General features: G+C 38.3%; 1 protein-coding gene and 1 non-coding gene across 3 annotated transcripts; one reads left to right on the top strand and one right to left on the bottom strand.

Annotated features, from left to right (window-relative positions):
- Positions 1 to 3,166: 3,166 nt before the first annotated feature.
- SACM1L (SAC1 like phosphatidylinositide phosphatase) lies at positions 3,167 to 60,332 on the top strand. 2 transcript variants are annotated; one of them, XM_063661973.1, is made up of 21 exons: positions 5,382 to 5,463; positions 6,315 to 6,354; positions 19,215 to 19,312; positions 20,910 to 20,984; positions 22,540 to 22,667; positions 25,247 to 25,396; positions 28,891 to 28,950; positions 29,800 to 29,833; positions 34,845 to 34,946; positions 37,347 to 37,432; positions 38,216 to 38,302; positions 38,820 to 38,888; positions 46,230 to 46,309; positions 46,980 to 47,078; positions 50,148 to 50,286; positions 52,503 to 52,572; positions 52,692 to 52,764; positions 53,493 to 53,586; positions 53,696 to 53,788; positions 54,504 to 54,561; positions 58,456 to 60,332. In XM_063661973.1, exons 5-21 carry the CDS (start codon positions 22,644 to 22,646, stop codon positions 58,590 to 58,592), a joined length of 1,455 nt encoding a protein of 484 aa, XP_063518043.1. In that variant the 5' UTR covers positions 5,382 to 5,463; positions 6,315 to 6,354; positions 19,215 to 19,312; positions 20,910 to 20,984; positions 22,540 to 22,643; the 3' UTR covers positions 58,593 to 60,332. The 2 variants fall into 2 exon arrangements, with proteins under 2 accessions (XP_054337505.1, XP_063518043.1); XM_054481530.2 differs by lacking the exon at positions 6,315 to 6,354 and having other exon boundaries at positions 3,167 to 5,463.
- On the bottom strand, positions 4,949 to 5,021 carry TRNAR-ACG (transfer RNA arginine (anticodon ACG)). The gene has a single exon. It is a non-coding gene; the product is annotated as a tRNA-Arg (tRNA).
- Positions 60,333 to 60,948: the final 616 nt, after the last annotated feature.

Genomic DNA, 60,948 nt, shown 5'->3' with positions numbered 1-60,948 from the left:
CACAAACATGATTGAGACCTTGTACTCTAGGTGTAAAAAAACAGAGTAGGTCATACCCTGTGGGTTATGGTCAGAGAGATCTGGTTAGAAGTTCCCAGGTAGGCAACAGCCCTAGATGTGTGACACTTCTAGGAGAATCCCTGGCTATGTGGATACGTCCAGGTGTGTAAGGCAGCCTCAGGGACTGCCACCACTTGGTCACATACATGTCCCTCCAACTAATCCTAGCTCTCAAGGACAGGCGGTTCTGGGCCCTGTGTTGTCCATGAGACTTGGTCCACAGCAAGCCTGTGACGGAGTGAAAGTGAGGGGACACCCAATTTGAAAACTCGGCAGGAAGCCAGACTCCATGACATACAAAATGGATCAAAGTGAATCGGCTCCGTTGTTTGGGGAAATACCTGAGGTTTGTTGTTTCATGCCAAGAAGATTAACGACACGGACACACGTGGGTGGGTTAAGGAGCGGAAAGTTTAACAGGCAGAAAAAAGAGAACAGCTCCCCCATGCAGAGGGAGGAGGACTCCGAATGGATCTCCCCATTCCTGGCGGGAAGCAGTCTGATATACAGAGGAGAGGTTTGAAGAGGTGGTATTTGATTTACATAGAGCCCAAGGGATTGATTTGACCAGGTGTGCCATTTACATAGCCCTCCAAGAAAGTGGCCATTCCACCTTGATCTTTTATTATGCAGATAGGGTTTTTTACTTGGCCAGAGCCTTGACACCTGCACACATGGCAACAAACAGAAGGGAGGAGAAATCTTCCATATTGGATGCACCTGGCTTCCAGGTGCAGCTGCCGGCATTTATCTGTGCAAGCTTCTAGCTTGCTTATTTATGCTTGCAGCTTGACTTTTCAGGCTGCTTTCTGTTGGGAAAAAAAAAAATGGTTTTGGAGGCTGCTTTTTATTAAAAGAAAAGCCTTACCAAGGACTCCTGTACCCTCACTATCTGCCTAAATTTTTTTAACTACTATATTAAAAGGTCTATAAGTGGGAGCTGGCCCTAAAAGTAGGTTGTAGAGATTATTTGGATGTGCCAACAAGCTTCATCTGCAGCTTGGACTGTCTCCATTGGAAGGCCTCTGGCAGATTTTGTAAAAAGTTATATTTATATAACAATTTTACTATAGGAAAAACTTGGCTAAAGATATGAATTTATATTACCCATCATTGGCTGGTTCCTCATCCTGAACATTGGTTTCCTTGGAATCTGATTTTGGCTTGTTTGGCCTTTAAAAACCCCGGAAGAATGGGTGTTTCTGCCAGATTATTTTCTGGTTTTCAGTCTCACTGAATATCACAAAGGCCTTGGTTTATGGTTCCCAACTGCTGAAGAAACGTCAAACTTTGCCTCTCTTAGTTCCTTCTAAATGACAATGGGTGGCGGCTGCTCATATGGAAGCATTTCTTTTCCCCCTAAAGCCTATGAGACAGGCTGCAACTTAAACCCCTATTTTATTAAAGGAGAGGAAATGTCCAAGAGCCCAGAGATAGTGGGTAAAAGCATCATCTGGACTAGAAATGGGGTCTTCTTGTTGCTAATTAGTAGGGGTGAGGGGTAAGTGGCAGATGTGACTGCCATCCATGCCCAGACAGGGAATTGTCCTTGAACCTACTCATGCGGTGTCTGCTGGGGTACAGTGAGTCCACAGGGCAGGATGGCCTTGGGGTCAAGAGCCCAGACTCACGTTCTATCTGAGGCTTCATAACTCAATTGCTCAATGATCTTAAGCCAATTTAGTTCCCTCATCTGTAAAAATGGGGATTACAACTGAATTTACCTCATGGGATTGTGTAATGCCCAACATTGTTTTTACTAACCCTGTTTTTAGAATCTCCCTTTTCCTTTAATCACCTAGCCTTGTTTCCACCTGAATTGACTCTCCCTTAGCTAAGAGAGCCAGACAGACTCCATCTTGGCTCTTTCACTGGCAGCCCCTTCCTCAAGGACTTAACTTGTGCAAGCTGACTCCCAGCACATCCAAGAATGCAATTAACTGATAAGATACTGTGGCAAGCTATATCCGCAATTCCCAGGAATTCGTCTCATTGATAATGCCCAAAGCCCCGGGTCTATCACCTTGTAATAGTCTTAAAGCCCCTGCACCTGGAACTGTTTACTTTCCTGTAACCATTTATCCTTTTAACTTTTTGCCTACTTTATTTCTGTAAAATTGTTTTAACTAGACCCTCCCCTCCCCTTTCTAAACCAAAGTATAAAAGAAAATCTAGCCCCTTCTTCGAGGCCAAGAAAATTTTGAGCGTTAGCTGTCTCTCGGTGGCCAGCTAATAAAGGACTCTTAATTCGTCTCAAAGTGTGGCGTTTTTCTAACTCGCTCGGGTACAACAATTGTTGTAAGGAATGATTGAATTCATCCAAGTAAGGGAATTAGAGCAGTTCCTGGCATGAAGTAATTGCTCAATAAAGTGTGTCAGGTTTTAAGATTAATTGATCTTTACATCGTGATAAATGGCAACAAAATAAATGACAAATGGATTAAAGTAAATGGTAAAAACAACAAGAACAAAACATTAAAAAATCATATAATAGAAGAAACCAAATATTAGTAAGTTTGAATATATAAAAGTGAAAATTACTACAAGTTCAAATATATATATCTTTTTTTTGAGACAGAGTCTCACTCTGTCACCCAGGCTGGAGTGCAGTGACGTGATCTCAGCCAACTGCAGCCTCCACCTCCCAGGTTCAAGCAATTCTCCTGCCTCAGCCTCCTGAGTGGCTGGGACTACAGGCACGCACCACCATGCCTGGCTAATTTTTGTATTTTTAAGTAGAAAGAGGGTTTTACCATGTTGGCCAGGCAGGTCTCGAACTCCTGACCTCAAGGGATCCACCTGCCTTGGCCTCCCAAAGCACTGGGATTACAGGCATGAGCCACCGTGCCCAGCCGTTAAAAAAATTTTGAAAAGGTAAATCATAAGCTGGAAAAAAGATTGCAATGTATTTAAGAGTTAATACCCTTAATATATTAAAAAATCCAATTTGTAAGAAAAAATTCAATACATCAAGAGAAAATATATAAAGAAGTACATGTAAAAGGAAGTTCCATATTCCAATTATGAAAATTGCAAATCACGATTAAATTTATAATATCCAGTGTTGGTTAGCATGCATGAAAACAGAGAAACAGGTGCTGTTGATGGAAGTGTGTTTTGGTTTAATTTTTTGGAGGGCAGTTAGAAAGTAACAAAAGTCTTAAAAATGTCCATAAAATGGACCTTACAGATGTCCACCTGGTCGTTCCACCTCTAGAAATTTGTAAGACAATTCGGCCGGGCACGGTGGCTCACGTCTAACCCCAGAATTTTGGGAGGCCGAGGTGGGCAGATCACGAGATCAGGAGATCAAGACCATCCTTGCTAACACGATGAAACCCTGTCTCTACTAAAAAATACAAAAAATTAGTTGGGCGTGGTGGCACACGCCTGTAGTCCCAGCTACTTGGGAGGCTGAGGCAGGAGAATTGCTTGAACCCAGGAGGCAGAGATTGCAGTAAGCCGAGACCATGCCCCTGCACTTCAGCCTGGGTGACAGAGCGAGACTCCGTCTCGAAATAATAATAATAATAATTCAACACAGGGTCTCATTCTGTTGCTCAGGCTGGAGTGCAGTGGCATGGTAACAGCTCACTGCAGCCTCAACCTCCTGGGCTGAGGTGATCCTCCCACCTCAGCCTCCTGAGTAGCTAGGACTATAGGTGCACGACGCCACACCTGGCTAATTAAAATTTATTTATTTATTTAGTAAATAGAGACGAGGTCTTGCTATGTTGCCCAGGCTGGTCTCAAACTCCTAAGCAGCATCATTTTTTCTAGGTGTTAAACTGGCAACAACCCAAATTCCCAGCATAAGGATTATGCTTAAAATATCTAGCTCTCTGATGAAATATCTTCAAAGAATATTTAATGACCTTAAATCTCAGACAAAAAGGTAAGGAGACAAAATGAGGAACCCATTTCCGTACAACCCCAATTTGGAAAAACACATGTGCAAGTGTACCCATTTTAAAAAATATAGAAGAAAAAAAGGCTTTAAGGAAAAAAAAGTAATAGTAATGATTTAGGGTGGGAATCGCGTTAATATTCCCAATAATTTTATATATTTTAAAAATCTATAATTTTATCAGGGGAAAGCGTTATGTTGCGGAAATTAATTGATCGATTGAGTGATTGGTTAATGGACAGTGTCCGATGACTCATATAATCCCCCGGTTCGAGTCCCCTTTAGGCCGCAGACGTTTCGCGCCTTCTCGGATGTTCAAGTCGCACATCCGTACAATGAGGGGTAATATACTAGATTACCTGAGGTCTTCTTACTGTAAAAACACCGGTGTCTTAAGGTTTCCCAGTGGAATTTGGGGGCCGGTTTGACTTCGGAGCTGGAGCTCGCAAAGGCCGGGGCTGCTGCAGATTCTGACGCTTTGTGGACCCCCACTACCGCGCGCAGCCGCACTGCAGGTTTTCTTCGCTGCTGGTTAGATCCAAAGCCCACCCCATCCTAGTAAACTGGGACAGCGCCGCTTCTCACATCACTATGAGGGCTTCTGCTCCATGGCGGGGAAAGTCCAGAACTGCTGCCTTAAATGAGCTTTTGCGTCATCCGGTTGCTAACCTCCGGCCCCAGCATTCCCCACTCCAAACTGCCACTTTTCCAGGTGTGTTTGTCTAAATTTACCCCATTTACAGACTTCTCAGGTGCATCATTAGGAACAAGGCGCTTTGCAGTTTGCAAACCACCTCAGACAACTCCAGGTTTAAGGATAAAGGATGACATTGTGAGCAAAGTAGCATCAAAATTTTAGATATTTCACTTTCACATTCTAACCATACACCTTTCTAAGGTCTTGCAATACTTTCACATTGTAACTATACACCTTTCCAAGATCTTGTAGTACATAGGTCAAGTGTGGCAAAACAGACATCGCGAGCCAGCCAGGAGTCGAACCTAGAATCTTCTGATCCGTAGTCAGACGCGTTATCCATTGCGCCACTGGCCCCGAGTTAGGAAACTTTTCTCCGCGATAGCTGATCACCCTTAACACAGTTTGAACGTGCTTCCGGGTACCAACGATCCATTTTGCCCTTGCTCCGCGCTGCCGCTGCTCTGCCTTTCCCTAAAACGCGCTCCACCAATCCGCAGCGGCTTCGTCACGGCGCTCTTTGTCGCACTCCAACCCGTCGCGTCGGCGGCATCTCTCGCGTGCTCTTGCTCGCGCACTAATTTGTCCTCCAACGCCTCCCGTTCAGGCCGGCTCGCCTGCGGGGCGGGGAAAGGGGTGGGACGAGGCTGGGCGCTGCGACAGCTGTGCCAGGGTGACCGGTAGAGCTGTAGCCGAGGTGGCGGCGCGGCGCGGCGCGGGGCGGGGCGGGGCGGGCGGAGAGAGAAGGAAGGAGGTGGTTGTGCAGGATGGCGACGGCGGCCTACGAGCAGCTGAAGCTGTGAGTCCCAGGGGCCGGAGGCCTGAGGCGCGGCGGGCGGGGCGGCAGGTGCGGGCCTTGGCCTCGGGGAGGGCTTCTGAGTCCCGGACTGCAGATAGGGTGTGGGAGCTCCTCGCATTTACCGGTCTTCTTCCTCCGGCGCGGCCTCCCCTAGGCCTCGCCCGAGTAGCCATAGGCCGGGAACCAGCGGCTCGCCGGCCTTTCTCCACCGTGCTCGGCCCCAGCGCCCACGGCTGAAGAGAGAAGCTGCAGACTGGCCTCCACCAAGCCGGGGTCGGCGTTATGATGCGGCCCTTCAGGGCACGCTTGTCCCCACTTTCTATGCAGAGCTAGCGACTAAATTTATCTGTATGACTTAACAGAGAAAAAGAGTTTTCTCTTACTTAACGGACCTACAGCAGCAATTTAGAGTCTACACACAAATCAACAAACCTTTGTTTTGGTTACAGCCTATCTGGGTACCGAAGCCTGCCTGACCACTCTTAAGTGTGCAGAAAAAATTTAAAGTACAGTCAGTAGTCTTAAGGTCCTGAAGGAGTTTACTTTGGTTTAAAATATCAAACAGCTCCAGCCTAAAGCAGGTTCTTAAGTCTATGTCGACAGCCAGAGGCTAATCTCGGTAATTTTGGTACTGCAAATTGACTTTTCGGTAAATCCAAGTTCTTGAGTCTTTGATAGAGAGGCTCTGGTTGTTAAGAGTTATAAAATAGGTGTTTTTAAGGGCTTTGGTTTGTCTTGGATTAAAAACAACGTGTGTTTATTTCCCTTAGTGTTACCCATTAGCATCCGCACTTTTCTTGTCTGTGAATAATTTTGTTGTACTCACTTCGTGTTTAATGCTTTACCCCTAGGCTGTTTGAGAATCTGGTGGCCACAGCCTGGGAATATCTGGTAGGAGAAACAAATGTAATTTTTTAGAAGCTTATCTATCCCTATATATAAGCTAAAATACCTTGGCAGTTAGGCATAGATACCACATTTCCTTTGCAGGGAAATGACACCAAAATGTGGTTTGGGCACTTAAGCTCCTCAGACCTCAGCCTCACTAGTAACTTTCTGAAAGGTTCAGTGGAAAGTTAGAGGTGCAAAATTCAGAGAGGTCATCTATTCCACATTGTATGTGTTGCAGAAAAGATGATTGCTTTTTCTACGGTGCACCCCCTGTGCCATTTCTGTTTACTGTAATGTTCTTTGAAAACCCTAGCTGCACACTTCCCTCCACATTTTCCTCTCCGTCTTTCCCTATCTTCTCCCAGTTCCCCTTTGCAAAGTGCTCACCTTGTCTTTGGTGAAAGAGTTGAAGGAAGTGTCTTCCACTGCGTTTCTGGCCAGGCCACTGTCACATGTGCTCTGCTAGCTAATTAGGTTATTGTCTATCTGATAGGCGCTGAAGGGTTTAATGTGATCCTACACCAGGTCTCAAATGTGTTTAAGCCATATGGAGCCATGGCTTGATGCAGCTTAGCGTGGCAAAGATTGAATAGGATGGAGAACTTGAGAATTATGATGATTGTTTTTCAGCTGCCAAACACTAAATATAACCAGTTCAGACCTTAAAACAAACCAAAATCCTCGTATGCATAAAAGAGAAAGGAAATTTGTCTCTTCAGTAGTAAGAGTGATGTTTTTGTATTGATTTTTGTGAGAAGTGGAAACTCTTAAATTATTTGGGTGATGAAGTCAAACTGGGGTTATGTGAAAGTCATTCTCTCATTTGTCAGTCCTAGCTTTTCTTCCCCCTGAAAAAAAAGTTTAGAGTGTTTCTGTAAATGTGAAGGTAGAACTTTTTTGCACCTTTTTCTTTACCAAGGGGTTTATGAGTTAGAATTTCCATTTTTATTCCTTCCTTTTGGCCCTTCCTGCTCTGAGGCTGCTGTTGAAGGTTTTCAAATGTGGCTCCTGCCCTAAGGAGTATTCTTTTTTGGATGCATTTAGAAGTGAAATTGGTTTCTGAATAGGAATTGGTAGGAGATAGTAGCCATTTTTTAAAATGTGTCTAGAGATGTGTTTTAAGAAATATCCATGCAAAAGAGATAGTTCGATTATTTTATTACAAAAGGATTGCTAAAAGGATTTATTTAAATGTTGAAATGCTAAGTGTTTCGTTTTGTCTTTAAAGAGATGAGGTCTCATTCTGTTGCCCAGGCTGAAGTATAGTGGTTTGATCATAGCTCACTGCAGCCTCTAACTCCTAGTCTCAAGCGAGCCTCCCACCTCAGCCTCTCAAGGAGCTAGGACTACAGATGCACACCACCACACCTGTCCTACTTGGGATTTTAAATAATAATTCTGTCTGCATTATGCCATGCTTTTTCTCCAGCCCATCTCTGCCCTGTTGAATTTCACCTTTCTAATGCTCTGGTTTTATCCTCTACTTTCCTGCTTACAATTTCCAGTTCTGTCTTACTGACCTACAGGATCAAGCTTGCATTTCTTAGCCGTCTGTATATTCTAGCCTCTTTATAATCTGTCGCCTAATTTATTTCCCGTAACTGCCCAGAGCCTTTTCCCCACTTCTGCAAAACTTGGCTCATCCCCTTCTAGCTTCCAACTTGGGTGTTATTTTGATCCTTCTACCCAGAATGCCTTCTTCCTCTCTGTTCCCTTTACATACTGGTCACATCCATGGTAGAGCCAAGAGATCTCAGGTTTTGTTAGTCAGAATGGATATGGATTCATATCTTAACTTGACTACTTGTTTTGTGTCCTGGGCATAGTACTCAATCCTTCTGAATTGGTGTTTCAGTCTGTAAAATGGGAATGTTGATACTTCACAGGATTATTGTAAGGTTTGAAAGAGAGTTTTTTATTTTTATTTTTTTTGTGAGATAGGGTCTCACTTGTGACCCAGGCTGGAGTGCAGTGGTGTGAGCTCAGCTCACTGCAGCCTCAGCCTCCCAGGCTCAAGTGATCCTCTCACCTCAGCCCCTCAAGCATCTGGGACTACAGGTGCACGTCACCACGCCTGGCTGATTTTTTCTGTTTTTCAGTTTCGCCATGTTGCCGAAACTTGAACTCCTGGTCTTAAGTGATCCATGCAACCTGGCCTCCCAAAGTGCTGGAATTACTGGCATGAGCCACCATGCCTGGCCCAAAGAGAGTTTAGATGAAGTACTTAGTGTACCTCATAGGTACCTTCTTTGAGAAATGTTTTCCTTCCATGTCTTTTTCCTTCACTGAGTTCTGGTAACAGTTTTTAAAGCCAAAAATGAAAAATTATTGTAACAGGGGTTAGACACCAAATGTTTATGTGATTTATATATTCTGTCTCTTAGGATCAGTTTACAGTGCATTTACTTTCTCATGGACAAGAGGATGGAAAGCTAGAATGATCAATCCATAGTACTGTTTGAACCACTCATTTTGTTACTTAGAAATGAAATCATTATGTACACAGTTATGTGACGCTTACTGACAGAGATACATTCTGAGAAATATGTTAGAGATATGTTAGGCAACTTCTTTGTACAAACATCAGAATATAATTACACAAACCTAGATGGTACAGCCTACTACACACCTAGGCTGTATGGAATAGCCAGTTGTTCCTAGGCTACAAACCTGTACAGCAGGTTACTGTACTGAATACTGTAGGCAGTTGCAACACAATGGTAAAGATTTGTGTATGTATACATACATAAACAAGAAAAGGTACAGTAAATATACAGTATTATAAGCTTATAGGACCACCATCATATATGTAGTCTGTCGTTGACCAAAGCATTGTTACATGGCACATGGCTGTACTTTGTTTCTCCAACCAGTTTACACCTTAACATTTTCTTCTCTAGTCCTCCTCAGTACCTAACATAGAGCCTTGTGCAGAGCAGCTCCTCAGTGAATCAACTGAGTAAATGAAAGGAACTTTCCAGTAGAGACCACGTACTACCACTGCAAAAAGAACACAGTCTAGGGTAATTTGGAATGTATCCTTTTGAAGAAACACAACTTAAAAGTCATTTCATGTATATTGTCTTCCCAATATACATGGGAAGCAAAAGTCATTTCATGTATATTGTGTCTCTGTGAGGTCATAGGTTGATATGTATCCTGTCATTGTTGAAAACAGTCTAATAATTGCCGTTGGCCACAATGTCAGATCATACAGCCAAGCCATGGTAGAGCTAGCCTTGGAATATGGCTGGTCCAGAGTCCAGTGATCTTTCCATTCCATTCCATTATCCATATTACCTTTTTTTCTCATCAGATTGCTCTTGCCTTAGTCCTCAGACATGCCAGGTATTGAAATGAGTCACTTACAACCAAATATAGTTGACATGTCCATATGAATTTCCATATGTTTAATGTGGAAAACAGAATATTGATTTGCTCAGAATTTAAAATTCATACTTTTTAAACTTCCAGGCAGTTCTAAATATCCTGTTAGGCTCCATTTTTCTTTTTAAGCCATTTGTATAGGCATGGATAATGTCAGACAGTGATAAATTTGAAATTGCAAAATAATTAGACTGGAAATGTAATTTTTAAGAAGCTTATCTATCCCTATATATAAGCTAAAATACCTTGGCAGTTCGGCATAGGTGTCACATTTCCTTTGCCAGGGAAATGACGTCAAATGTGGTTTGGGCACTTCTTATGCTCCTCAGACCTCAAGCTCATAATAACTTTCTAAAAGGTTCGGTGGCAAGTTAGAGGTGCAAAATTACTGGATACATTTAAAGCGTTTTTTCTTCTTTTTTTTTCTTTTTCTTTTAAAAGGTCAGTTGAAACTAGGTGTAAGGCAGGGAATCCTTTAGATACTGCATCAGTCTGCGGCATGCCTCTGAAGAATACTGTTTCCTCAGGAAATTGCCATTTTTAAAAGGGTCTCATAACTGTGAGGTCATCAGTAGGGCAGATATGATCCAACCTTGAAAACAGATGTAACCTAAGCTACTTTGTGATACAGACACATGTAATCTGTTCAATATAATGAACATTCATATTATTCACAGAAGTCTTCCGGTGGAGGGAAGGGTGTAGGGCAGCTCAGATTATTCTCATGAGTTTTAGCACAGACAATATGGGGTTTGTATCCAAAGCATTAGTTGGCTGGGAGTTCAGGCTAGTTCAGGCTTACCTAGGCTCACCTGGCTAGCCTAGGTTAGTGCTAGGCTACATCAGATGACTCGGTATGCTTGTTTTAAGTGCATATTCCAGGGCCCCACATTAGGCCTACTGAGTGAAAATCCCTGGGGATGAGCAGTGGAAATCTGCAAGTTTAACTAGCTATCCTGGTAGTTTTTATGCACTCTGAAATATTTTAGGGCTGGGCATACATAGCTGAGTTAGGACCAGAACATGCTGGTAGGAGAGAATTCTTTGGAAGATGTGGGGCTCTGGTAGATTGTGCTGTGGATTAGAACTTCAGATTAGGTGAAATTTGGACCTAGTCCTGTGAAGGAGTCTGGTTGAGAGAATGGGTTTTAGGGCATTCAGGGAATAGGACGTAGGTGGGAACACAGAGTTTTGAGAAAGAGGATAGCATTAGAATGAGTCTTTCTAGAAACACCAACTGGTTTGGAATTGGGTTGTTCCCTTGGGGAGTCTGTGATGAACTTGAGCTATAGGAGAGGCAACCAGGGAGGGCTCAGTGAGGAGGTACCCAAAGGGAGGATGAATGGGGGAGGTAGGAGCACCTTCTGCCTATGAGTGTAGTATGTGCAGGGGATCCTTCTTTACTAAGTTCTTTTCTTTTTGCTCACCAAACCTAGTAAAATGTTGTGCCTCTGTCTTTTCAACCAGAGATGTATTAAATTTGATCATTAAGATCTTGATTTAATTCTTTTTTTTTTTTTTTTTTTTTTTTGAGATGGGGTCTCACTCTGTTGCCCAGGCTGGAGTACAGTGGTGCAATCTCGGCTCACCACAACCACCACCTCCCAGGTTCAAGTGATTCTCGTGCCTCAGCCTCCCGTGTAGCTGGGAATACAGGCATGTACCACCAGGCCCGGCTAATTTTTGTATTGTTAGTAGAGACAGAGTTTCACCATGTTGGCCAGGCTGGTCTTGATCTCCTGACCTCAAGTGATCCACCCGCCTCGGCCTCCCAAAGTGTTGGGATTACAGGCGTGAGCCACTGCACCCAGCCAAATTCTTTACGTAAGATTTTTGAGGGAATATGTTCTTGCTACAGTTTTATGACATATCACCGTGGCTCCTATGCAAAATAGTGGTTTCATTATTTTTAAAAATTGTGGTAAAATAAAACATTAAATTTACCATCTTAACCATTTTTAAGTATACAGTTCAGGGGCAATAAGCACATTCATGTTGTACAACCATTATCACCATCCATCACCAGAACCCTTTTCATCTTGCAAAAATAAACTCTGTACCCATTAAACAACTCCCCATTTCTGTATCCTCCCAGCCCCTGGCAACCACCATTCTACTTTTTGTCTCTATAAATTTGACTTCTCTAGATGCCTCATGAAGTGGCAGTATTTGTCCTTTTATGACTGGTTTATTTCACTTAGCATAATGTCCTTAAGGTTCATCCATTTTGTAGCGTGTGTCAGAATTTCCTTTTTTTTTTTTTTTTTTTGAGATGGAGTCTCGCTCTGTCGCCCAGGCTGGAGTACAGTGGTGCGATCTTGGCTTACTGCAACCTCTGCCTCCTGGGTTCAAGCAATTCTCCTGCCTCAGCCTCCCACGTAGCGGGATTTCAGGTGCCCGCCACCACGCCCAGCTACTGTTTTTTATTTTTAGTAGAGATAAGGTTTCACCGCATTAGCCAGGATGGTCTCCATCTCCTGACCTCGTGATCCACCTGCCTCGGCCTCCCAGAGTGTTGGGATTCCAGGCCTGAGCCACTGTGCCCGGCCCAGAATTTCCTTTTTTAAGGCTGAATAATATTCCATTATATGTATGTACCACATTTCGTTTGTTCATTTGTTGATAGATTCATAGGTGGCTTCCACCTTTTTGGCTATTGTGAGTAATGCCAGTATGAATGTGAGTATACAAATACCTTTTTGAAACCCTACTTTCAGTTATTTTGAGTATATACCCAGAAGTGGAATTGTTGGGTCATATGGGAATTCTATTTTTAATTTTTAGTGGGCCACCGTACTGTTTTCCCATAGTGGCTGCACCGTTTTACATTCCCACCCACAAAGCACCAGGATTCCAATGTCTCCACATCCTAGGCAACACTTGTTATTTTCTATCCTGGGTTTTTTGTTTTTTGTTTTTTCCTTCTAGATAACAGCCATTTTAATGGGTATGAGGTTGGTAAGTAGTAATGTTTTTGTAGTGGGCCAGTTTTACTCATTGATTTGACAGGATTTTAAAGAGGTCAGTTGTCTGAAATAAGACGTGAATGTTACATGGGAGATAAATGTTTTCAGACACTAGAAAATCACAATGCCAACACTGAAAGAAAATAAAAATATTTGATGTTAATATTATAATTAAAGATATTGCTTTTCTTAAAATTTAACAAGACTAATTTTTTAAAAAACACTCTTAAGAGCTATTGAATCCCAGGTGACTATAAGATTAAATGCATTTGTATTAAGTGTAATACCAGAACTGCCTTTGTTGCATTTAGCTTTTAGTCCCAGTTCCACTTCTGGGATACTCAAAATAATTAAAAGTAAGGTCTCAAAGAGAGATTTGTATACCCCTGTTCATAGCAGCGTTATTCACAACAGTCAAAAAGGAGGAAGCAACCTAAGTGTTGATTCTTTCTTTTTTTTTTTTTTTTTTTTTATTTCAACATTTTTTGTAGAGATGAGATCTCACTGTGTTGACCAGGCTGGTCTCAAACTCCTGGCCTCAAGATCCTCCTGCTTTGTTTTTCTTTTCTTTTTTAAGACAGGGTCTTGCTCTGTTGCCCAGGTTGGAGTGCAGTGATGCGATCTTGGCTCACAGCAGCCTCTGCCTCCCAGGTTCAGGTGATCCTCTGACCTCAGCCTCCTGAATAGCTGAGGCCACAGGTGCATACCACCACACCCGGCGAATTTTTGCATTTTTTGTAGAAACGGGGTTTTGCCATGTTGCCCAGGCTGGTCTGAAACTCCTGGGCTCAAGCAGTCCTCCTGCCTCAGCCTCCCAAAGTGCTGGGATTACAGGCATGAGCACTGTATCCAACCACTTTTTCTTTTTTATCTGATGCTTGGACAGTAATCCTTAAAAGCAAAATAACGAACTGAATGAAGGTAGTCAAAATAGAAGCAATTATTATACAAGTATTATGCTGTTTTGATATATCTTCCATAGTATGTGTCTTATTAATGGGAACCAGAACACTGGGTAGATATCGGATCCCCTTGTCTTGACAGATACTTGGTAGGATTCTTGTTCAGTTAGAGTTAATAGTGAATTGGAGGCTAATTACCTCACCAGATAGTTTATATAGGACCAGAACCCTTTTTAGTATACAGTATTACTTTGAACCTTAGAGATCTGTTATCAACAGTATAGATAATGACCAAATAATCTTCTTGGATCGAATCTTGTCTTCTGAAATCTATTTCATAAAATAAGTAATATGACAGCCTGTTTGGTGAAGATTTAAACACAAAAATAGCAATAAAGCAATACACACCAGCAAAAATTACACCACTGAATGTTTACTTAATTGCTTTTGACTGTTTAAGTGCTAGAGAGTTAAAGTTAATTTCACTGGCTTTTGAAATGAAGCCTAGGAAGCATAAAACGTAGAATAAAATTTATTACATAAAACAATTATGCTTCAGATCAGTATTAAGACCAATACAAAAGTGGTGGGAAATTAAAGGAGAGGAAGAGAACAGTAAGGGCATATATATAGGTGCCTTGAGTTAGGATGATACCTGCTGTTACGGTTAACAGAATTGTGAGTCATTACTTATAATTACCATCCCTAGAAATGTTGATTCCCTGGCAGTCACTGTTCACATTTTCATTGCTCCAATTCTTAAGCCTAGAGATACCACTTTCAGTGACATTATCAGAATAGCCTGATGGCAGCATCAGCAACTTAGATTCCAACAGCATCTCTCAGAGAGAGAAGATCAAACAAAGGCCTCAGGACTTTTGAGCGAGACATCTCTACTTTGATCCATAATTACTCTTATTTGTATACTTTGTTATAATGCTTTTTTTTTTTTTTTTTGAGACGAAGTCTCGCTCTTGTGCCCCAGGCTGGAGTGCGATGGCACGATCTCTGCTCACTGCAACCTCCGCCTCCCGGGTTCAAGCGATTCTCCTGCCTCAGCCTCCTGAGTAGCTGGGATTACAGGCGCCTGCCACCATGCCTGGCTAATTTTTGTATTTTTATTAGAGATGGGGTTTCACCATGTTGGCCAGGCTGGTCTTGAACTCCTAACCTCACGGAGTCTTTCTCTGTCGCCAGCCTAGAGTGCAGTGGCGTGATCTCAGCTCACTGCAACCTCCACCTCCTGGGTTCAAGCAAGCGATTCCCCTGCCTCAGCCTCCCGAGTAGCTGGGACTACAGGCACGCACCACCACACCCAGCTAATTTTTTTGTTTGTATTTTAGTAGAGACGGGTTTCACCGTGTTGGCCAGGATGGTCTCGATCTCCTGACCTTGCGATCCACCCGCCTCGGCCTCCCAAAGTGCTGGGATTACAGGCGTGAGCCTCTGTGCCTGGCCTATAATATAGTTTTTAAATCTTATTTTTATTTCAATCTTATGTATATGGTTTAAAAGTAAGTAGTATACAAAGCTTATAATAACAGAGGCATCTACTTTTTTAAGCAACTTCTGGTATTTTACTCCATATCTATAAAAATGCTCATATTAGGCTGGGCTGTGGTTTATGTAGCTGTGGTTCAAATGAAGCCTCATGGTGTATCATAATTACATTTCTTTATAAAAATGTTTTGTTTTTCCTAGAATTAAAAAGTGCCTTGGTTCTTGTTATTTGCTTGACGTTCTTTTAAGACGGAGTCTCACTCTGTCGCCCAGGCCGGAATGCAATGGCGTGATCTTGGCTCACTGCCGCCTCCATCTCCTGGGTTCAGGCAATTCTCCTGCCTTAGCCTTAGCGGGGATTACAGGCATGTGCCACCATGCCTGGCTAATTTTTGTATTTTTAGTAGAGACAGGGTTTCACCGTGTTGGCCAGGCTGGTCTCAAACTTCTCACCTCAAATGATCTGCCTGCTTCCGCCTCCTAAAGTGCTGGGATTGCAGGTGTGAGCCACCGCGCCTGGCTGCGAAAAACTTTTAATTGCTTATAATGGAGATAGTTGTTTTTCTGTGTGTACGTATGACTTTTGTGCTCTTATAAACAGCTGATTTTATAATAAATACTTTATTGCTGACTGAAATGTACCTGTTAAGTTATACCTCCAAAGTTGTGTGTGGAAACAAGTGTGACTTTTCAGTTCATTGATTTTTGTCCAAATAATTTTCATTTTAAAGGTCTTACAGGTGAGGAGAGTTTAAATGCATTTATGTAAATACAGGTGGTCAGAGTGTAGGAAGGGTGAGCTGTCGAGGGCAAGCAATGTGCATTTCTCTGTTGGCTGTTTATTTAGATGCAAGCTTTGTGTTTTTGTGCCTAATATAAAAAAGTGGAGGAATTTGATTTCTGAGCTTGGCGAATAATCTTTTTATATTAAAAATAGCATTAGTTATTGAAGAGGTAACACCCCCTTTGTCTGGAGAAATAAATTATGGCAACTCTGTCCCTCAAAATACAGCTATGAACTTAAAAGATGTAGAACTCTGAGTATTATGAAGAAAATGGATGTAATAAAGCCTGTGGACTTTACTCTGTGGTCAAAACTGTGTCACCTTCCTGAAACCTTTCTGAAACCTGTAACTTTGTCCTGGATGTAAAAGTAAAGCAGCCAAATAGGAGCAGTGGTGATGGCTTTGTCAAGACACTAAAGATGGTGGAAGTATAAAAAAAAAATATTAAAACCCAGTGTTCTGAAACCATTTAGTAAAATTTTAATAATGCCTGGAGTCCCCTCTTAGTGCTGAGCATATCATGTGTATTCTGTTATCCACCCTTACCTATCAGTTCTATCTCTTTTTATTTTATTTTACTTTAATTATTTTTTTGAGACAGAGTATCACTCTGTTGCCCAGGCTGGAGTGCAGTGGTGTGATCTCAACTCACTGCAACCTCTGCCTCCTGGGCTTAAGCGATTCTCATGCCTCAGCCTCCCAAGTAGCTGGGACTACAGGCATGCACCACCGTGGCCAGCTAATATTTGTATTTTTAGTAGAGATGAGGTTTCACCATGTTGGCCAGGCTGGTCTCGAACACCTGACCTTAAATGATCCACCTGCCTGAGCCTCCCAAAGTGGTGGGATTACAGGCGTGAGCCACCACGCCCAGCCTCTGTCTCTTTTTAATGGAGAGAAGGCTGAGAATGGCAGCAAGGAATGAAATCCTTTCCTCAAATGAATTTTTAGATGCCTTAGTGTTTGGGTCTCGAGGTGGCAAAACTTTTAAAAAATTATTTTAAATGGAAAGACTTTAAATTTTATTAAACCTGGGTTTTAAAAACATTTCTTTAAGTTTTTTTTTTTTTACTAACCAGGGTCAGTTTTGAACACAACAGTGTATCTGTGCCAGCCTACCAAAGGATGATGTCTTCAAATTCTAGTAATACAGTATGGTGAAAAAAATATATAGCCTTTAGACTTTCACAAAACTGGTTTGAATCCCAATTCCGTGCCTACCATCAGTGAGTCCCCAAAACAAAGCACTGAAATATCTGGCTCAGCTTTCCCTGGAATGTATTCATCACCTGCCGCATAGCCCCTAGTGCTTGCATAATGCTGAGTATGCGGTAGCCTTTTGGTAAATGTTAATGGCTTACACTTGGAATGCAACTTGTGCTTCCATAAAACATCTTCTGTAGATACGGACTGAAATAGTGGATTTAAAAAAAAAGGCTTAAGACTAGATGTCTGGAAGTTCTTTATATTTCTTTGGTTTTAGGACCTTTCACTTTGTTTTCTTTTTATAGCTTTATTGAAGTTTAGTTGACATACAATAAACTACACACATGGAAAAGGGAAGTGTACAGTTTGATAAATTTTGACATTTTTACACCCATGAAACCATTGCCAGTATTACAATAGTGAACGTATCCGTCACCCTGAAACATTTCCTCGTGCCTGTAATCCCTCCTTTTTCTCCCTTCCTGCACAAGTTAAACATATATGTGCCATATGATCCAGCTGTTCCACTTCTAGGGAGTTAACCAAGAGAAGTGAACATCTGTCTTAAGACTTTTATACAAGAATGTTCCTAGAACCTTTCCTTTATTCGTAGTAACCCAAAACCAAAGTTACCAAATAGCCATCATGATATATCTGTACAATGGAATGCTATTCAGTAATAAAAAGGAATGAACTGTTGTGTTCAGGTTAAATTGAAGATTGCTGTATTTGAAGCAGATTTGCTTTCTTTGTTGTATTGATTTTCCTTTACTTAGCATATCCCCCCAAGTGAAGGAAACTAGCCTAATATTTAGTTAGTTACAGATGAACCATAGAAGGTTGTAAGTTATATTTGGGTAATTAAGGATTGATTATTCCTCAGACAACTTACAGTAAAAAAGAGACAGAAGAGTTTATTTTGCTGCAGGACATTTTTCTATAATGCCAAATAGCTTATACACAGTTGGTAAATAGAAGATGATGTCCATGATGGTTGTGTGGGTTTGAATGAGATTTTTCATAGGCAAGTAGGAGTAGAATTAAAAAGGAAAGGAAAAAGCCCTCAGATTGGCTGCTGCACAGATAGAACAGATAGAAATTCTTTTAAGTCTGGTTTGTGAACAATAAAGATTAGTTTCTGGAAAAAGAAATAGTTCTTGGACTCAGCCTCCCTCCCCAGCCTTGCTCAGCTTCTGAAAGGTTGTATCTTCTCCTGTGCCTACCTTAAAACAGCAGTCTCCATCAGTGGCTTGGAGTTCTACTTCAGTCTGCATCGTTTTAGTGCCTGCAAAGGAAAACGCAGTTTTACTTTATTCTGTTAATATTTTGTATATCCTGAGTCAGTCCCTCACCATGCTGAGTTGCTTGCCTGAACTATTTAAGTTGTTTCTTGAGAAACAAACTGTTATTTTCGTTAGACGCTAATTACAAAGTTGCATAAATTTTAAGTGGTCTCTCTCAACCGTGTTTCTACCTCCTTTATTTTTTATTTTCCAGAATGAGAAGTTTTTTTCAGGAACATATATATGGGTTTCTAAAAAAACACCCCACCTGAATGTTAAAGTAATTTATTTTTAAAAATTTCCTGGAAATATTTTATTTAAAATGCATTTCTTACTATTTTTAGCTAGTACCTGTTGCTTACTATGCGTCAAATGTTCAAAGTACTTACCAAAGATTAGCTCATTTAATTCACATGATGCTGCCTGATGAATCTGGTATTATTGTTATTTTACAGAAAGGGAATAAGAGGATCAGAGAGAATGAGTAACTTGCCTAAGGTCACACTACTGGTAGTCTGGTTCTGTAGGCTTTGTTCCTACTACGCTACATTGCCTTCTCTACCCTGTTGAATATAATAAACTAGATTTGATTATGGCATTTTTTGTATATGTTAAATTGATGGTTTCATAGCAAATCAAAACCTTGTCAGCATCAAATATACATGGGAAAAGAGTTGCAGTGAACTCATAAGGACAGCAAACTTAACAGATTCATCGTTTTAGAAGCTGGGAAAATGATGTCAAATTTATACTCTGTAATTGTCGAAAGTAGTTTTTTAGAAGTCTTCATTTCATTTGGTTTAGTTATGTATGTTTTACATTTCTTCTTAGGCATATCACACCTGAAAAATTTTATGTGGAAGCTTGTGATGATGGAGCAGATGATGTACTTACCATTGACCGTGTGTCCACAGAGGTTACCCTTGCAGGTATTTTACAGCCAGATTTAGAAGTTTAGGGAGAAAGATTTTATACATAAATTACAATAATTAAAAAACATCACTCAGAGGTGTGTCAGTGTGTGGATCTCTGAGTGCATTCTTATTAAAATTTTTATTCTTGCTACCTCATTCATAGGTTGGTGCATCAATTTTATGCTGTCTCTTTTTTTGTGAAAAGGAGAAATGATCTTGAAAATTTTAGGTAGCATTTTACTGTCTGTAAGGATTTAAAAACATAATATTTATTATTTTTTCCCCTTAGCTGTATTTTAACAGGATTGGTTTAGATAGCTAAGCTTCTTTCTAGCTGTAAGATTTAAGATATTTGAGAGTGAAAAAGTTGTTTCAGCTTTAAGAGTATGGAATTTTAACAGCTGCTTTTGTTTTGAAAGCTTTCATGACTATGAGGAAATTTAATAAATGAAAAATAAAATATATATCACTGACTAAAACTTGTTAGGTGTTCTTAGGCAAATGATGTTTCTAAGTTTTATCTGCCTATCCAAGTTATACTTTGGTTTTGCTTTTCTGGGATGTGAAAAACAAACTTGTTTTTCACTTGTGTGGAACACCCTGACTTCCAAATAGATAAATACGAAATAATTTTGATGGCAAATTAATATACCATGTGATAACGTATTTAGAATTTCATATTTCATTTGTTTAAAGATTCTAATTCACCCCCAGAGTTCTACATTTATTTTTTTCTTAAAGTACAATATTTGAATAACCATAGAGTAGGCATTCAGTAAATAGCCTTTGAGTGGGTGAAGTGAAATACGAAAATATATTCCATGAGATAATGGGGTGTAAGACAAGTATGGCTATAAAATTTCTGTTTTTTTGATTATGTGGTAATTCTGGTAGGTACTATATATAGTTTGTCTTTGATCAAATGGAATTGGAGCTCTGTTTTAGTTTGATAATTTGACATTTCCTATTTGTTGCTTGGTGGCTGCTCTCTCAAGATAGCTGATTGGTTTTAACTAGTGTTAGTACACTTCTCCTAAAGTTTAAATTATACTACTCTTTATACCATGTTGATACAACCTAGTGTCTTACAAGAGCTTTAATGTGGGTGTATTTTCAGTTATTCTTGATCTTTCAGTAACGTTTTATTTGTAGGTAGAGATTGCAGACCCATTTGAATAGACTGAAAAGCTGAAGGTCATGAATAGTTTGAATGTAAAGCTGATGATGCCAAACAGTCATCAGTAAGACACGTGATACAATACTTCCACGCAAAGTCAGTACTGATGAGGGACTGACTTGCTGACAGTTTCTTAGCCAGTTTCTGTTCACCATTGGGAATGCAGACTATGGCATTCCTAATGGGATTATTTTTTCTTCCATGAAAAAACGTAACATACATTCTAGGAGTTATCACAGTTTTATTGCTGTTACACTCCGGTTTACATAACTTACAGCTCTATCAATAGTGCACTTAAGTTAAGGAATATTGCTTTTCTTAGAACAAATCATGCAAATTGATGTAGTCAAAGTAACTATTGAAATCAAACTAAATTTCTGTTTCTGTTGGTGAGCTTTTTGTATGTGATTTTTCTTTCTTTCCTTTCTTTTAAAGTCAAGAAAGATGTTCCTCCTTCAGCTGTCACAAGACCAATATTTGGTATACTGGGCACAATCCATCTGGTGGCAGGTAAGAGAAAATAAGCTAAGATGGGCAAAGAAGGTAATTAACAAGGTAGTTAAATTGATAATATTAGAGTGAGTATACGATGAAGTAGTACTTTGTATCATGCTTTAAGCAGTAAATCTCTTGGTTAAGTATTTGTCATTAATTTTTGAAAGAAATACTCCCCAAATGGTAAAATTTATCAGCGTGAGGTTCTATTATTTAAAAAAAAGTTTTGTATTTTGTTGTGTTTCAGTTAGAGTTGAAATCCTTAAGCTAGATAATTTTCACAAATGGAGTATGTAAATAAAATTTTTTTTTTTTTGAGTTGGAGTTTTATTCTTGTTGCCCAGGCTGGAGTGCAATGGCATGATCTCAGCTCACTGCACCCTCCGCCTCCCGGGTTCAAGTGATTCTCCTGCCTCAGCTTCCCGAGTAGCTGGGATTACAGGTGCCTGCCACCACGCCCGGCTAATTTTTTGTATTTTTAGTAGAGACGGGGTTTCACCATGTTGGTCAGGCTGGCCTTGAACTCCTGACCTCAGGTGATCCACCCGCCCCAGCCTCCCAAAGTGCTGGGATTACAGGCGTGAGCCACCACGCCCAGCCTGTAAATAAAATTCTTAATGCATCAGTGGACCAGGATATTCTACACCTTCAGCCCTGTACTGTTAGGACATAGTGCATATTAGCAAATGTTATTTGGTTCTGAGTTGTTAAGAAGGTGATTTTTGTTTAGATTTAATTTGATTGAGCTTGTTTGAAGTTCCTGTTGTTTCAGGCATCATGCTAGATGCTGAGTTATAAAGGATGAAAGTCCATTTTGCCCTGCAGTTCACAGTCTAGTGAGAGAGGCGTGTAAGTAGTAAATTACTGCAATACAGTGTGACAAGTTCCAGGAGAGACATGTATATGGCAAAACTTTCAGAGAGGGCACTTGTGGGTAGAGTGTTGAACAGACCTGAAGAATTAATTGAGTAGGAAAGGGTTACTCTTTTATATATTTCTGGGGTGAGGAGGTGGCAAGGTCAGGATTGGTGTATTGTGCATGATGTTGTGATGACTCCTTGATTCCTGACCACTCATCTTTGTAATATTGCAGCAGTCAGTTAGGTATACTGCCCCAGCGCATTTCTCTACCGTTTAGAGAGACATGAAGGACATAGGAGTGGTGTGGAAGGGACATTGCCCTGTAGTGTCAGATCTCACATCCTGATGCTTTAAGCTGCCTGCTGGGAAATGATTAGCAGAGGTCTGTATCCCTTGGGGGTGATGAAAGAGAAAGAGAAGTATTTTCTGTCTCTACTTTCCATTTACTAAGACAAATCCTTTGGTTATGAAAAGCTTTTGCTTTTATCTTTTTTGAGAAAAACATGACCTTTCAGTAAGAATTTTTCTAAATAATATGCTGGCCTTTCTATTCATAAATTGTAAGGTTGCTTTAAAAATGGGCCTTTTATCTGAGTGGCACAATATAGTCTCGTTCTACTAGCCTTTAAAGTTAAACAATAAGGACTCCTATTTCTACCTGTAGAGTTACTATTTTTATAATTATGTGTGTTTGGCTTGCTTTTTGCAGGTAATTATCTTATAGTCATTACCAAAAAGATAAAAGTAGGTGAATTTTTCAGTCATGTAATCTGGAAAGCAACAGATTTTGATGTCCTTTCTTATAAGAAGACAATGTTACACTTAACTGATATTCAGGTAAGAACTGGAAATTGTTACTAATTGCAAAGCCCAAAGAAGTAGCATGGGCTGGGGAGAGAAGGGTGAGGGCGTTGTGGAATACAAAGAATGCTGTAATTATTTTAACAACCTATAGAGTAAGGTCACTCTGCCTACTTTTCTACCTAGGCATAAAAAATATTTTTTAAATCATTTGTTGCTCTTGTTTTTTTTTTCTTAAAAAAGATTCAATTCTTAAATTATGAAATTTCATATGGAGAGAAGGGAAAACAAATGCACATGTACTCAACACCAGATTTAACTTCATATCCTCTTTGTAAAGAAATAAAATATAAATACCTTTGAAGTTCTACTTCTCTTAACTCATTCCCTTCTTTCCCAGAGAGGTTTTCTCTATTTTTACCACATGTGAATGTAAGTGTGTATGTGTGTTTATGAAATGTGTATATGTTCTTTCAGGCAGTTTTCCTTTTGCACTATTCCTGTATGCACAGATTTCAGTAACCATAGTTTAGTTAACACCAATCCCCAAACAACATGGCTTAAATTTCAGTTACTCTGGTTTATTAACTGAAGAATTAACCCACCAAAGATGAAGGTGCAAAAAACAAAAAGCAACAACTCTGGAAGAGAAATTGAAATTGAACATAAATGGAGCATAGAAGAAGTAGCTGACCATGGGAAGTCACCGTTCAAGGGACTGTAGGTATGCAGCCAGAGGTCCTAGTGCAGGCGAACTGACTGACATTAATGATGGAGTGGCTGTGATGAAAAGGATGACAGTATCCCAGAGAAAGTGATGCCTGCGACAGACTTCCCATTAAAGGAAACCTTGGAGATATTTCCCAACGTTGAAAGTGCAAAGGATAAAATGTCAGAAGTTGATTTAGACTTAGGAAGGTGTATGACAGTTCACCAGGGATAGAAGAGATATTCTGTATCTGAATCTATATGACAAGAAGAAGGCAAGCACTGTTCAAGTCTCTTGATAAATTTTTTTACAAAGAAATAAATTATTTTTTATTCTCGGTGTTTCTAATGTTTTAAATTACAGTGTGCTAAATATTAGTTTTATAATTTATGCTTATAATAATTTACTATATATAACTTACAAGTTAATATCTACAACTTATAACTAAGTTAATATCTATAACTTATCTGTAACTTACAGTAGAGTTTTTAATGTTTTGACAAAATTTTTAAAGGTCATGAAACAATCATAGTTTTTACAATTGACGGTTAAGATAGCTTAAGATTATTAAGATGAAAATAACATGGTAATTTTTACGTTCCCACTTTACAAAGTAAAGACTGCCTGTATTCATATTTAAACAGGATCTGTTTTTGCTCGGAGTGTGTATGAAACTTACATGAATGGCATTGCCCTGTTCTGATTCTTTGAAACTTACTTTTTAAAGTCAACATTGTTTAGAGATATATACCTATTGAGAGTGATTGTTTTCTTAATGTAATTTTAGTTACATGTTTGCTGTTTAAAAATTTTAAGTTGTATTTTTACACCCAATTTATAAGAATGTTTGTTTCTAGAAGAAAATATATTATTCTAAAACATATAACTTAGGATAAACATTTTAAAAAATAAAATTATAGCACTGCCTCCCTAAGTAAAACTACAAGATATGCTTTTTATACTGTAGAATTTCTTTTTTATTATATATATTGAGAAATATATATCAATATATTCATTCTCTACTAGGCATATTTTACAGAAATAAAAATGGCTGTATTTATTTAATAGACCAGTCATATTTACTTAGACAATTTCTTCTTGATTGTTATTCTTTGTTGTCAAGCTGTGTAGCTAATTTTAAAAACATGTCTGAGCACAAATAAAAAATTTTGTATATGTAGATTTGTAACGTAGATTAACAAGTTAATCATTTAGTAATGATTAAACGTTACTAAACATTAACAGTTATTTTTTAAAACAAGGATGAAAACAAATGTCAATCTTGGTATTCATTGGGAAAGCTAGTTAAAATGGTTTCCCAAAAATAAAGATAAATATTGCTTTTACTGGACTTTTTAATCTTTGTTTTAAAGAAAAAGAATTCCGTTTTACTTCTCATCCATCCCAAACCAGGAAACGTTTCTTGAGAATGTGGATGATGTTAGTATCTTGTTATTTGCTGTCTGCATTATTGGGCCCCTCATAAATTTATGTGTTTTATTTGTCAAATGAAGATAGCTATGCTAACTTAGCAGGGCTGTTGTGAAGATTAAAGGGAATCTTTGGAAAATACCTGGCACACAGTAGGTCATAACCTTAGGTGATGTTTTGTTAAAACCACTCTGCTGCCCTTGAGAATAAAATTTGTAAAGGATACAAAGGGGAGGAGTCCTACCTAATCAAGTTACCTAATAGAACCCTACGGTGTTTATTGAGTATCTTCTGTGTGTCAGGAACTGTCCTACGTCCCAGGGAAATGGCGAGCATCCCCCTCACTGGCTCAGTCCTTGTGCCAGTTACTAGTCTTTAATGAGACTGGACTTAACAGGATTTAATTTGTATTCTTTTCTTATACTGACAGATTCCTTTTCAATTATGAGCTATGCTGATTTTTCTTTGTTTATAGTTACAAGATAATAAAACCTTCCTAGCGATGCTAAACCATGTCTTGAATGTGGATGGATTTTACTTTTCAACAACATATGATTTGACCCATACTTTGCAGCGGCTATCCAACACTAGTCCAGAATTCCAAGAAATGAGTCTCTTGGAAAGGGTAAGCTTGATCTTCAATTATTTTTATTTTTAGGTTTTTAAGAGGGACATGTCTCTGTTTCGTGCATAAAAATTTATATTGATTTTTCTCAGTCCTGGCTATCTTAGAATCATGTATAAGGCTTTGAAAATATACCCTGTTTTAAGTATACATCACAATCCCAGTGTGTGAGTCCTTGAATCTGTGTATGTATACAGCCAGAATTGAGAACCACTGGTGTAGATATTCAGAAATCTTTGTATAAACACATTTGTAAGTTATTAGAGGAAAATCTTTCAGAATTTGTATTTCTGGATAAATACTACCAGGCTACCAAATGCTGACTCTCAGATGTCAAATCTTCAAACTAGCATTGTATTCATTTTTAATTTCTTAACTCTCAGTGTTCGGTAGTGTAGCAGTTACATTAGCAGTGTAATTAGGCTTATAAAATTCATATTCTAACAGTTGATATTTCTTCTGTAGTGATGGTTATTTATAATTTTTATAACTAAAAATGTAACAAAAGTCACTAAGAACTTGGAAAATATCCTTTTAAGGTTTTTTTCTTTTGCTTTTTTTTTTTTCTTTGAGACAGAGTCTCACTCTGTCACCTAGGCTGTATGTAGTGCGGTGGTGCGATCTCAGCTCACTGCAACCTCTGCCTCCTGGGTTCAAGCAATTCTCGTGTCTCAGCCTTGTAAGTGGCTGCAATTACAGGCGTGTGCTAACACACTTGGCTAGTTTTTAGTAGAGACGGGATTTCGCCATGTTGCCCAGGCTGGTCTTGAACTCCTGGCCTCAGGTAATCCACCCACCTCATCCTCCCAAAGTGCTGGGATTACAGGCGTGAGCCACCATGTCTACCTAGTCTGCCTTTTTTTTTTTTTTTTTAAATATACAGTGAATATATCTTTAAAATTAGGTTTCAGATGATCTCAACTTAAAGTTTCTTTTGTTCAGGAACCTGGATGATTGCTACCTTAATTTTTTTTGACACACCTTAGAAGTGTTTAATGAGAAGACAGAATTTAAAAGGTCACTCCATCTTATTAGGTTGGACAATGTGAAGTTGCCAGTAATTGACCATTTTTGACCAATAAAAATGGTTATTTCATATGGTTCAACCTAAATTAATATTTTAGTTGACTGGCTTTTTTGGGTGAGATTTTACCCTCTAATTTAGTAAAATTGTACGTAGGCTCAGATGGAAGTTTAGGTGCAGGCTAAGCATTCAAGAAACTTGGCTTTTAACTAAAAAGAGACTTGCTTTTAAAAGCAATTGCTACATTCTCCGTTTGTTTATGAAACATCTCTACAACGTCAGCCACATACCAGGCACTATACTAGCCCCTGGGGACCCAGAATGAAGCTGTGGACCCTGTCTTGTGGGAGCCTACAGTCTGCTGGGGAAGTGGTAGTCAAAGAATGGTTGCTATAATGGAGATATGTACCAAAGTGAGGTGGGATCCTGAAGGAATGAGGGTCTTTGCCTGAGGTTGTCAGGGACAACTTTATAAAGAAAGGTATCTACAGAGGACAGTAACTTAACACAGAAAGGTAACTTTTGAGCTGAGACTTGATGAAGATTTGTTGGTCAGGTGACAGTGGGCTGGGGAGGTTCCAGGCAGAGGTGGTGGCAGAGGCTAAGCTGAAGAAAAAGCCATCTTATCTGTTGGGATGAGATGGGAATGTTTTGTCAGCTAAACAGAAAGTTAGCCAAGTGCAGTGGTTCATGCCTGTAATCCCAACACTTTAGGTGGCCGAGGCAGAAGGATTGCTTGAGTCCAGGAGTTCAAGACCAGCCTGGGCAACATAGGGAGACCACAGCTCTACAAAAAAATTAAAAGGTTAATCAGGTGTGGCGGCACGCACCTGTAATCCCAGCTACTCGGGAGGCTGAGGTGGTAGGATCACTTGAGATAGAAGCTGCAGTGTGCTGTCATCACGCCACTGCACTCCAGCCAAGGCAACAGCGAGACTGTCTAAAAAAAAAAAAGTTAATGTTAACATAGGGAATCATAAAAGTGATAAATGGAACATATGTACCCTAAATATTTTAACTTAAAACATAAAAGTTTTACATTGGTTAATGTTTTTATGCACGGCCATAGGATTTTGTTTGTTTTTGGTTCCTTGATTCTGAATTGTCTTCCCTATATAAATTACATCCATAAGACTTTCCCATTTGGGCCACTTTAAAGACTTTGACACTTACAGATAAATCTGTGTGCAGAATCCTGTACATTTTTACTGTGTTCTTTTATATTTTTTTAGTTGCCACTCCCACTCCAAATTCAACAGCAGTTTTGTTTTAGCAACTTGCCTCTTATCAAGTTTACATTCCAAATCATTTAACTTTATAGAAACAGCAGTCTGTTTTTCATCTTATTTCATTGGTTTATAAAATATTTAAACTATATAATGATGAAATAATAACAAGTGTGACTGGCACAAACTCGGGAACACACACTTGAATCTTAGGAAGTGCAATTCAGCCGGTTGTGGTCAAGTGCAAAAGCCATTCCCTGTGACTTTTAGAGTTGGGGGTGCCCGTGGTTCAGTTGGTATGCTTCATAAATAGAATTGATTAATCTACTGAGTAGAGTCAGTTATTTTGTTTGTTTTTTCTTTTTTGAGACAGAGTCTTGCTCTGTCACCTATCCTGGAGTGCAGTGGCACGATCTTGGCTCATTGCAGCCTCCACTTCCCAGGTTCAAGCGATTCTTGTGCCTTAGCCTCCCCAAGTAACTGGGACTACAGACGTGTGCTACCACGTCCGACTAATTTTTGCATTTTTAGTAGAGACATGTCGGCCAGGCTGGTCTCGAACTCCTAAGTCTCAAGTGATCCGCCTGCCTTGGCCTCTCAAAGTGCTGGGATTACAGGCATGAGCCACCACGTCTGGCCTTAAGTAGAGTTGATTAAATATAGATTATTGAGGGAGCCTCTTCTGTATTTATGAAAGTCAGAGCGGCCAGAGATGAGATCAGAGAGTTAATTAGGGGCTGCCAGATCCTAGGACTGATTAGGCCATGCAGAGATTTGGTTCTTTAGATGACAGAGTCATTGAAGAATTTTGAGCAGATAGGAGACAGGACATGTTAGAGAACTCCTGCTGGTAGCATTGTGGAAAAATGAGTGGCGAGGGCTAATGCCTGAACTGGAGGCAAGGGAAGCTGTGTTAGTAGTTAGGCTGGAGTCAGATGTTGGTAAAGATAGTGGGAGTAGAAATGTAAAAAAGATGGATTTTGAAGGAGATTTATTACTTGGCAATTAAATGTAAGGGAAAGAAATACCGTAAGACTCCTCCCAGGTTTCTGTCTGGCCTGAGATAATGAGATAGAAATGCCCACAGGAGGTACAGATTTGAGGGGGAGATGTATTTTGTTTGAGGCCTGTCGAAGAAACCGGCTTCTAGCCATCAGAAAGAGACAATTGATTGGTGTAGTTTTCTTTCTGTAGAAAGTAAGCTTGGCAGGAGATATTTTATTAAATTTTAAAACTTCTCTCAGGCAGATCAGCGGTTTGTATGGAATGGTCATCTTCTAAGAGAACTTTCTGCACAGCCAGAGGTAATGTACACTAAGTAAAATCTGCTTAATTGTTACAGTCCAAGCTTTAATTCAATGCATGTTATAAAGTGACTTCCTAATCACCAAGAATTTCGAGAAACAATTCTAATTTAACTGTTTGTAACTTACAAACTTGGATCAGGTCTACCCTGTCACATCATTCTAGGTTGAAGAAGCCTAATTATTTTACTCTGATCTTCTATAGAAGCCTTAAGTAAAAATACATTGCTTTTTCTAGCTAAGAGAGATACAGGGGATCTTGGTACATGGATAATGGAGAAATGAGGGGCCAGGGCCAAGTTTCCTGGCCAAGGGGAGAGCTCTTTTTTGTCTTCCTTTGGGGATGAGACTCCCTTCAGTCACCCAGGAGAGACATGCACAGGCACCACCTTCTTCTGTCCTTTGTCTACACATATGAGGTATAAACAGGGAGGCCCAGCTAGGGAAACATGATATATTATTGAATCTAGGTAAATAGATGTGTCTAATTGCTTTATTTCTTGTCATTTGCTATGCTTTTTTTGGAAAAGTAGTTTGAGCTGCAAACAATTAGCATGGGATATCTTTTCCCTGGAGGAGTGAAGTTGTTGTAGGCAAAGACTGAAAAGGAGGTAAACATTCTGTAACTTCATGTAGCTTTATTAGTGTTCCAAAATCTGTGAATATTCAAGCTCAAATAATTGTAATGCATACTTAATGTTACATTAGAGAAATTTTTTAAAAATTATATTACCCATAAGTTTACTACCTTGTTATGTTTGTATATTACCTCCCTATGTGTAAATATTTTTATATAATGCTTATTTATTTTTAAAGTATATTTATTCTAAATATATATCTTCATTTCAGGTTCATCGATTTGCCCTTCCAGTGTTACATGGCTGTATCCTTACATGATATTACTCTTTAGTTTCTAGATGCCTTTATTTAAATTTTATTATAAGGCAGATTTAGAGATAGTCTCAAATACTCCATAAGGAGAGTATTTCAGAATTAATATAAATTGCTGTTGATAAGAAAATCAAACTCATTGCTATTTTGGTTTTTTTTTTTAGAATGAACTTTTCAGACTATACGATTCTCTCTGTGTTCAAGAGTTCCGGGGCTGGTTGTTTAAAGAAAAGGAATATGTGTACTGTATTTTGCCTTTATTTGATGTTATCTTTTATCAGTAAATTACACATAAGTAGTTTGGACCTGGCTGTTGAAAACTTTCCTTAGTACATAATTTAAAAAGTTAGACTTAGGCCGGGCATGGTGGCTTGCACCTCTAGTCCCAGTTACTCAGGAGGCTGAGGTGGGAGGATGACTTGAGCCCAGGAGTTTGAGGCTGCAGTGAGCTGTGATGGCACCACTGCACTCCAGCCTGGGTGACAGGGTCAAAAAAAGTGAGACTCAGACACTAGTGTGGGTAACAAGCTGGAGAGGAGAATTACCATTAAAAATTTTATTTGTCATTTGAAATAGTGACAGATAAATGAAAACAGGTAGAGTACAAAGAATATTGCCTAGGGGAGAAATCAGAGTACAGATACAAAATGAGTAATGATTATCTAATTGTAGGTTCATTTTAAAAACAAATCTATGTCATAGACATCATAATAAAAATAAAGCAGCCAAGTGAGCTGGCTCTTAAAGGATAGATAAGCACAATATGCTGATGAGTGCCTATCTAGTTATGTGCCACCTACTGACATTTCAGTCAGTGACAGACCACATATGTGATGGTGGTCCTATAAGATTATGATACCATATTTTTACTGTATCTTTTCTATGTTTAGATACGTTGAGATACACAAATACCATTGTGTTACAGTTGTCTACAGTATTTAGTACAGTAACATGCTATACAGGTTTGTAGCTAAGGAGCGATGGGCTATACCATGTAGCCTAGGTGTGTAGTAGGCTGTGCCATCTAGGTTTGTGTAAGTACACTCTATAATATATAGAATTGCCTAACGATGCATTTCTCAGAATATACCCCTATTAAGTGATGCATGACTGTAATCAGGATTGTGCCCTGAAGAAAATGGTGATGACATCTTTCTATCAAGCACATGTAAGAAGCTTATCAATACAAGTCTATTATTTATTTATTCAGTATGTTAATATAATTTCACTAAACTTAATGCTTGTTATACTTAAAGAAAACCCAAAAAGTAATGGAGGAAACATGTTCCACAGTTATGGGGAAATAAAAATTAGAAAATTTCATTATAAAAGCTCATTTATTTTTGTTTCCCCACCCCGAGCTTTCCAAGTTCTCCTAAGGATAAAATAAGAATAAATGTGTTTATTCGGCCGGGTGCACTGGCTCACGCCTGTAATCCCAGCACTTTGGGAGGCCAAGGCGGGCAAATCACGAGGTCAGGAGTTCGAGACCAGCCTGGACAACATGGTGAAACCCTGTCTCTACTAAAAAATACAAAAATTAGCTGGGCGTGGTGGCTCACACCTGTAATGCCAGCTACTCAGGAGACTGAGGAAGGAGTCGCCTGAACTCAGGAGACAGAGGTTGCAGTGAGCCGAGATTGTGCCACTGCACTCCAGCCTGGGTGACAGAGCAAGACTCCATCTCAAAAAAAAAAAAAAGTGTTTATTCTTATTTAGTGCCTTACATGATTTGGGCCAACTGTGGTGTTTTTTTGTTGTTGTTGTTTTTCAAAATGAGATTGTGAATGGACAAACAATATTAAGTGAGATTATAGAACCTTTTTTTCTAGGCAATTTTAGAAACAGCTTACTCATTTACCTTTAAATTGAAAGCTTTAAATGAGCTTTTCTTTAGTTTGTTGACTAGAAGTAAAATCATATGTTTCACACACATACAGAGACATTAATAAGTAAAATGACCCCAAGACAGGAACATGACTGGAATAGAGAGTGGACAGAGAGGCGGGAGCTGTGTTCAGAGAATTAGCTCAGCCCAGATGACTCAGCGCACAGGTAGAGGGCCTGGTGTGGACTGCTCACCTACAACTGTAGAAGGGAAGCAGATAGATGGATGTGGTTGCTGATGGGTGTGTAAATGTGATCGGGGCCTGTGGAGGGCTTTTATTTTTACAGCACCATATAAAGTGACGTAATGGGCTGTGAGTGGGAGGAGGGAGAAATGTTGCATTTTGAGGGGAGTATGTGAAATGCCATCCTGGAGAGAAGGCATGGATGGCCCTGGGAGTAACTCATTGATGAAAGACTAGAAGTAAATACACTCACATTTTAAAAGTTATGCTGATGGGATTCAGTTTTTATTTTACTCTTGTTCCTTCCATGCGTTCTGGATTCTCTAAAGTGTGTATATGTTTTTGTCTTGTAATCAGAGGAACATGATTCATAAAGCAGTCAGTCATATTCTCTGCTAGATTTAGCTCTCTAAGAGCAGGCTCATCTGCCCTGCTCATCTTTGTGCCCTGGCTTAAAATAGATAATTTGGGTAAGGGAGCAAATATTACATTGGAGTCTTCTCTAGTGCTATGGGCTTCAAAGGAAAGTGAATTGGGAGCTCAAGAGGAGCCCTTATCAAGTCTGATGATACGAGGTAATAGAGATGAGTCATTAGCAGCTCAACTCATTGCTGATGTCATTAGGTACCATTTTGAAAAGCATTTGGTGTTCTCTTGTGAATTTGCCAGCACTTCTCCAATGCATACCCAATACATTCATACCAGGAGGTCTTTCCAGAATGTTCACAGTACCACGTTAGAGCAATACCATGAACATCACAAGGTCTCAAAGTTTATAAATAGTGTAGTTTCATTTTTACAAAAAAGCAAGCTGTGTGTTTCTAAGTATGGTTGCATGTGATGAAACTAAAAAGATAGGAGAATGGTCTCCATAAACCTGAGAATAGTTACTTCTAGGTGAGAACACAGTTGGATAAAATAGGGAAGGAGCAGATAAATAGATTCAGGGTTTTGGTACTGTTTTGAAGTTGGATGGTAGGTTCATAAATACTTATTTTATTATGCTGTTATACTTTATAATGGATGCATCAAATTAAGAAAAAGTGTTACATATAGAAAGTAACCATAACCAAACCTAAACAAATGTGGAAGGAGAAAAATTAAGGCCATTGAAACAATAAAACCTTTCTATCATACCTGCCTGCTCCCCAACCACAGTGTGGCAAACATTAAAAAGCAGACAATAAATTAGCCAGACATGGTGGCATGTGCCTGTAGTCCCAGCTACCTGGGAGGCCAAGGCGAGAGGATGGCTTGGGCCCAGGAGTTTGAGGCTGCGGTGAGCCATGGTGGTGCCACTTCACTCCAGCCTGGGTAGCACAGCAAGAGCCTCTCTCTCAAATAAATACACAAATAATTTTTTTTTAAAAAAAGCAGACAATATCAAATTTTGGTAAAGGTGAGAAGCCAAAGTAATTCTTGAAGCAATATGGAATTTCCTAATAAGATCAGATGAGGAATATACTCTGTAACCCAACAGTACTGCTCCTTAGAGCCATTTCTGCTTGTTTGTACAGAGATGTTTATTGCAACACTGTTTATAAATAGTAAAACTGCAAACAGCTGGCATGTCCCTGGACAGTAGAATGGGTAAGTAACTGTAATCTAGTCGTATAGTGAAATATTATACAGCCATAGCAGCAGCAAATGAACCTCATGACTATAATGAGCAAATAAAGAAAACTGAAAGAATACATACAGGTTAATTCCTGTTATGTAAAAAAAAAAAAAAAAAAAAAAAGTCAAAAGCTGTTCAGACTAAACAAGAGTTTGTTTAGTGGCAAAACTAGAAAGACAAGGGAATGATGAACTGAGTGGATAGTAGTTACTTCTTAGAGGGCAGTAAGGGAGCCACATGGAAAGGTGCTTCAAAGATGCTAGTGGGTACAAAGGGGTGTATGTATGTGTAATTTTTAAAATTATGATCAAATATACTTAATAAACAATTTGGCTTTTTGGTCATTTTTAGATGTATAATTCAGTGAGTGGCATTCATTTCATTCACAGTGTTGTGCAACCAGGATCCTGTTTCCATCACTCCAGTAAGAAATTCTTACCCATTTAATATCAACTCCCCATACTAAATGGGTATTTAACTATTGTAAATAGTTACACACATTATACTTTACTGTTTGTTATATTTCATAATAAAAACATTTAATGTAAGAGGTATGCCAATTCCAAAGGCTTTTGCAACCCTTTACTCTGGGAATGAAGTGGAGAGATCAGCCTTTAGAATTTCTAGGTGTATGACTGTTTGTATTACTGAATGGTGTAGGAAGTGTCCTATACCATATACTGTTATCAGTAGTAAGGGAAATAACTTTATATAAAGAAAAGCTTTTAGGGAGATACAGTCTTTCATACTGAGGTTCACCTTTTCTATTTCAAGGATAAGGTTAGAGTCAAAATTTCCATTTCTAGATAACCTTTGTTTAATTCACTTTGATCTGTGAATCTTTATATGCTTACCAGCTGTTATGGCTAATTTATAATTATGTGTCATGCATTTCATTTTTTTCCCCCTTAACTGCAGTAGCCTAGCCTTCTCTCCCCCTTTTGTGTTTCTTATTTGAAAGTTAATCTATTTTAAATTTATGTTTTCCATTCAAAGTAGATTTTTCAGTGATGTGGTTAATACTTAATTCTTGAGAAAGTGATTGAGAATATCAGGAAAAGGGAAGCATATCATTTAAATAAAAACACCATAGTGAACTTCTTAAACATACTACGTTCATGTCATAGGGTTATTAACTTGACAAAACTTCACAGTTGATTATAGTACTAAGGGCTTGTGAATATTCATGAAGATTTGTATACGCTGTCATTTTTTCTCTTAAAGACCATCATTAGGGTAGATAGATTCAAACAATCTAGAAACAATACTTAACGATTTCTATTATATGTTATATTTTTCTTAATGTGGTTAAGTTATTACCATGCATTCATGTTCTATTAATGGAAAATACTTTGATTGGATTCTCATCTCGAGGAGGAGCTGTTTCAGAGCTGGTGTGCGCTATTATGTAAGAGGTGAGATTAATTTTGTCAGCATGGATCATATCTGTAATTAATATTTTGTCTTACGGTGACACGAATGTAACCTTTTGTATTTTATTTGTTTTCATTATCATTTGATAGCCTTGCTAAGTATTTATCTCCTGCTTCATTATAATAATTAGGTAGGTCTTCCGTGCTTCAGCTACTGTAATTACATTGCAAATGTTAATGTGATACTTGTAGGCTGCTGCTTACTGCTTGAAGAGGAACTGATCATGTTGTTTGCTGGATGTCCGAAAGCACAGCTGAACTCAGTGTAGTTTTCAGTAACCTAACTTAGAAAGTATTTTCTTGTATTGCTTTTAGGTTTTTTGCATGCATGAAGCTAGTCATTTGGCTTTGTGCCTTCAACTTTGTAAACATTTACATTTTGAGCATTTATTTTCTAGGCTTTGTACTAGCAACATGCTTATTTTGCTAAACTAAACTATAAAAATCTGTATTAAAGCTTATTGTCATTATGAAAAGGAGTTTCTCCAACCTTTGTATTTTTTTTTAACCAGAATATATCAGCATATTTTATGGCTGTGAGCCATTAAATAAATTGTAGCTTGGGGCCAGAAAGTTGTAGAGATTATTTGCTTAATCTCTCTCATAGCAGAGGAAGAATAACATTGAGTGAGTGACATGGCAAAGATCACAAACCAAAATTAAAGTTAGCAACTCTTTTGTAACTAGATTTTCTTGGTTGGAAACATAGTTTTTGATTAAATTTTTGAACAGATAGTGCATTTACATATTTCAAATATCAAAAAGTATTTTTTTAATGCAATAAAAAATATTTCCCATTTCTGACTTCATCTGCTTGGTTCTTACCCCCTTCCCAGCTAATCAGATGTTAGTTTCTTATTTATCCTTGCAGATAATTTTTATGCTAATACAGATATGTGCCCTTCTCTTCCTCCTTTTTTAGACAGTGATAATATTCTATGCACATTTTTCTGCACCTTGGTTCCTTTTTTTCCTTAATATCTTTTGCAAATCTTTTCATAAAGATCTTTCTTTCATACACACAAACACACATACTGTCTCTTAGTCTGACTCTCACTTTTAAAAATAATTGGATGTTGTTCCTTAGTGGGAATTACGAAGGGAAGCAAGGATAGCCTGTGCCTCTGACAAGTAATCTCTTAAAGTATTGAGGAGTCATGTCGTTGCTGATTTGGCTCAATAATTTTGGCCCCTTCTGGTGGTATGGTAACTAAAACAGTGATACTTCATATATACCTGCAAATGTTATATGTAAGAAATATGTCAGAAAGGATGTTAGGAAATATTTGGCACAGTTAAAAATACATTGATTTCTTTCTGATAATTTGGTAATTTGGGTCAGGGACTAGCTTGAAAGTTGCCTTTGCTTAGCAAGCGTTTCTTTGTAAAAATAGATTACATAAACAGATTTTTAAAGGAATGCTTCAAATATTTGAAAGAACTAAACAGCATCAAGAATCCAAACACTGCTTTTCAAACTAGGTTTTGTGAGCATATTCATGGAGTTACAGAGGATCACATACAGATTTTTGTTTTCATTTTGATAATTAAAATCAGTATAAGCATCTGCTGGAGACCATTTGCATTATTATAACAAAATATTATAAAATAGCCTATATTCACCGGGTGCGGTGGCTCACGCCTGTAATCCCAGCACTTTGGGAGGCCGAGGCAGGCGGATCACCTGAGGTTGGGAGTTCGAGACCAGCCTGACCAACATGGAGAAACCCCATCTCTACTAAAAATACAAAAATTAGCTGGGCGTGGTGGTGCATGCCTGTAATCCCAGCTACTTGAGAGGCTAAGGCAGGAGAATCGCTTGAACCCAGGAAGCGGAGGTTGCAGTGAGCTGAGATCATGCCATTGCACTCCAGCCTGGGCAACGAGCGAAACTCCATCTCAGAAAATGAGTAAATAAAAATAAAATGGCCTATCTTTACGTTGAGTATTGTGTTGTTACTAAGTATAATTACCTAAATTGATAGTTTTACCTTTCAAACTAGTATTTTTCAAATTAGGATCTATGGACATTTTCTCAGGGGTCTTTGAGATTTTTTTTTTCTTTAAAAGATGTCTCAAGTTTGAGAAACACTATTTTAGAGGAATTTTGTATGTAGAAACAATCAATGTATTTAAGAGCAACCAACTTCATCTGTTTATTAATAGGTTTTTAATACTCCTCTTTAAGCCTGTTTAAAGTGAGCAAGCTTGTGTTAGTTTTCTGATCATGTATAATGAATTTGTTTGAATTGTATTTTCATAATGACTTTTCCACTAACTTGAACTGACTTAATTCTCTCCAAGTTAACCTGAATTAGTGGGTTTCTGATGTGTTTCTTTATGTAATCAGTATAGTTAATTCTTAATTTTTTTTCTATTTAGGAATTGATTCTGAAGGCCATGCAGCTAACTTTGTAGAAACAGAACAAATTGTGCACTACAATGGGAGCAAAGCTTCATTTGTACAGGCAAGTTGTTATGCCTGTTAGGCAGTCAGCGAGTTGGCCTTTTCTGCTTGGATTATAATTTTCTGTCATGTTGAAATTTCCTTCTTTTCCCTTCTCTGTTCTTGTGTAATATTTTTATCTACAGTGCAGAAAAAGTTCACCCCAAAAAAGGAAAATCCATTAATCTGGCACTAACCTGCTGCCATTTCCTGCCCTTAAATTAAATCCTTAGAGGAGAGGGTAGGCTAGGAGGTGCAAAGAGAGTTATGGAAATGGAGCCATCTGTCTGTTGGACCATTTACACGTATTAAGGGCAGTGATGATAGGACAAGCTGATGGCTTATAATTGACTTTACCTGCCACTGTGAGATGTCTCTTCTGTTGCCTTATGGAGTTGTGCACCAATTGCTGCTCCAGAGTGTTAGTGGCCAAATATATTCATGTGTTCATAAACATATCCATTTGAAAATGAATAAAGCAATTTTCTAATTTTTTCATAATGCCAAATTATGTAACAGATGTAACCTGTTAATTTTTACTCATAGATGAATTTAGAATTTCAAGGAAATAACTGTCTACTACACAAATGCCATGTATATAAAACTAGAAGGAGAAAAAGTTCTAAATGTTTTTCCATAAAATATGAACTTTAGGAGCAGATACACGTGGACTTTTAAAGTTGTTGGTAGGTTGTATTAATTTTTTCCCTTGCATATTCATTAATACATATACCCCTGACAATAAGTAAGGTGAGAAAAACAAGTATGTTTGTGTTTCTTTTCACATTTCTCTCTTTTCTTTTAGACTCGAGGATCAATACCTGTTTTCTGGTCCCAAAGACCAAACCTCAAGTACAAACCACTGCCACAGATCAGCAAAGTAGCAAATCACGTGTGTATCTTGCATGCCTCTTTTGTTGGCTAAAAATAGAAGCTTAATAGCATTATAATTTGCATGTAAAGAATGTATTTATTCCCCATAAATCAGCATTCAGCATCTTTGAGGCTCTTCTTCGTGGTTCTGGCACATAGTAAACCCCTAAACCAAAGGGTGTGTGGGTGGCATGTTAGAAATATAGAAAAACAAACTAAGATTGAACGGCGTGGCAAGTAAGGATTTGAGAGATCACAGTAAGATTTGTAACTATGCTTTTTAGAGTACTTAATATATTCCACTGAGGTTGTACTCAGAATTAAAGTGTTAGTGTTGCAGCTCAGAGTAAAATAGCTTATGATTACTAGATGACATTTAGAATAGCTAGAAGGCATAGTTCACATCCTGACATCATTCTTTTGAATATAGAAATAAGACATTTAAGGAGGTCCTTTAAAAATATTATAAATATTTAAATTATATTTATAAATTACATCGTGTACTCCAGTAAAATATGTAACTTTTTTCCCTCTAGATGGACGGTTTCCAAAGGCATTTTGATTCCCAAGTAATTATTTATGGAAAACAAGTTATAATCAATCTGGTATGTTTCTTATGTTTCTTGGGGGGGAAAAAAAGCCTTAACTTTTTCTCGACAGAAAATTTACTATTTTAACCATTTTTAAGTGTACAGTTCAGTGGCATTAAGTAGTTCGTAATGTGCAGCCATCATCACTGTTCAGTTCCACAACATTTCATCATACCAGACAGAAACTCTACCCATTAAACAATTAACTTCCTATTACATCCCTCCCCACAGCCCCTGGTAATTCTATTTTACTTTCTGTCTCTCTGAATTTGTCTAAATACCCCCATGTAAGTGGAATAGTACAATGTTTTTCTTTTTTAATGTTTTTAAGGTTCATCCATCTTGTAGCATGTATAGAATTTCATTCTTTTTTTAAAACTGAGGAATATTCCATTGTGTATGTGTATGTATATATGCGCACACACACACACACATATACATGCATACCACATTTTGTTTATCCATTAATCTATTGATGGACATTTGGGTTGTTTTCATTTTTTGGCTATTATGAATAATGTTGCTATGAACATAGGTGGTGTGCAAGTATCTGATTGAGCCCCTGTTTTCAGTTCTTTTAGGCTTATACTTAGAAATAGAATTGCTGGATCATATGGTGATTCTATGTTTAACTCTTTGAGGAACCACCATACTGTTTGCCATAGCGGCTGCACCATTTTGTATTCCTACCAGCAATACACCAGAGTTCCAGTTTCTTCATATCCTTGTTGACAGTTGTTGTTTTCTGGGGGGGGTGTGTGTGTGTGTGTGTTTAATAATAGCCATCCCAATGGGTGTGGAGTGGTGTTGAGTTGATTTACATTTCTCTAATGATTTGTGTGATTTTGAGCATCTTTTCATATGCTCATTGGCCATTTGTGTATCTTCTTTGGAGAAATGTCTACGTAAATCCTTTGGCTATTTTTTAATCAGGTTGGTTTTTGTTTGAGTTGTAGTCATTCTTAATGAAGTCTGGATATTTATCTCTTAGCAGACAGGTGCTTTACAAATATTTTCTCCCACTCTTTAGGTTGATTTTTTACTCTCTTGACAATGTCCTTGTATACAAATTGTTTAAGTCCAGCTTATCTAGTTTTTCTTTTGTTGCCTCTGCTCTTGGTGTCAAATTCAAGAAATTGTCACTAAATCCAATAACATAAAGTTACCCTTGTATTTTCTTTTTAAGAGTCTTTATAGTTTTAGATCTTACAGTTAGGTCTTTGGTCTGTTTTGTGTTAATTTTTGTTTCGTGTATGTGTGTCTGTGTATTACTTCTTAACGCTGGACGTGAGTTAATTTTTGTATATGGTGTAGGTGTAAGGGTCCAACTTCATTCTTTTGCATATGGATATCCAGTTTTCCCAGCACCATTTATAAAAAGACTGTTCTTTTCCTTTGAATGGTCTGTCACCCTAATAAAAAATCAGTTGAACATATATATAAGGTCTTATTTTGAGGCTCTGTTCTATTCCGTTGGTCTCCGTGTCTGTCCTTATGACAGGATACACTATTTTGGTTACTACAGCTTTGTGTAGTAAGTTTTAAAATCAGGAAGTGTGATAATTCCAACTTCCTTCTCCTTTTGCTAGATTATTTTGGCTACTTGAGATCCCTTGAGATTGCTTATGAATTTTAGGCTTGGTTTTTCTGTTTCTGCAAACAATGTCGTTGGGATTTTAGTAGCAATTGCATTGAATTGACAGATTGATCACTTTGACTAGTGCTGTCATCTTAATATTGTTTGTCAGTCCATCAACTCAGATGTCTTTTCATTTATTTATGTTTTAAAAAATTTCAGCAATATTTTGCAGTTTTCAGTGTACGTGCATTTCACCTCCTTGTTTAAATTTATTTTTGAGTATTTATGCCTGAGTGGTGTTTTTTTGTTTGTTTTTCGCTAGTGTAAATGAAATTGTTTTTGTACTTTCCTTTTTCGATATTTCATTGTTAGTATATAGAAATGCAACTGATTATTGTGTCTTGATTTTTGTATGCTCCAACTTTGTTGAATTTATCTCCAGTTGATATTTTGCAGAATTTTTAGGGTTTTCTATATATAAGATCATGTCACCTGTGAACAGAGATAATTTTACGCTTCCTTTCCAATTTGGATGCCTTTTTTTTTTTTTCTTGCCTAATTGCTGTTGCTAGAACTACTAATACTATGTTGAACAGAAATTGTGAAAGCAAGCATCCTTGTTTTACTCCTTTTCTTAGGAGAAAAGCTTTTGGTCTTTCATCATTAAATATGATATTAGCTGTGGGTTTTTCACATAATGGCCTTTATGTTGAGGAACTTTTCTTCTTCTTCTAAGTTATCCAGTTGAGTGTTTTTATCAAGAAGAGGTGTTGAATTTTGTCAAATACTTTTTTGTATCAATCGAGATGCTCGTTTGTTTTTTTTTTCCCTTCATTCTACTAATGTGGTATATTATACTGATTGATTTTTGTGTACTGAACCAGCCTTACATTGTGGGAATAAATCCCTTGGTCATGGTATATACTTTTTAAATATGCTGCAGGATTTGGTGTGCTAGTGTTTGGTTGGGGATTTTTACATTAATATTCATAAAGAATATTGGCCTGTAGTTTTCTTGTAATATCTTTGTCTGGTTTTGACATCAGGATAATCTTATCTTTACAGAATAAGTTAGAAAGTGTTCTCTCTTCTTCAGCTTTTTGGTAGAGTTTGAGGAAGACTGGTGTTAATTCTTTAAATTTTGGTAGAATTCACTGGTGAGTTCACTAGTAAAGCCATCTAGTCCAGGCTTTTCTTTGTTAGGAGACTTTTTTTTTTTTTCTGTTCGTTTTCATTACTGATTCAATCTCCTTACTATGTATTGGTCTATTTAGATTTTCTGTTTTTTCATGATTCAGTTTTGGAAGATTATATGTCTAGGAAATTTGCCAATCTGGGTTATCCTACTTGTTGGCATACGGTTGTTCATAATATTCTCTTAGATCCTTTTTATTTCTCAGAAATTGCTAGTAATGTCCACTGTCACTCCTGATTTTAGTAATTTGAGTCTTTTGTTTTGGTCATTCTAGCTAAGAGTTTGTGAATTTTGTTGATCTTTTCAAAGTTCAACTTTTAGTTTTATTGACTTTATTGTTTTTATATTTTCTATTTTATTTATCTCTACTCTGATTTTTATTATTTCCTCTGGTAGCTTTGGGTTTAGTTTGCTTTTCTTTTTCTTGTTCCTTAAAGTGTAAAATTAGGTTATTGCTTTGAGGTTTTCTTTTTTAATGTGTGCATTTACAGCAACAAATTTTCCTCAGCACTGCTTTTGCTTTATTTCATACATTTGGTATGTTGTATTTTTGTTTTCATTTGTCTGAGGTATTTTCTAAGTTCTCTTGCTGGGATTTTTTTCTTTGAACCAGTGGTTCAGTATGTTGTTTGTTTTTCACATGTTTGTGAAATTTCTAGTTTTCCTTCTATTCTTGATTTTTAGCTTTCTGTTGTGATCAGAATATATACTTAATGTGATTTGAATTTTTAAAAATGTGTTAAAACTTGTGGCCTAGATATAGTTTGTCTTAGAGAATATTTCATGTGTACTTGTAAAAAATGTGTATTCTGCTGCTATTGGGTAGACTAATATGGTCTGATTGGTTTATGATGGTGTTTAAATTCTCTGTTTTCTTATTCATCTCTGTCTGATTGTTCTATTGTTGAAAGTAGGGTATTGAAGTTTCCTACAATTTTTAAAAATTATTTATTTATTTTTGGAGACAGTGTCTCACTCTGTCGCCCAGGCTGGAGTGCAGTGGCATGCCTCCCTGGTTCGCGCCATTCTCCTGCCTCAGCCTCCTGAGTAGCTGGGACTGCAGGCACCCACCACCACACCTGGCTAATTTTTTGTATTTTTAGGAGAGATGGGGCTTCACCATGTTAGCCAGGGTGGTCTCAATCTCCTGACCTCGTGATCCGCCTGCCTCGGCCTCCCAAAGTGCTGGGATTACAGGTGTGAGCCACCGCACCCAGCCCCTACTATTATTATATAATTTTCTGTTTCTCCCTTCAGTTCTGTCAGTGTGCTTCATTATATTTTTTAGGCCGTCATGGTTTGTTGCATATATGTTTATAATTGTATCTTCTTGGAAAATTGACCATTTAATCAATAAACAATGTTCTTTTTTTGTCTTTTGTAACAATGTTTCACTTAGAGTGTATTTTGTCTGATACTAGTGTAGTTATTCCAGCTCTTTTTTGATTACTATTTGCACAAAATATCTTTTTTCATCCTTTCTCTTTCAACCTATATGTGTCTTTAGGTCTAACATGAATCTCTTAGAGACAGCATGTAGTTAGATCATATTTTTTTTCCACTTTGCCAGTCTACTTATTTTTATTGGAGAGTTAATCCATTTGCCTTTAAAGTAATTACTGATAAGGATTTACTTCTGTTATTTTATTTGTTTTCTGTGTGTCCTATAGCTTTTTGTTCCTCATTTCCTCCATTACTGTCTCTTATTGTGCTTAGTTGATTTTTTTTGGTAGTGATATATTTTGATTACCTTCTCATTTTCATTTCTGTATATTCTATAGCTGTTTTCTTTGTGGTTACCATGAGGATTACATATAACATCCTAATGTTATAAGTATCTAATTTGGATTGATACCAGAAGCATATAAAAGCTCTACTCCTGTAAAGCCATCATGCTTCCTTTTTATGTTGACATTGCAAATTCCATCTTTATATATTGTGTTTCAGTAACATCAATATATAATTATTTTTATGCAGTTGGCTCTTATTTATGTATATATGTATTTATTTTTTAGAGAAAAGGTCTTGCTCTGTTGCCCAGGCTTGTGTGCAGTGGCATGATCATAGCTCTGTGTAATCTTGAACTCCTGGGCTGAAGGAATCCTCCCACTTCAGCTTCCTGAGCAGCTAGGACTATAGGCACATACCACCATGCTTGGCTAATTTTTTTGTGTTTTTTATAGAGATGGGGGTCTCACTGTATTGCCCAGGCCGGTCTTGAACTCCCGGCCTCAAGCCATCCTCTTGCCTCAGCCTACCAAAGTGCTAGGATTACAGATGTGAGCCACCATTCCTGACTGCATTTGACTTTTAAATCCTGTAGAAATAAAAAGTGGAGTTACAGGCCAGGATTTTAATAATACTGGCTTTTATATTTGCCCTTGTCTTTACCTTTTTGGATTTATTTATATATTTATTTATTTTTTGAGACAGAGTCTTATTCTGTCACCCAGGCTGGAGTACAGTGGCACAATCTCGGCTCACTGCAACCTCTGCCTCCTGGGTTCAAGTGATTCTCCTGCCTCAGCCTCCTGAGTATCTGGGATTACAGGTGTGGACCACCACACCCAGCTAATTTTTTTATTTTTGGCAGAGACAGGATTTTGCCATGTTGGCCGGACTGGTCTCGAACTCCCGACCTCAAGTGATCTGCCCACCTTGGCCTCCCAAAGTGCTGGGATTACAGGCGTGAGCTACTATGCCCAGCCTGTTGGAAATTTTTATATCTCTATATGGCTGCAAGTTACTCTGTAGCATCCTTTCATTTCAACCTGAAGGACTCCCTTTAGCATTTCTTATAGATTGGGTTTAGTGATAATGAACTACCTCAGGTTTTGTTTATCTAGGAATGTCTTAGTTTTTCCTTCATTTTTAAAGGACGTTTTGCCAGATACAGAATTCTTGGTTGACAATTTTTTCTTCTTCCAGCATTTAAAATATATGATCCCACTGTCTTCAGCCTCCAAGATTTCTAATGAGAAATTGGCGAATAATCCTATTGAGAATCTCTTGTGTGTGATGAGTCTCCTCTCTCTTGGCTGCTTTTCAGGATTCTGTTTTTGTCTTTCAGCTATGTGATTATAATGTTTTTGGTGTGGGTCTCCTTAGAGTTCAGAGCTTGGGTTTGTAGATTCATCACATTTGGGAAGGTTTTGGCTATATTTTTTTTTCTTCAAATAATCTGTCTCCGCCTTTCTCTCTCACTCTTCCTGGAATTCCCATAGTGCTAAATATTTTATTTCACTTTTTCTACTCTTTTGCTCCAGAATTATTTTTTGGCTTCTTATAATAATTTTTCTATCTTTGTTGATATCCTCATTTTGTTTATGTATTGTTTTCCTGATTTAGTTGTTTGTCTGTGTTTCCCCTTAGCTCTTTGAGTGTTTTTAAGACAGTTGCTTTAAAGTCTTTGTCTAATAAGTCTAGTCTTTGTCTAATAAGCCAAGTCCTGTCTTGGCTTCCACAGAAACAGCGTCTGTCAATTTCTTATGTTCCATTGGATGAGTCATGTTTTTCTGTTTATTTTTGTACCTGTGATGTTTTTTAAAATTATATGTTTGATTATTATAATATCATAACTCTGGAAGTCAGAGTCCCCTTTTCCCCTAGGGTTTGCTGGGTTTTTTTTGTTTTATTTGATTGTTAAAGACTCTACTAATCCATTTTTTTTGAGACTTTTCCAAACTATTTTTGCCAAAACTGTTTCTTATTGTGTATGTTCACTGAGGTTTGTTCCTTTTGCTTCTATTCAGCTGTTTTGACAGGTTTCATTGAATTCCAAGAACTGAAATAGACTAACAAAAAAAGAAAGCAAAAATGAGAGAACCACCCTGTCCCGCATTCTTTGCAGACTTCTTGTATGCTGGGGCAGTCCTTTACTGAGTAGCCAGGCTTGCTGTGAGCCTAGGGATCAGTCTGTGGTAAAGGTTTAAGGTCTTCTCAGGACTCTTCTGAGCATGCATCTTGCCTGGTTATGTGGGTGGCCTTCAAAACTCCTTCATATACATGGCTACTTTTGAAAGTCCTAATTTCCCAAGAATATCACCAAGCTTCTTCTCCAGCCTTTAGATGGTCTATTGTATGTCTCCATCCAGAATTTTTTGCCTCAGGCATCCATTGGTTTATGTTCCTCTTGTAGATTTTACAAGCAGTGGTCACCATTTTTACTGCCCGTGTTTAGAGATGTGGGACAGAGACGAGTTAGTCCTTCATGTTACAACAGATGTACACAATTATTTGCAAATAGGGTGTGGTCTGCCTCCTCTAGTTTGATGAGGGGAACTGAGAACCCGGTTATTCCCTTGTAAGACTAAGATTGTCACCACTCTGGTGAGGGGTGACACAAAACTTTCCCACCATTTTGAAAGTGACTTTTTCTTTATTGGGTGCTTGGGTGGGTTACTATAAAACCTTTAATCGTTTTTCAGAGCTCCTACAAAGTTGGCTCAGACAGCTTCTGGGTTTTTTTGATGTTTCTATGGGAGAATCATGAGAGCTTAGAGCTTCCTAGTTTGTCCTTTTTCTGGTACCACTCTCTACTTTGAAATAAACTGAAAACTATGGTGTTTGAAATTTTTTACAGATTAACCAGAAGGGCTCGGAGAAGCCACTTGAGCAGACATTTGCAACAATGGTGTCTTCTTTGGGAAGTGGAATGATGAGGTACCTCACCAGAAATCTGTTGCAGGTCTTTTCAGATCAGATGTGCACTTACATATGTGCATGATTACATAGAGCTCACTAGACATATGTTTCAGCTTGCATTTTTTTCAATAGTAGATCAAAGCATGATATTTTGTTGGCTTGAAATTTCTCTAGCATAATTTATGTTGCAGAATAACTTCTTTTCAGTCAAGTTTTGAGTTTAGTCTCTGATTAAAATTCTCTCATTGAGGCTTTGTGCTCCAGAGAGTTTCCATAGATAATACTTTGCCACTAGAATTGTCTTAAGGAATTTGGACTAGGCCTCTTCGCAGTGCATACCTGATTGCTGTACTTGAGCTTACTTCACTAGCATTTGTTGTGTTTCTCCTCTCCTCCTCCTGAGGGCCCCAGAAGAACCTGTGAGGATAGATATATGCATATATTTTCATGTTTATATCTGCACATATCATATATATATTTTTTCCTCTGCTAGGTATGAGCATGAGAAGGGGTGTGTGTGTGCATGTAGTATATGTATATTGATAAACCCAGAGTGAAGGAGGTTCTGGTGTTCCCAAGAAATATGTATGCACTGATATAAAGAGGAAAATCAGCTTATGAAGGTATTATTAATAGAAGGAAAATGAATGATCTCTGGTCGGTTTCTGAATATCTTTTCTTTTGGTAGATACATTGCCTTTGACTTCCATAAGGAATGTAAAAATATGAGATGGGATCGACTAAGTATTTTATTGGATCAGGTAGCAGAAATGCAAGATGAATTAAGGTAAGCTATATTATTTCCTTAAGGAGGTAGAGGGAAGAGGTATATATATCAGTCATATTTTATTATGCGTCATCTAGCAGACTTACAAATACAGTTCACTGAATTATCATTGCTTTTCTGTACTATTTTATTATTTTTAATTTCTTCACTGGAAAGATGAGACTTGGTGACTCCAAAATATTTTTAAATTCTTAAAAATGACCCAAGGCCAGGTATCTTCATGTTTTTATAAATTATCTACCACACATTTACAAATTTTTATATAGTTGAACTTGGTTTACTACTATTTTGTATTGTTGTTTCCACTAGACATTCTATCACAAGTATTTTGTTGTTAACCTGTACAGTGTCTGTAATGATAGTGTTTAATGGCTTTTCTGTATTCTGTTTTATCATAACATAGTTCTAAGAAAGTGCTTTTCTTCACCCTGAGCACCTGGTTTATTTCCTTTCCTCTTTCTATCATGAAAGATTGTGGTGCCATGAATCATTATATATATTTTATATCTGTTAAATTTATTTCTTTAAAAAAATTCTTCAGAGTAGGATTAATGGATCAAAGGGTCTGAATGTCTTTGCAGTACTATATTATCATGTTGGTTCAGGTTTACCATACTCTATGCATGTCAGTCTTTACCGATTTTAAAGCCAGAAGAAGGAATCTGTAAATCATACTACCATTTTCTTCTGCCTCTGTGTGATAGTTCTAAACCTGGCAACCCAAATGCACTTTTTAATTAGTTACACAATAATATAGTAAAACCTCTTTGATAGACATTTGCTCAGTTTTCAAAAATATCTTTTTATATACATTAGGTAATCAACTACAGTTATTTAAATCTGCTTTTTTTCTGTGAGGTTTTGTCACGAACACAGAAGGGAAATTGACCTCCTGTTGTTGGGCAATTAGAGAAAACATTGGCTGGCCCTGGCATGTTGTTGGAGGAGGTAGTTCCTTGGGTTCACCCATTAACTGCTGCCGTACAAGAGTGTAAGAAAGAAGGAGAGTTGGCTGCAGAGTTTGTGTTCGTTGCTGTTCACTGTGGTCCACAGGGAGAGCAGAGCTTTCACTGGTGACTTTCAGATGATCTCTCAAGACTTTTCTAAGGGTTTTTGGGGTAGTGGAAAGAATCTGGGCTTTGGGATCCAACATACCTTGGTTTGAATTTAAGTTTTTCTCTTAGTAGTAATATGACCCAGGGCCACTTAGTTATCTTCAGACTTCGGTTTCTTCATTTGTAAAGTGGAGATGATAACTTACTGTATAGTTTAAGCAATAATATTTATAACATATCTAGGATTTTATAAGTATTAATGGGGTACGAACACACATACACACCCTTGCACACACATATATGTATACCAACTCTAAACAAACCTTACCAATTCTGCATGATCCATATGTAGATTTTTCATCCTAACACATTCTTCCAGGCTTTTATTCCTGAGGTCATGATTTGTATTTAGCCTTTGATGAATCATTTGCATTTTCTTCCTCCTTTTGGATTTTGGAGAATAGTTTCAACAGTTAATATTATCCAGTATTCATTGTTTGCTGTGTTCCATACACTGTGCTACGTACTTTATGTGCATTATGTGTTATCTCATTCAAACCTTAGAGAAACCTAATGGTGGTGCTGCTGTTACCTCCATTTTGTGGATGAAAAAGCTTACTATTTAAAGTTCTACAGTTAGTAAGTTGCATATGATGCTAAGGCTAGCAAACAGATGGTTTGCTTCCTGAATCCATATTCTTAACCATCACACTGTGTGTTGTCAGATTTTTGAATTCATAGAATTATCAAGGAGCTTGTTAAAGAAAACATGGGAACTGGTAACTGTGGTTGGTTGCAGTACAGACATCTGGGTGTTTAAGGGGAGAAAGGGAAATTGATTTTTCAAATAATACCCAGTTGTTCTTTATAAATCTTGTACTATTTGCATGTATTACCCATTTAAGAATTTTTTTTTTTTTTTTTTTTTTTTTGGCTGGGGGCTGTGGCTCACGCCTGTAATCCCAGCACTTTGGGAAGCTGAGGCAGACAGATCACCTGAGGTCAGGAGTTCAAGACCAGCTTGGCCAACATGGCAAAACCCCATCTGTACTAAAAATACAAAAATTAGCCGGGCATGGTGGTGGGTGCCTGTAATCGCAGCTACTCAGGAGGCCGAGGCAGGAGAATCACTTGAACCTGGGAGGCAGAGGTTGGAGTGAGCTGAGATCATGCCACTGTGCTTCAGTCTGGGTGACGGAGGGAGATTCCATCTCCAAAAAAAAAAAGTATTTAAAAAAAATTTTTTTTTAATTTAGATACAGGATATCACTTGGTCACCCAGGCTGGAGTGCAGTGGTGTGATCATAGTTCACTGCAGCCTTTAACCCTTGAGCTCAAGTGATCCTCCCACTTTAGCCTTCTAACTACAGGTATGCACCACCATACCTGGCTACGTTTTTGTTCTTTTAGAGGCAGGGACTCGTTATGTTGCTCAGGCTGGTCTTGAACTCCTGAGCTCAAGTAATCCTTCCACCTCAGCCTCCCAAGTAGCTGGGATTACAGGCATGCGCCACCACGCCCAGCTAAAAGTATTTTTAATGCAAAATATTCAATCCTTGCCTCAGAGATTCTGATTCAGTTGATCTCAAGGCCAGGAATCTTTTTCACAAGCAACCCAGAGGATTCTAAAGATAGTACATGAATCATAAAGCCCTGACATCTAGGGATATAGTTGGAATAATTATGTTAGAGGAAGCCCTCATCTGGCTTTGGGAAACATGATTGATTTGCACAGCAACCTTTTTAATACTCTTAACTCTACTTTTTCACATCTTTGGGGTGAGATGATCTCTAATCTTCAGCCATTTTTTGGATGGGGAGCTGTCTTGCCTCAGCCATTTAGACTTCTTTTTGGTCTAGGATAATCACATATGCCTGACCACACATTCCTGTCTGACCTTTTAATTTACAGTTTTTAATAATGTCACTGAAATGAGACCCATGTTATAAGAGTTAAGTCCTTAGTAAATCTGACCTACTTTGGTATGAGAGTGTTTATACAAATATGTTTTAGTTATTTTCTAGTGGACTCTGCTGGCCAGGTGGTGGCAAACCAGGAAGGCGTGTTCCGAAGCAATTGCATGGATTGTCTAGATAGAACCAATGTGATCCAGAGTTTGTTAGCTCGTCGTTCACTTCAGGCCCAACTTCAGGTGCGAATCCTTTTTTGTTTTTTTTTAATTGAAAAACAACACAGCAAAAAATTAAACATCTTCTTTAAAACCCAGTAACAAAAAATATTCACATTGCCCACACCCTAACCCAGCTCTTTTTATTTTTGTGTCTTGCCCATGGATGTCACATTTTCCATAACTAGGGTCAGTCTGTGTATGCACAGTTTTCACTTTTGCCATTTTCCCTTAGCATTTATGTAATCACAGTTTCTGATGGTTGTATTGTTGTGCCGTAATTTACTAAGCCATTCAGATTGCTACATTTTTGGTTTATAAATAACACTGTAGAGAATGTATCTGTATATGTTATTATTAACTTGAATTATTTCCTTCATGTTAATTCCTAGAAGTGGAATTACTGGGTTAAAGAGAATAAATATATTATTTTCCAAGAGCGTCATACCAGTTTACACTGACACCAACAATGAATAAGTAAATCCATTTCATTGAACTCTTTCCAGCATTCAATATTTTAATTTTAATTTTTTTTTTGTTTTTCCTTGAGAAAGTGTCTGGCTCTGTTGCCCAGGCTGGAGTGCAGTGGTGCAGTCTCAGCTTGCTGCAACCTCTGCCTCCTGGGCTCAAGCCATCCTACCAACTCAGCCTCCCACAAAGCTGGGGCTACAGGCATGTGCCACCATGCCTGGCTAATTTTTGTATTTTTTTGTAGAGACAGGATTTCACCATGTTGCCCAGGTTGGTCTCAAACCCCTGGGCTCAAGCAATCTACCAGCCTCAGCTCCCAAAGTGCTGGGATTACAGGCTTGAGCCACTGTGTCTAGCCTCTTTTTTTTCTATTTCATTAATACAAAAGTAGCACCTCAAGATTGTTTCTATTTATCTCTCTCTTATTACTAGCAAGGAATATTGACTCCAAAGTAAAAAGTTTCTGACACAGCTTTGCTTTACCACTAGACTGTGCTGTTGAGAAAAATAGTTTTTTTCTTCTGTGTATATTTGGAATGAAAAAGATGTAGAGCCCCAATTTTTAAATCACATTGGCATTTGTTGTGAGGGGCAGACAAAATGCATACCACGTGGTTTCCTGTTCAGGTAATTAGTAAGCATTCAACTTTACTTCTGACAATTGTATGATACCGAGAAAGAAATTATGGAGGTAAAATACCCGCTTCAGAATGAATTGTTCTTGAATCTTAAAGTCGCACCTGCCAGAGGAGTGCTGTCCCTGTTGGAGTAGTCTGTAGTTTGTATTGTGCTATGTCCTCGTCTGTTGGAAGGTCTTCTGAGTGTAGTTTTTAATAGAAACAATATTAGGAATGGTTTGGTTCCATGGCTGATTAACCAAAACTTAACTTGACTAGGCTCTGCAATCCATATTTTACAATTTTACATGCTATATATAGTATTATGAAACCTAACCAACCTTCAGAGAGTGGGGGCAGGAGCCTCTCCAGCAGCTTTGCCTACTAGTGTAGGGGCTGTCTACTTGTGCCTCTCCAAGTCTGCCAGTGAAGGCAGAGTTCTTACCCAGCTAAAGGTCACCAAGGTGGCTCCTGTGCTGTGTCTGAGGGTGGGAATGACTCCTTCTGAGGTGGAGATGAGGTGTCATCTGAGGTAAGCAATGAAGATGGTGGTTCTCAGAGGTGATGGTCTGAGACAAGGCAGGGACTTGTCATCTGTGGTTGGTGGTCTCTAAAGGGGAGTCCGTAGAGGGGATTCAGTGGGCCCAGCAACCCCGGGATATTCTATGTCTGTGTGTGTGCACTTTTGGGGAGGTAGATTAGGTGGCATTCATCAGATTCTCAAAGGTCCCTGGGACAGAGGGTAAGGGGTGACTCAGGGGTGAAGAAGTTGAGGGATGATGCATATGAGGGGGTCTCAAGGGGTAGAGGCAGTGGAAGACTGGGGGTAAGAGGGAGGGAGGAAGTAGTGGCTGGAATCCTATAGCAGCTTTCACTCTCCCTTCTGACCCTCTCCCTGAGTATAGTCCTGCTGCTGTCCCTCAAGGGAGTGCAGGGGCTGCAAGGCAAAGGTGCCCTCAGGAGAGGCTTTGCAATCTGCCCTGGGCAGGAGAGGGCTGCTGCAAGCTGGGGCCCCCTATAGACAACAGACATTTCTGGCCTGCATCCAGCAACCAGGAACCATGAGATAAAATTTGGGGACTGCTTTTTCTTCCTAAATCATATCTGCTAAAATCTGTTACACATAAATCTGGGTGTGGTTTTTTATTCCAGAGACTAGGAGTTTTGCATGTGGGACAAAAGCTTGAAGAACAAGATGAATTTGAGAAGATTTACAAAAATGGTAGGTCATTTCTTTAATATAGACAAAGTTGCTCAAATTTTGAAATAAATTAATATTCTGGATTTAGAACTTTGTTTGTCATCTTAATCATTATCAGCTGTTTTTGCTTTTTTCTACAGCCTGGGCTGACAATGCAAATGCTTGTGCCAAGCAATATGCGGGAACTGGTGCCTTGAAGACTGACTTTACCAGGCAAGCCATGCTTTTAAAATAGCATTCCACATCAGTAGTTCACAGTCTTGGTGCTTTTAAAAATCACCTGGGCAGCTTTCAGACAGCAGCAGCAACAGCAGCAAGACTCCAGCATCTGGGCCTCACTTGAGACCTGTGGAGTCAGGATTTCTGGGAAATGAGGCCCGGGTACTGGTGTGTTCTTAGCCACCCTGGGAGATTCTGATGCTTGGGGAGGGTTGAGAGCCACTGCTCCGCAGTGCTTCTCAGACCTTACCGTGTACCTGAAGCACCAGTCTTGAGATATGCTCTAAAAAGCACCCAGGTGATGCTGATGCTGCTTTCAAAGACCACACTGAGTATTGAGGAATTAGAACATTTTGAATGTGTTACTCATGCAGTGGCTCTTTTTCTGCTGTGTGGGTTCCCTGGAAGCAGAATAAGATTTCTAGCCTGTTTGCTTTGCTGTGTCCTACCACTTAACCTGGGCTATGTATTTCTCTTCATATTTCTTGTCTTTGCAACTGGAATTAGTGTGTTTCTTTGTGCCTCCTCTGGTAATATTTTAGAAAGAAAATAGGTATTTCTTGGACCTACAAGTGATTTCTTCTGTGAAGTATCTATATTTTCAGGGATGGTTTTTAAAATCTGTCACTCACTTACTTCTATACCTTATGCTTATTGGCCATAAAACAGTGTGAGAATTCAGTGTACAAATCTGTAACTTAAAACTTAACCTCTTTAACCAGAACTGGAAAGAGAACTCATTTGGGACTTGTAATGGATGGCTGGAACTCAATGATACGATATTATAAGAACAACTTTTCCGATGGATTTAGACAAGTAAGTTTGTATTTTATGCTTTCCTGGCATTAGGCGGTTGTATCTTTGCATTGTACATCACTAATGTTATCTCACACTGAGTTTACGAATTTCTTCCTTTCTGTTCTAGGATTCCATAGACTTATTTCTTGGAAACTATTCAGTGGATGAATTAGAATCTCATAGTCCTTTAAGTGTTCCAAGGGATTGGAAATTCCTGGCTGTAAGAAACCATTTTGTATTTTTCAAGTTTTTAAAAGCATTGTGTCTGAAGGTATAGATGGTTTCAGTCTCAATTTAAAATGTTATATGTTGTTTTATATTTCATTACATGAAATATAAATACTTAAGTTTTCCAAAGAGGTCAGGCTGAGGAGTACAGTAACTGTGGAGCATTTGTTTTCTTTTCCTCAGACTGTCTCACACATCCTTTTCATGTGAAGTCACATAAGCAAAGGGAATGTGGAAGCTTTCTCATTTCAGGAAAACTTCAATTCTCTTACATTGAGGGAATTGCCGGAGACAAACGTGTTACATGGAAGGCAAAGTTTATTTTTGATGCTTCTCTCCTTTTTGACTCCTCTGTTCACCAGACCCTGCAAGAGCCGCTCTGGATTTTCTTTCCAGTCGGTCAAGTGCCCTGGAATGGAAGGGAGGCCTAGTGTTCTAGGTCCTCATCTGGGCATCCTCCTTCCATTTAGCACTCTTTGGCTTGGAGCAAAAGCATGCTTCTTCCGATCTTACCACATCCCCCATCTAAAGTCTAGGGCAGTTGTGATTGAACCCATAAATAATAATGTTTTGTTGACAAAAGATATTAGCTGTGTATTAGCTGACAGATGAGTTTTATTCTTTTCCCAAGCAATGCATGCACAACTGATTTTGCAGCCATTGATTAGCATTCTTAAATGATGATCTCTTTCTATTGTCTTTTCCAGTTGCCTATTATCATGGTTGTTGCCTTTTCAATGTGCATTATCTGTTTGCTTATGGCTGGTAAGTCTGTTCCACACATTTGTTTCTTAGTTAGAATGTTGACCTTTCTTTTACAACATCTTAAGTTTTTGAGTTCACTGAACACTTGATGTTTCCCTATTAAATTTAATGGGTAAAGTGGAGTAGATGAAATTTGTCATTAGATGTGACAGGAAGAAAAATAACATACCTAGTAGTTTGATGATTGTCGTTTTTTTTAACCTCAGATTTTAAAAACATGTTTTTCTTATTACTGTAAATCAATGAGTGTCTGAGACAGGTCTCAGTCAGTTTAGAGGCTTAATTTGCCAAGGTTGAGGACCTGCCCAGGAAAAAGAGACACAAGATACAGTAGGATCAGTATCTTGTGCTTTTTCCAAAGAGGGTTTTAAGGACTTCAGCATTAAATGGGGAAAGAGTGTACAGGAGAGGAAGGAGGAATGGAAACAAAAGGGGAGGGTAGGTAGTAAGATAAGTGGTCACATTCTTGTGAGGCTTTGATTAGCACTCACTGAATCCATGTTACATGTGAAAGGACGGGGTAGAGGAACAGTCAATTATGCATTCATCTCCTGCTCAGTAAATCTGCATTTTATGTAAGACAAAGTAAACATAGAGTAGATAAAGAAGTCAGATCTGCATTTGTTTTGGGGTGGGCGGAGGGATGATTTTCTAGTCTTGTCTTTGTCCCATACCTGTGAAAATAAACTGTTAATTTACATTGTCAGGGTGAGGGAGATTCAACAGGACTGTCTTTTAGGGTAAAGATTTTGGGGCCCACAAGGAATTTGCTTGTGACTGTTTGTGAGGGTGGCCATCTGTGAGGATATATGGCCCACTATCTTTGCAGCCGTCTACTTAGGAACAAAAGGAGGGTAGTTTTGTGAGACTCAGTTCCCAAGTTTAACTTTTTCCTTTGGCATAGTAAATTTGGAGTCCTGAGATTTTATTTTCCTTTCACATTACTAAAGTAATACATAGTAATTATAGAAAACACACGTAGGTAGAAAAGGAGAAAATATTTATCATCATACCTTTGAGAGAGAAGCTAACCACTCTTAACATTTTGATGTTTTAATAAGTGTCTGTGATTTTTTTTCAAAAGTGAGATATGTATTTTCATTATCTGCTTTTTTTCACTGAGCAGTATGTTTTCCCATGTTCTTAATTGCTAATGGCTGCAAAGTATTCCATTTATGGATGTATAGTTTAACCAACTCAAATAAATGTTAATGGATTAAGATATTACTTATCATTAAATTTTAAAGGTTGAGAGTAAAATTGCCTAAGAACCTGAGGAGACAAGGTCTTTACTGGTTTTCTTTTTTCTCAATATTTTGCTATGTTACTGAGTTAATAAAGCATTTAAGATTAAAGTGAGAAGAATGTATTCTTTCTTCTCTTTTGAGTAATGTCCTGTACTTTGGAGGTTTGAGTCTGAGACTTGGTGTATTGGACCTTGGAGGTGCAATCCTAGTCACTCTGAAAGAAGAGGCACCTTCCAGCCTTCATCCTCTATCCTGAATTCGTTGAGCCAACCTCTCTCTGCCTGTCTGAATTCCACCATCCTCGGGGCACCATTCGTATGCTCCCCTCTCACAGAGTGTCTCTCCCACACCGAAGTCTTCACCTTCTATCTGGATTTCCATAGCACTCCTGGTCCTCTCTCCCAGCACTTTCCTCTTTTAACCTCATTAATACATAGGGAGTTATTTTTCAGAGGTGGTATACCTCTTTGGTGTACCTGACATACCCAGTGTGTATTTCTTTTTGGATAGTAATGATTTGCATACTTGTTTGTTTTTTTCACTGGATCAGCAACTTTTTGAAGGTAAAGACTGTGTCTTACTCATTGTTTTATCTCCTTTGTCCAGGATATAGTAAGCCCTCAGTAAATGTTTGCTGAATTAAGGACTCACTCCACCACCACCACTAATTCTGTCACCTTTTTTGATTGGGAGGCTCAGTTACCTGTTCATCTCTGTATTCCCCTCAGTGCTCAGCCCTGTAGACAGTCGTGACGTAGTTTTGACTAAATGCTGAAATGTTGAGTAGGGGGAAAGAGCCATCTTATTATTATTATAGTTAGCAAGATTTTTCTGTAAAGAGCCAGGTAGTAAATATTTTTGTCTTTATGGATGGCTGTACATTCTTTGCTTTTGTGTTTATAACCATTTAAAAATGTAAAAACCGTTCTTACCTTACAATACAAAAACAGGTTGAAGCACAGGCCTTGCCTGGGACATGACTGCAGGTTTTGGGGCAGGAAGGAAGAGGCAGCATGTGCTGGTTCCTCAGCGGCCAAACCCTGCTTTCATTTCCTCTCTAGATCCTCTGCCTTCTTTCCTGAAAACACTGCCCAGCGCATGCCATTTTTGGGGAGCCACTCTACTGTTAAATTAGTTCATTTTGTTGTTGTGGCTATACCCACATTTACTTAAAGAATCTCTGGAGAGGCAGGAAAGTCAAGACCAAGAGCTCTGCCTGAATAAAACGGATGATTCCTTTAGGGAGTGTCCAGCCGAGTGGCTAACAAGGAACTGCCCTTCTTCTTTTGTCCAAGAAGAATTTTAAAATTCAGAGCCATGAAAATGAGCAATTATGCAAATTCGAGTATATTTTGAGTAAAAAGAGATTGGATGCTGTGGATGGTAACATCTCATGTCAGTTTATTCTTATAATAACTTTGTGATGTTTGGGTATGGTAATATCTGATTTCTAGCTCCTGCTGTGGTTTTCAAAGAGAATAGAAAACAAATGTAGCATGATCTGTGAGGGCTTGTTAGGAAGGAGTCTGGATGCTAGTTTCTTCCCTGGTGTGCTCATTGGCTGTTATTCCCTGTATGTGTTTCTCCTTCTGCAAATGAGGCCAGTAGTGTTGCAGAGAGAGAAGCTATTCTCTAGGTTCAGCTATTCTCTAGGTTCAGCTATTCAAGGAGTAAAACAAAGTAGATCTTTGCCCACCGGCCTGCTGCTAACCTTTATGAACTTCGGACTTTGGAAAATGCATATCAGCAGAGTTGGGCTAAATATGTCATTAAAATATGTTATTGGCTGGGTGCTGTGGTGTGTGCCTGTAGTCCCAGCTACTCAGGAGGCTGAAGTGGGAGGATCACTTGAGCCCAGGAGTTCTGGTCTGTAGTGTGTTATGCTGATCGGATGTCCGCACTAAGTTCAGCATCAATATGGTGACCTCTTTGAGCCAGGAGATCACCAGGTTGCCTAAGGAATGGTGAACCAATACAGGTTGGAAACATCAGGACAAAACTTTCATGCTGATCAGTAGTGGAATCGTGCTTGTGAATAGCCACTGCACTCTAGCCTGGGCAACACAGCCAAGACCCCATCTCTAAAGAAAATGTGATTGACCTTTGTTTTATATATTTGTGTATATGCAAAAAATACTCTACACAATATACATAACTTCAGAAAAGTTATGTATAACTTATGTTTGGTATTTATGAATATTCTATTAAAATTTTTTGTGCAGGTATTTTGACAATAGCTCATATCTGTTATAGAACTATGAATTAAACTTAATAGTTATTTGTATTATTAAAATATACTAAAAGTGATCATTATTATTTGTATAATATAATATGAAATCGTTTAGTCCAGTGGTTCTCAAAGTGTAGCCTCTTGATCGGTAGCATCAGCATCACCTGGGTACTAGGAACTTGCTAGAATGCAGATTCTTGGGGCCCAACAGTTGATGCTTTATCAAGCTCTGCAGAAGATTCTGGTACTAGCCAGGGTTTGAGAACCACCGGTTTAAACCTTAATTAAGAGGTTCTTATATTTTTCCTGTGAATGTGCTAGTAAACTTTAATGTTGCCAAAATGTGCTAAACAGCTGAAAACTGGGTCTGATATCAACAAACGACTTATTTAGCTTTTTGTTTCTTAATATCAACAGGTGACACTTGGACAGAAACACTGGCCTATGTGCTCTTCTGGGGAGTTGCAAGCATTGGAACATTTTTTATCATTCTTTACAATGGCAAAGATTTTGTCGATGCTCCCAGACTGGTCCAGAAAGAAAAGATAGACTGAATTTGTATTTGTGGAAAGCGGCTTGGCGTGGAAGATTCCATTGTGCAGAACTGGAGTCTTTACTGACCCGCTTTCCACATCAGCCCAAGGTCTTTTTAATGCCTTTATCCAAAAGCACATCTTGTGCTCCATGCAGGATGATGACAGAATTGATCTGATGTTACTGCCTTGATGGTCTCTTTACTATTGGGACAGTTAGATTTATAATTTGAAGCTATTCTGTAATTAAAATATAACCTGAATTCAGCTTGCAGAAAGGAAGCTGAATCTGTTCCTTGTATTCTATTGATTGTCAATTTAATTAGCTGTTGCAGAATAAGTAATATATTTTAAAAACCCAGCTCCTTTCATTATTTAAAACAGCAAAATTATTTTTGTAGCTCAGTTTCATTATTGTCATTGTAGAAGCGGTCACTATTAGCAGGCATACTTTTCCACACATCTTTGGACTTTTCTTAAAAGTTCAGTAATAAGCTAACTGTGTTTATACAATGTAAGTCTCTTACAGACATCAAGTAGTTTGATGAGACAGTCTGTGACTTCATGATAGGAAAGAGGAGGATGAGGTCTGGGGTTCTTTAAAGTCTCTGGTGGGCTGCCTCATGACTTTAATCAGCTTGAACTGCCAGTGCACCAGCAGTTTAGGTGTGATGAGAGAATTCAGATATACTTTATCTTTTTAAAAAAGTGTAAATAAAATCAAAGAATGTAAAGTCTATCTCTTACGCTAGAGGTCCAAAGCTGCCTCTGTTTTAAAGATTATCCCAATGTGGAAGATGCCCATGACTGGTCAGCTACTTCCTGCTATACATTTTGGTTTCTTTGAGGGTCACTCATTGAGACACGCAGGCCTCTGAGAGGGTCTTGTTCTAGATTTCATATTGCACTTGGAGGGCAACAGCTGCTTTTTCACGCATGGTACTCTTGATGTTTTTCACTCTGTCAAGGATTTTGATGGCTATCAATGAATGTGTCTAAAACTTAGTGCTTCCAGGTAGTTATAGTACTCCAAATCAAGGACCAACTTAAACATTAATTTTTGTGCAAAAACCTGAAAAATATGCTTCAGAAACTGTGCATAGTTCTAATTGTAAGTCAGATTGTATATTCAAATTGTAATTAAGAGATTTAAATATTAGAACAGTATGTAAGGTAGTATAATTACCACTATTTTAAAACAATTCAGTTAAACACTGCTACAATATTTCAGTGTTGTGCTTGAAAATATGTACAGTTTTTTTCCAATATTAATACTTTATGTTGTCCTTAAATATTTCTAAAAGCGCCTTTATTTCAGCATTACTTTTTTTTCATCATTATCTTTTATAAAACATTAATATAAGTTGTTACTTTTAGAAACTCTAAAGGAAATAATAGCTGGAAAACCCTCTGTAGTTTAAAATCAGTCATTAAACTCACAATAGGGTAAGTAAATATAGCCACCTGTTAACATGTAAATAAGCATAATTTGTTCCAAAGAGGGAATATTGAAACTTAGTTCATGTCTGCTGTAAAATATTATTTAAATGCTGCTGGGCATTTCACTTAAAGAACTTAATGTCAACAGCTACAACAAAGACCAAATCTGAACTGCTAATGTGGCTGCTTTGTAGGGAATGGACTAATATCAGTGTGTTAGATCTTAAGGTATCAGTATTTCAGAATCCTGCGATGATTTTATTTCTAAATTCATGTACTGTATGTCCATAAGTGAAAATAAAATGTCATATTCTTTTCTAACTATTATTGGTATCATTCATGTACTTTGAAAATGATGTGTTTGTTTTTGATCTTAGAATGCTAAAAATCATGCAGAACGATACGGTTTGGCTCTGTGTCCCCACCCACCCAAATCTCATCTCAAATTGTAATCCCTATGTGTTGAGGGAGGTACCTGGTGGGAGGTGGTTGGATCATGGGGGATGGTTTCCCCCATGCTGTTTTCATGAGTTTGCACGAGGTCTGATGGTTTAAAAGTGTTTGGCATTTACCCCCTTGCTCGCCCACTTTCCTGCCACCGTGTTAAGATGTGCTTTGCTTTCTCTTCACCTTCTGCCATGATTGTAAGTTTTGTGAGGCCTCCCCAGCCATGCGGAACTGTGAGTCAAACCTCTTTTCTTTATATGTTACCCAGTCTCAGGTAGTTCTTTACAGCAGTGTGAAAACAAACTAATACACAAAGCAATGCATGATGATCATAGAAAAATTAGAGTAAGCAAGAAAATCAGTAGCTTCTGCAATTTTGCTTTCCACTTATGATCACTTAAGAAATTTTGTATCTCCTTACAGTTATTTTTTTTAGTTATAGAGAAACCCAGGGAAATATTTAGTAAAGTGTAATGTCCATAAAAAGGTG

The sequence above is a fragment of the Pongo pygmaeus genome, chromosome 2 (genome assembly GCF_028885625.2).
Source record: "Pongo pygmaeus isolate AG05252 chromosome 2, NHGRI_mPonPyg2-v2.0_pri, whole genome shotgun sequence".
In the NCBI taxonomy this organism is placed as follows: Eukaryota; Metazoa; Chordata; class Mammalia; order Primates; family Hominidae; genus Pongo; species Pongo pygmaeus.
This window is presented reverse-complemented; position numbering and strand designations above follow the sequence as displayed.

Excerpts from the sequence above, each read along its gene's own strand:
- SACM1L (XM_054481530.2), top strand. The coding sequence starts at position 5,432 with ATGGCGACGGCGGCCTACGAGCAGCTGAAGCT. Across the intron at positions 29,834-34,844 it reads CCTTCCAGTGTTACATGGCT|TTATTACCATGCATTCATGT; the intron begins GTATCCTTACAT and ends AATGTGGTTAAG. Across the intron at positions 37,433-38,215 it reads GCAAAGCTTCATTTGTACAG|ACTCGAGGATCAATACCTGT; the intron begins GCAAGTTGTTAT and ends CTTTTCTTTTAG.